Raw genomic sequence first — 69,588 nt, forward strand, 5'->3', positions numbered from 1 at the left:
TGAATTTGACCAACACATCGATGCTGCCTGGGTCTGCCGAGAGCCAGAGTCTGGCACTGGGAGCGGGGGGAGCTACCCTGCATGTAAGCGATGCAGCAATGTTGCCTAAGTCTGCAGAGAGTCTCAGTCCCATCGCTGGGAGAGGGGGGAGCTGCACCAAGTGTAACTGATGCAGCGACGCTGCCTGAGTCTGCCGGGAGCCTGAGCCAAGAGCCCTGTGAACTGCTCCATATCCAGGTCACAGGGCTGAGGCTGTGGGGGGATTGGCCATGCTGGGGATCGCTCCTGCCCGTGGGGGTGCAGCTGGGCCCTGCAGACTTTGCCTCTGGCCTTGCTGGGCCCTATGTTCTGCTGAGATTTGGGCACTTGGTCGCTCCCTCATCCTGGCTTGGCCCTCTGGACTACTATGTGTATTCCCCCTTCCAGGGTAGCAAAATCTCTGCAGACCAACTATCCGGCTGCTGTCTAACCTAAGACTATGGCCCTTACCCAATAGGGGGCAGGGGAACCCAGGCCCACACATGACTCCAGGGTCCAGCCCACAGATCCTCTATCCAGCAACCCCAGTCTGCTCACTCCCAGATCTCATTGCTATTTCCCCCTGCTCCTGCCCTCTTTCTTGGTGTTCTGGCCCAGCTGTGGAGTCCAACTCAAACAGGGTGACAACAGGGTGACTGTGGCCTGCTTCCCCTGCAGCCTGTTTCTGCTGGCAGCTTCCATAGATAGATAATTAGGGTTAGAAGGGACCTCAGGAGATCATCTTGTCCAACCCCTTACTCAAGGCAGGACCAATCCCCAACTAGCCCCCTCAAGGATTGAGCTCACAACCCTGGGTTTAACAGGCCAATGCTCAAACCACTGAGCTACCCTTCCACCTGCCTGGCCTTCTCAGATGGGCTCCATCATCAACCCAGGGACACTTAGCAGGCACGTGGGGGGAGAGGGAAATGTTCCCTGTATCCTGGTAGCTCTTCCAGGCTGCTTCTGCTCCAGTCCTGGCCAGCCAGCTGGACAGCCCCCACCCACATGCAAACCTTCTCAATCCAGCGGAGTGTTGCTTTCAAGACGGGCTAGTTGTGGAGTGGGCAGGGGTGAGAAGAGACAGCCAGGCTAGTGCATGTTCATCCCCCTACCCCAAATCCATGGCCACCAAACTGGACTGGAGATGCCACCATCCATCGACATCTGCGGCACCTCGCCTCCTCCTGAGGGAAATCTCCTGCTTCGGGTGGCCTGCTGGATTTCTCAGCACCTCTGGTGCTGTAGCATGGGGAGGTGTTGGCCATCAGCTCTGCTGGAGGAGCGATGGCGAGTGATGCCCATAGGGCATCTGGCCTGGGGACTGTGGGAAAGATGATGGGGCTACGAGGTGAGTAGGGCAAAGAGCATTTATTTCAGATTGAGACAGACATCATTAGCACGATTAGAAAATAGAGGATAACCCCTGAAAAACACAGCGCCAGGAAAACGGGGGGCGGGGGTGGGAAACGGAGGGAGCCCTGGGAGGTCACTCCATTTCAGCCAGTCGTCCGCCGTGCCCCTGGCACTGGTGTGGGGCCACTAACAATACAATCTACTGAAGACGAACATGGTAAAATACCCAGACCCCATCCCCCCCACCCTGCCCCAGCATGTCCCTGCCCCACGGCAGCATGACGGAGCCTATCCTCAGCAATCGGCCCCTCCTTGCTCTGTGCAGCGGCTGCCGTGTTGTAAGGAGCAAGGGTACAGTGACTGGGCACAAACCCCAGTATCCTCCATGCGGCCTCCATCGGAGCGGAGACCATGGCAGCCCCAAGATGCAGACACAGTTCTCCATGGGGCCTGCCATCGCCTGGGACAGTCCTGCAAGGTCAGGGCCAAGCCACTCGGGATGCTAGTTCTACCCCATCGCGTGGCCCTGTGGGTGTGCCAGTTGCCCCCTTGCTGAGCCGCAGGCCGGGGACTGGCCACAATTATGCCCCCAGGAAGAAGTGGCTGGGAGCTGCTGGAACATGACCCATGGCTGGAGACACTGCCTGACCCAAGGGGCCAAGCTCTGGTGCCTGGCTGAAAAATCAGATTTGTTAAAGAATAATAATTAGGGAGCAGGGTTAGGGGGTGCGTGGGAGGATGGGACCCACCTTGTGGTTCTGAGCTTGGCTGGAGAAAGCGCCAGCTCCCGATGGGTGTGAGAGCATCTGGGGCTCAGCCTGCAATGCATCCTGCGCCCTAGAGCTGGGGGCTGCCTCTCTCCCCATCCAGCCTGGCCTCTCCGCCATCTGCCCCCTGCCTGCCCCTGGTTTCCCTGCCTTTTGCTTTGCAGCCCTCCAGCTGTTCCTTCCTGCACCCCCCCCAGTGCTCCCCGCCCCTCATCCTACTGTCCCCATGTCCTCCTGAGCCCTCCCTCAGCCTCTCCCTGCACCCTACAACCACCAGCCCCCATCCCCATATTCCCGAGCCCTTCTTCCTGCCCCCGTCCCCTCACGCCCTGCCCCAGCCTTTCCTCCTACCCCTTCCTCCAGCCTCCCCCATCCTCCTCCTGCCCCTGTGATCTCCCTCCTGTCCTTCAGGCTGCCCCCAGCCTCCCTGCTGCCCCCACCTGCCCCGTGACCTCTCAGCTCTCCACATTTCCCCCCAACCCCCTCCTGCCCTCTATACCCCACATCCCTGTGACCCTTCAACCTTTCTGCCCCCCATCCCCGCACATTCTCCTGCCCCCCGTAGCCTCCCTCTTGCCCCCACTCCCATATCCCCCTGCCCCAGGCTCCCTGAATGGGTCATTGCAGGGTGGGGGCTAACTCTACAGCATAGGCTGGCTTCACCTCCCCCTGCCAGTCCCCCAAATAAATAGGAGAGAGCGGCCATTTCGACTGAGGGAGAATGGCCAGCTCCCTCAGGGTGTGTCTACACTGCACACTAAGCCCGGCTCTGACTGAGGTTTGCGCACCAGCCCCCCTCCACCCCCCCCGTCGTCCACACACGTCGGTCTGACTTGGCTCAGCAAGAGCACCGGGCCCAGGGCCCTGCTCGGGGAGGGGCGGGTCCCAGCCCGAGTCCCGCTGCAATGCATGTCCAAGCCCTGTGCATTGCGTTGTAAATTGTGGACACAGCTCAAGCCACAGCCCTGAGGCAGAAGGGCCGCGCACTGCAGTGTGGACGCACTAGCTTGGCTGGGAGACCAGGGCCAGCATTTGCAAACTCAGGTTTACAATGCAACACGGATGCTTCAGCGCAGGCTTGGACACACCGAGTGCACAGGCCCGGCTCCCCCAGACTTGGGTTTATAGTGCAGTGCGCACACAGCCTCCATGCGGAGATGGGGCAGAGGCCAGAAATATCCTCCAGCAGCCTCGGTGCTTCTCTGATAACCCCACGGAGACCTGCTGGGTCCCACAGCAAGCACCTCCCCCGAGGTGCGGGAACAAAACTGCTCCCTCCCGTGTGCGTGTTTGTTTGTACCTGTCTCTCTCACACCCACGCACACGAGGAAGGTTCTCTCACACGCACATGCACGAGGAGGGTTCTCACACACAAGGATCTCAAACACATATGCATGCACGAGGGTTCTCTCACACGTGTGCATGCACGAGGGTTTTCTCATACACATGTACAAGGATTCTGTCTCACACGCATGCGTACAAGGGTTCTCTCACACACACACGTGCATGAGGGTTCTCTCACACGCATGGAGGAGGAGGGTTCTCATGCACACAAGGAGGGTTCTCTCATACACACACACACATCTCTCTCGTGGACACATACAAGGAGGCTTTTTTCTCTGTCACACACACAGGTTACACACACAGACAGTCACAAACACTGGAGGAGGTTTCTCTCTCTCATACACACACAAAGAGTATGCACACATGCATCCGATGAAGTGGGTATTCACCCACAAAAGCTCATGCTCCAGGACGTCTGTTAGTCTATAAGCTGCCACAGGACTCTTTGCTGCTTTTAACACACACAGGTTTCTCTCTCTCTCTCTCACACACACACATATTGCGAACCCTCCAGGACTGTCCTGGAGTCTCCAGAAATTAAAGATCCATCTTTAATTAATGATTATGTCATGTGATAAAATCTCCAGGAATATGTCCAGCCAAAACTGCCAACCTTATTTCTCTCTCTCTCTCTCTCTCACACACACACACACACAAATACAGGTTTCACACACGAGGAAGTTTCAGATACACACACACACGGGAGGAGGTTTCACGCACACACAAGGTTTCATACAGACACATGCACATAGGAAGAAGTTTCACACACACAAGAGGCGGCTTCACATACACATGCACACACATGGAGGCTTCGCACCCCCACACCTGCACACATGGCAGAAAGTTTCTCACACACACAAGAACGACCAGACTGGGTCAGACCAAAGGTCCATCTAGCCCAGTGTCCTGTCTGCCAACAGTGGCCAGTGCCAGGAGCCCCAAAGGGAATGAACAGAACAGGTAACATCAAGTGATCCATCCTCTGTCACTCATCCCCAGCTTCTGACAAACAGAGAATAGGGACACCATCCCTCCCCATCCTGTCTAATAGCCATTGAAGGACCTATCCTCCATGAACTTATCTAGTTCTTTTTTTAACCCTGTTATAAACTTGGCCTTCACAACATCCTCTGGCAAAGAGTTCCACACACACACGGATAGACACACATAAGGAGGTTTCTCACACACACTCTCACATGGACACGTGGGAGGAAGTTTCATACATGACATTTCACACACATGGATGGATGGACATCCACATGAGGTTTCACATACACATGGAGACGCAAGGAGGTTTCTCTCTCTCTCTCTCTCTCACACACACACACACACACACGGACACAAAGTTTCTCACACACACGGACACAGTTTCTCACACACACACAGACACGCAAGGTTTCTTATACACACACACACGAGAAGAGGTTTCTCACACACACACAAGGAGGTTTCTGATATGCAAGAGGTTTCTCACACACACACGGACACACCAGAAGGTTTCTCACACAAACACATGCACACGAGGTTTCTCACACACAAAGGGAGACACAAGGAGGTGTCACACACACACGGACACACTAGAAGGTTTCTCACACAAACACATGCACACGAGGAGGTTTCTCACACACAAAGGGGAACACAAGGAGGTGTCACACACACACGGTTTCTCTCTCTCTCTCACACACACACAAGAAGAGGTTTCTCACTCCCCGCCCCCCCCTCCAGCTGTGCGCTCTCACACCATGTCTACACTGAAGGAAGCGACCCGGCCTGGCTGTTCCAGGCTAACTACTCCACACTGGCTAGTGCTGTCTAACAGAGCTATTCTGGACTCCCTGGATCAGGCTGGCCTGCTCCCTTGAGGGCCAGCGCCCTAGGGCCAGCCCGTCCTGCTGAGAAGGGATGAGGCCAAGCCTGGTAAGGGCTGAGGGGGCTAGCGCCTGTGACCAGCCTGGCAGAGCAGAAGGCATCTGGGCCTGCCACCGGGGCTGGGCAGGGGCGTCCCTCTGGGGGCAGAGTGATTGTCCTGGGATAGAGTTCCTTTTCCCTTGGAACAGCGCACCCACCTGGGGCTGCTGTTCCAGTCAATCTCTGTCCGGACGAGGTTTTAGATACGGCTGGATCGTCGTCTCTTCACGGGGCAGACTGATTGCAGAGCCAGTGACTCCGTGCGCTCCCCAGGCGGCCCACATTATCTTCCATGCCCCAAGGATGCCAGGAGTCCAACTCTGGGCCAGATCCTCCTGTCCGGTCGTTGCAGACGCATGGATGTGGGCACGGGGAACGCCGCCCCTCTCGATTCCCACGCCCAGCCCAGGGAGTTAGGAGCATGTCAGTGTATGTCAGCGGGGGCCAGCTCTCCCTCCAGGGCAGGAGCACCACTGAGGGTGGCCGCATGAGAACTGGTGCCCCCTTGATTCCCATGCCCTCCCCCGAGGAAGGCGCACTCTGGGCAGAAGTGGCCTAGGAGCTGGCACTCCCTTGAGCCGCACAAACCCCATGGATGAGGAGTGCCCCAGCAGGAGTGGGCATGACAGCTGGCACCTCCTCAGTTCCCCATGCAGGAGGGACACCCCAGTGGGTGGCAACGCGGGAACTGGTGCCCCCTGATTCCCATGCCCTCTCCTCCCATGATGGAAGCGAGCGCTGGGGTGTGAGGACCACTGCCCCTTGGTTCCCGCATTCCACGCCAGGGCAGCTACTCCTGGTGGGTCCTCTGGTGGCGGAGGAGGTGGGAGGTGGCTCCGAAGCCCTTCCCGCAGTTGGCACACTTGTAAGGGCGCTCGCCGGTGTGTGTGGCCCGGTGTCGGGCCAGGTGGGCGTCACGGGTGAAGGTTTTGCCGCAGACCCCGCACTCAAAAGGCTTCTCGCCCGTGTGGGTGCCCTGGTGCCGGGCCAGGTGGGCGCTGCGGGTGAAGGCTTTGCCGCAGACGCCGCACTGGAAGGGCTTCTCGCCGGTGTGGACGAGCTGGTGCCGGGTCAGGTGGGCGTCGCGGGTGAAGGCCCTGCCACAGATACCACACTGGTAGGGGCGCTCGCCGGTGTGGGTGCCGTGGTGCCGGGTCAGGTGGGCGTTGCGCCCGAAGGCTTTCCCGCAGTAGGTGCACTTGTAGGGGCGTTCGCCAGAGTGGGTCTCCTGGTGCCGAGCCAGGTGGGCGCTGCGCCCAAAGGCTTTCCCGCAGTGGGTGCAGGAGTAGGGGCGCTCGCCCGCCGGCGGCGGAGTCAAGGCTGGGCCCTTGCCACGGTGGCTACAGGCATAGGGGCGCTGCTCTCCGCCTGAGTGGGTTCCCAGGTGCCGGGTCAGGTGGGAGCTACGCCGGAAGCCCTTCCCGCAGTATGGGCACGTGTTGGCCTTCTCACCCATGAGTGTGGCCAGCAGGGGGCTCCAGCAGCCTGGGGTTACGTGCGTAGCCAATCCTCCAACGAGCCTGCCTGCAACCTGGCTTCGCTACTAGGACTGTTCCCTTTGGCTCCTCCCAGGCAGCTTCGGGGATCCCCCTCCTTCTTCTCTGCTCCCTGTGAGGACAGAGAATCCAGCCGTGAGTTGCTCCTGCTGCCTCATTTCTGGTGGGAGGCAGCACGGCCTAGCGGATAGAGCACCAGGGCTCCTGGCTTCTATTCTCGGCTCTGGCCTCCTGGGCGACCATCCCGCTCCGTGCCTTAGTTTCCCCACTTGTACAATGAGGATTACACTACTGAGCTCCATCGTCAAGGCTTTGAACTCTATGGATGGAAAGCACTGGGCATTATTATTAGTATAGAACCAAGGGCCGGCAGCTGAGCCTGGAATCACGAGTACTGACTCATGAGTACATCTGAGTGTCTGACTGGCTGAGGGGGAGGCAGCTTAACGCTTATGCCCACCACTATGACTGCTCTTGCCCCAGCCTTGCCTCCCAGCCTTCTTCCTGGCCTGCTCTGGCCTGCTCCTTGCCTGGTTTCTGTTTCTGTCTCCAGTACTGGACTTGACTCGGGGTTCCTGATTCCAGCTCCGACCACTAGGTTTGACTGTCCATGCCCAGGCTGTTGACACTGATTCTCATTTATGCCCAGGCCCCAAGGCGCTGCCATTGGTGAAGCTGAGAGACAGGCCCCCAAAACAGCAATGGGGCTCTGAAGGAGACACCCCCAGCCTTCCTCTAGTGGAGGGGCCCAGGCCTGCTTCGGCATCAGCGCCGCCAGGGAAAGGGGCTGTGGGGGTTGGTAAGACATGGATCGCCACATGGGGGAGGATTACTTGGGTGGGTGACAGCACGGGAACCAGCATCCCCCACATTCCCACTGTGACAATTAGCTATGTGAATAGGCGACTCTTCGGTTGACTGGCAGTGCCAAAAAACCTGGGGAAAACCACATCATTTTGGGGTTGATTTTTTTTTTAAATGCTGGTGAATCTTAAAGTTGAAACAATAATTGTTTTGGGTCAAGTAAAATCTTTCAGTCAACCCAAAACATTTTGAGTCAATTTCAAGATTTAAAAAAAAAAATGCATTTGCCTTTTAAAAATAAAATGGAAGGCAGATCCTAACCAGAAAGTCATTTAAGCCAGCAAATTCATCCAGAAAATGTCGTAAGGAAACTCTGGACTTTTGGGGAATTTTTGTTGTTTATTCCCCCCCCCGCGACCAACAATTTGGTGAATCAGACATGAATTCGGGAAGCGTTTTTGGCCTCATCGAATCTGCAGTTCTTGCTGAAAAAAACATTCCACTCAAAAAATGTCACCGAACAGTAGTTACCTGCTAGCGGGGCTCTGGGCGGCTTTGCTGGGACTCCCGTGCCCCTCTGCAGGGTTTACAGTTGGTCTAACTTCCTGCTCACTTGATTCCTCTCTGGTGTTGTCCTTTCCTCCAGGTCTGACCGTGGGCACATCCCCAGGAGCTCACAATAGAAAACCCTACTGAGAGAAAGCATCAGGGTAAGCTCAGGTGTTCCATGACAGCTCCTGTGATGGTTCTACGCTCTCTGCTTTAGGGATCCGGCCAATCTAGAACTATTTGGGGAAGAGATGGGACTAGAACAGGGGACTAATAACAGAGTTTTTGATTAACTGGCAATTTTGAAAAGTTGGGTGGGAAAAAAAAGCAAGTTTCTGGTCAGAGCAAAAATGAAAATTTTCAAAATTGTGAAGTTGGACAAAAAGTTTCGCTTCAAGTCGTATTATTAGCAGGAGTGGTGTTGTATTAGCAGGAGTGTTGTGAGCAAGACACGAGAAGTCATTCTTCTGCTCTACTCCGCGCTGATTAGATCTCAGCTGGAGTAGCTCTACTCCGCGCTTATTAGATCTCAGCTGCAGTATTGTCCCCAGTTCTGGGCACATTTCAGGAAAGATGTGGACAAATTGGAGGAAGTCCAGAGAAGAGCAACAAAAATGATTCAGATCTAGAAAATATGACCTGTGAGGGAAGACTGAAAAAATTGGGTTTGTTTAGTCTGGAAAAGAGAAGACTGAGAGGGGACGTGGTAACAGTTTTCAAGAACATAAAAGGATGTTACAAGAAGGAGGGAGAAAAATTGTTCTTCTTAACCTCTGATGATAGGACGAGAAGTAATGGGCTTAAACTGCAGCAAGGGAGGGTTAGTTTGGACATTAGGAAAAACTTCCTAACTGTCAGGGTGGTTAAACACTGGAATAGATTGCGCAGGGAGGTTATGGAATCTCCATCACTGGGGATTTTTAAGAGCAGGTTAAACAAACACCTGTCAGGGATGGTCCAGATAATACTTAGTCCTGTCATGAGTGCAGGGGACTGAACTAGATGATCTCTCAAGGTCCCTTCCAGGCCTACGATTCTATGAATCTATGAGTCAGAGGAGACGATTTTGACCCTTTTAAAATCATTTTGAATTAAGAAACACTAAAAGGGAAGGAAATTGTTAGACAAAAAGCCACTTTGAACCAAAATAACTGTTGATTTTCTCTGGATTTTTTTAAGGGTTTGATTTCCCCCAAAATGAACAATTTGGGGGACCCAAGCTAATTTGCAAAATGTATCAGTGAGTTGACTTTTTTTTTCCGGAAAAAAGGTTTTGTGCTAAAACTTCTGCCCAGCTCTAACTTAGACAGCCCATAGCACTTCCCTGAATTAATTCCTCTATGAACCAGAGCAGAGCTTTTAGGAAAACATCCACTCTTGATTTAAAAATGGTCAGTGATGGAAAATCCACAAGGACCCCTCAGTAAGTCGTTCCAATTTCCACCGCTGTTAAAATTTTGCATGCTATTTACAGTCTGAATTTGTGTAGCTTCAACTCCCAGCCATTGGGTCATGTTAGATCTTTCTCTGCTAGATGGAAGAGCTCATCCTTAAATATTTGTTCCCCCTCTTGGTACTTATAGAGTGGGATGAAGTCACCCCTTAATCTTCACTTTGTTAAGCTAAATAGATTGAGTTCTTTGAGTCTATCATGATGAGGCAGGTTTTCTCAACCTTCAATCATTCCTGTGGCTCTTCTCTGACCCCTCTCCAATTTGTCAACATCCTTCTTCACTGTGGGATCCAGAACTGGACACAGGACCCCCGCAGCGGTCCCACCCGAACCAAATACAGCGGTGAAATAACCTCTGAGATTCCCCTGTTGACCAGGATCACATTAGCTCTTTTGGCCACATCGTCGAACTGGGAGCGCATGTTGAGCTGATTAACCTCCACAACCCCCAAATCTTTTTCAGAGTCCCTGCTCCCCAGGGTAGAGTCCCCTACCCTGTAAGTATGGCTTGCATGCTCTGTTCCTAGACAGATACATTTAAATTTAGCTGTACTAAAATGCATATTGTTTGCTTGAGCTCAGTTTACCAAGCCATCCAGATTGCTCTGTATCAGTGACCTAAGTTGCCTCTCCCCCAGCCCCAACCCAGCCACGGACCTGCCCCTCCCTCGGCCCCAACCCAGCCGCAGTCCCAGCCTGGATCTGCCGCGCAGGGAGAGGCGCCTCACCCGCTCCGCCCAGATGTTGCTGTAGGGAGAGAGAGCTGGCGGGAGTTCTCTCTTCCTGTCGCAGCCCTGGGGCAGCCTGCACCCCAAAGCCCTGGCCCTACCCCAGAGCCTGCACCCCCAGCCAGAGCCATCATCCCGTCCACTTCCCACACCCCAAATCCCTGACCCAGCCCAGAGCCCCCTCCCACAACACAAACTCCTTGGCCACACCCCCCAGGCCAGAAATCCTCCTGCACCCCTAACCCTTCATCCCCACCCCAGCGCCCATATCCCCAGGCAGAGCTCTCACCCCCCAACACCCTAACGCTCTGCCCCAGCCCAGAGCCCCCTCCCACAATCTGAACTCCTTGGCCTCACCCCCCATCCCAGAGCCCCCTCCTGCACCCCAAACCGTTCATCCCCAGCCCCCCCAGAGCCCATATGCCTAGCCACAGCCCTCATCCCCCCTGCACCCCAACCCTCTGCCCCAGCCATGAGCCCCTTCCCACACTCCGAACCCCTCAGCCTCGACCCCACCACATGAATTTTGTTATGTGCACCGATATGAAGGTGATGTGTCACACATCATCTCCCTATTGGTGCACGTAACAAAATTCATTCCACACAGGGGTGGGAAAAATTAGAGGGAACACTGTCAGTGAGCCATCCTCTTCATTATTTACCACTCCTGCAATTTTGGGGTCATCTGCAAACTTCCTCCGTGATGATTTAATGTTTTCTTCCAGGTCATTGATAAAGGTCTTAAATAGCGTATGGCTGAGAACCAATCCCTGCGGGACCCCCTGGACACACATCCCCCCAAATGATGATTCTCCATTTACAATTACATTTTTGAGATCTATCAGTTAGCCAGTTTTTAATCCATTTAATGAGGACCACATGAAATTTATATCTTTCTAGTTTTTTAATCAAAATGTCCTGCAGCACCAGGTCAAATGCTTTGCAGAAGTCTAAGTCAATTACATCAATACTATTACCTTTATCAACCAAACTTTTAATCCCATAAAAAAAATAGCATGTTAGTTTGACAGCTTCCAGCATCTCACAGACATTAAAGCCAGAAGGGACCCGTGTGATCATTCTTGTCTGCCCGCGTGCACATTGCAGGCCATAGAAACTCACCCACCCACTCCTGGAACAGACCCCTAACTTCTCGCTGAGTTACTGAAGTCCTCAGATCATGATTTAAAGACTTCACATTACAGAGACTCCACAATTTACACTAATTTAAACCTGCAAGTGACCCATGCCCCATGCTACAAAGGAAGGCGAACCCCCCTGCCCCAGGGTTTCTGCCAATCTGACCCTGGGGAAACTTCCTTCCTGACCCCAAATACGCCAATCAGTTAGACCCTGAGCACGTGGGCAAGACCCACAAGCCAGACACCTGGGAAAGTATTCTCTGTAGTAAGTCAGAGCCTGACCCATTTAGTGCCCCATCATCGGCCACTGCCGATATTTGCTACTAGCAGTTACAGATCAGCTACATGCCATTGTGGGCAGTCCCATGATACGACCCCTCTATAACCTTATTGTTCAGTCCTGAAGCCAGTTGGTTTTTTTGCCCCCACTGTTCCCCCCTTGGAAGGTTGTTCCAGAACTTCCCTCCTCCGATGGCTAGAAACCTTCATCTAATTACAAGCCTAAACCTCGTCATGGCCAGTTTACATCCATTTGTTCTTGTGCCCACATTGGTGCTTGATTTAAATAACTCCTCTCCCTCCCTGGTGTTTATCCCCCTGATGTATTTATAGAGAGCGATCAGATCTCCCCTCAGCCTGTGTTTGGCCAGGCTAAACAAGCCAAGCTCATAAAATCTCCTCCTGTAAGGTGCGTTTTCCATTCCTTGGATCATCCTAGCAGTTGCCCTTCTCTGCACCTGTTCCATCCTGAATTCATCTTTCTGTGGGAGACAAGGACCGCACACAGAATTCCAGCTGAGGGCTCAACAGTGCCTTGTTTAACAGCAATACCACTTCCCTAGCTCTGCTGGAGACTATGGGAGAAGCTCGGCTTTCACTAGTTTATTTTAAACACTTTAACAAAAAATCTCAGCTCTCATTTGTGTGTTTCGCTTGTTTGGGGGAGCGGCGGGGGCTAATGGATAGAGCACTGAGCTGGAACTCAGGAGATCTTTGAGTTCTTCGCTACTGGCCTGCTGGGTGACTGGGGCCAGTCACAGCCTCACTCTGTGTATCAGTTTCCCCATCTGTAAAATGGGGATAATGATACTGAGCTCCTCAGTAAAGAGCTTTGAGAGCTGCTGGCTGGCCCCAGTCTCCTCCCACCTCCACCCTCAGATTCCTTTCCCCCATTCTCCTCTCCTGCCCACCCCCAGATCCCAGCTCTCCACCACCTCCAGTTCCCAAACCCGGCTCCCCCCTCCCCTCCCGAGTTCCAGCCCCCTCCCTGCAGCCCCTTTTCCCATCCCCAGATCCCAGCCTCCCCACCATCAGCTCCCACCTCCGTTTCCCCCAGGTCCCAGCCCTCCAGTGCCCCTCCCTGGCTACAGCTTCCTACCCCTTCTCAGCCTCAGCCGTCGGCCCCCCAGCAGCAGTTTCACCCCCATTCCTGCAGCTCCTCTTCCCCCCATACTCAGCTCCCAGCCCCCTCATCCTTCCCAGCTGCAGCTCTCACTCCAGCCCCCTCCTCAGCTGCAGCACCCAGCTCCCTGCCCCCATCCCCCTCATCCCAGCTCCCTGCCCCCATCTGCAACTCTCACCACCAGCTCCCTCCCCTCCTACAGATCCCAGCTCCCTGCCCCCCATCCTCCCCAGCTGCAACTCTCATCTCCATCCCCCTCCCATCCTGCAAATTCCAGTTCTCTGCCCTCCATCCTCCCAAGCTGCAGCTCTCACCCCCATCCTGCAAATCCCATCTCCCTGCCCCCCACCCTCCCCAGCTGCAACTCTCACCTCCATCCCCCTCCCATCCTGCAAATTCCAGTTCTCTGCCCTCCATCCTCCCAAGCTGCAGCTCTCACCCCCATCCTGCAAATCCAAGCTCCCTGCCCCCCTCCCTCCCCAGCTGCAGCTCTCACCCCGCATCCCCCTCCCATCCTGCAAATCCCAGCTCCCTGTACCCCATCCTCCCCAGCTGCAACTCTCACCCCCCATCCTGCAAATCCCAGCTCCCTGCCCCCCATCCTCCCCAGCTGCAGCTCTCAACCCGCATCCCCCTCCCATCCTGCAAATCCCAGCTCCCTGCCCCCATCCTCCTCAGCTGCAACTCTCACCCCCCATTCTGCAAATCCCAGCTCCCTACCCCCCCGCCCTCACCAGCTGCAATTCTCACCCCCAGCCTGCAAATCCCAGCTCCCTGCCCCCCATCTGCAACTCTCACCCCCAGCCCCTCCCATCCTGCAAATCCCAGCTCCCTGCCCCCATCTGCAACTCTCACCCCAGCCCCTCCCATCCTGCAAATCCCAGCTCCCTGCCCCCCATCCTCTCCGTCTGCAACTCTCATCCCCCATTCTGCAAATCCCAGCTCCCTGCCCCACATTCTCCTCAGCTGCAGCTCTCACCCCCCATTCTGCAAATCCCAGCTCCCTGCCCCCCACCCTCCCCAGCTGCAACTCTCACCCCCCATTCTGCAAATCCCAGCTCCCTGCCCCCCCACCCTCCCCAGCTGCAACTCTCACCCCCCATTCTGCAAATCCCAGCTCCCTGCCCCACATTCTCCTCAGCTGCAGCTCTCACCCCCCATTCTGCAAATCCCAGCTCCCTGCCCCCCCACCCTCCCCAGCTGCAGTTCTCACCCCCCATTCTGCAAATCCCAGCTCCCTGCCCCCCCACCCTCCCCAGCTGCAGTTCTCACCCCCCATTCTGCAAATCCCAGCTCCCTGCCCCCCCACCCTCCCCAGCTGCAACTCTCACCCCCCATTCTGCAAATCCCAGCTCCCTGCCTCCCACCCTCCCCAGCTGCAACTCTCACCCCCCATTCTGCAAATCCCAGCTCCCTGCCTCCCACATTCTCCTCAGCTGCAGCTCTCACCCCCTATTCTGCAAATCCCAGCTCCCTGCCCCCCCACCCTCCCCAGCTGCAACTCTCACCCCCCATTCTGCAAATCCCAGCTCCCTGCCCCCCCACCCTCCCCAGCTGCAACTCTCACCCCCCATTCTGCAAATCCCAGCTCCCTGCCCCCCCCCTCCCCAGCTGCAACTCTCACCCTCCATTCTGCAAATCCCAGCTCCCTGCCCCCCCACCCTCCCCAGCTGCAACTCTCACCCCCCATTCTGCAAATCCCAGCTCCCTGCCCCCCCACCCTCCCCAGCTGCAACTCTCACCCCCCATTCTGCAAATCCCAGCTCCCTGCCCCCCCACCATCCCCAGCTGCAGCTCTCACCCCCCATTCTGCAAATCCCAGCTCCCTGCCCCCCATCCTCCCCAGCTGGAACTCTCACCCCCCATTCTGCAAATCCCAGCTCCCTGCCCCCCACCCTCCCCAGCTGCAACTCTCACCCCCACCCCCTTCCATCCTGCAAATTCCAGCTCCCTGGCCCCCATCTGCAACTCTCACCCCGGCTGCCTACCCCCTCTCCAGCTGCTGGAGTCCCCAAGCCGCAGCCCAGCCGCCCCCGCCCGCTCTCACCGCCGGTGCACACGCTGGGCTGAGAGCAGGAAGGTGCCCGGGCCCATCTCTCGGTCTCTCCTCCCCCAGCCCCGGCTCCGCTCTGCACCGCAGCGGCCTGCCAGCTCGATGGTCGTTAACCCTTCCCCCGCCAGACATCCCCCCAGCCCCCGGACGCCTGGGTTCCGCAGGGCGCCCCTGGAGGCGCCTAAGGGCAGCGCCCGGATCCCCCTGGGGGCTGAACAGAGCTGGACCCAGCATGGAGCTTCCGGTCCCTGGCTGATTCCCAAAAGTGGGGGGAGATTGGGGAGGCAGGGGGGAACATTTCAATTTAAAAATATCTGAAATTTTTAGTAACTCAAAAAGTCAGGAGGAAAAAAATTCATTTTTCCTTTTGACTTCAGGTGGAGAAATGTCCTGTGGGGTCAAGTCGTTTCGCTCTTGAGCATTTTCAAACATTTAAAAATAAAAATTGTGAAACAAAACGCCTTTGGAACTAGAAACGTGTCCCCCATAATCTGCCTCTGGGAGAGACAAACTTGAACTCTGTTTGATGAGATTATGGGTTTGGGGGATAACCGTGACGTAACAGATGTAGACTTCAGCAAGGTGTCTGGCTTGGTCCTGCATGGCATTCTGCATAAACAATCTAGAAAGCTATAAAATGAACATGACCCATGTTGAATGAATTAAAACACAGCTGATAGGTCTCAAAATGTAACTGTAAGCAGGGAATCAAGAGGCTGCATTTTCAGTGAGTGGGGTCCCGCAGGGATCGGTTCTCGGCCCTCTGCTGTGAAACACATTCGTCAGTGACCTGGGCGAAGACATAAAATCATCCTGGATAACGTCTGCAGATGACACAAGAATCGGGGGAGTGGTAAATAATGCAAAGGACAGGTCACTGACTCAGAGCAATTGGATAAACTGGATGCAAGCAAACAAGAGGTGTTTTAATGTGGCTAAATGTAAATGTCTCCATTTAGGAACAAAAAGAGTTGACCATACTCAAAGACGCTTTTTTTTGGGAAGCAGTGACTGGGAAAAAAGATTTGGGGGTTGTGGTGGGGGAGGCGCAAGAAGTGGAATCTGTCCTGATGCCTCTACACGATTGGCACGCTTGCAGGGTTTCAATATAAGAACATAGGAATGAATGGCCCACCTAGCCCCATATCTTGTCTTTGACAGTGGCCAGTTCTAGATGCTTCAGAGGGAATGAACAGACCAGGGCAAATGCAAATGATCCCTGGCCCTGCCATCTAGTCCCAGCTTTTAGCAGTTGGAGGTTTAGGGACACCTGGAGCCTGCCCATCTTGGCTGCTAGACACTCATGGACCTATCCTCCATTAACTTATCTAATTCTTTTTTGAACCCAACTTTTGGCCTTCACAACATCATGTGACAATGAGTTCCACAGGTTGACTGTCTGCTGTGTGAATATTTCCTTACGTTTGTTTTAAACCTGCTATTAATTTAATCAGCTGACCCTCCCTAGTTCTTGTGTCACAGGAAGGGGTAAATAACACTTCCCTAGCCCCTTTCTCCACACCAGTCATGAGTTTATAGACCTCCATTGTGTCCCCCACTTAGTCATCTCTCTTCCAAGCTGAACAGCCCCCGTCTTTTTAATCTCTCCTTGTGCGGAAGATGTTCCATCCCTCTAAATTTTTTCATTGCTCTTTTTTTCATCTCTTCTGGCTCTAAGGGAGCTTTTCTGTGATGGGGCAACTAGAGCTGCATGCAGTATTTCAGGTGAGGACTGGTCACTGATACCCAGCAATGTGGACTGCTTGGCAGGGCCGCCCAGAGGATTCAGGGGGCCTAGGGTCTTGCTGCCAAAGACCTGGCACTTCGGCGGCAGGTCCTGGGGCAGAAGGACCCCCCACCGCGGGTCTTTGGGGTGCTTCAGTAGCAGGTCCTGTAGCGGAAGGACCCCCCCGCCACCGAATTGCCGCCGAAGACCTGGAGCGGAAGAAGCTCCGGGGGCCAGGGCCCTGCGAGAGTTTTCTGGGGCCCCTGGAGCGAATGAAGGACCCTTGTGGGGACCCGGGGCAAACTGCCCCACTTGCCCCCCCTTCTGGGCAGCCCTGTTGCTTGGGGAGGTGGACACAAGCCAGCAATATATCTCATAGAGCTGGAAGGGACCCTGAAAGGTCATCAAGTCCAGCCCTCTGCCTTCACTAGCGGGACCAAGTACTGATTTTTTGCCCCAGATCCCTAAGCGGGGCAGGACTCTATCCTGGGAAGCAGTGACTCTGAGAAAGATGTGGGGGTGGATAATCGGCTGAACACGAGCTCCCAATGCAACGCTGTGGCCAAAAGGGCTAACGCAATCCTGGGATGCACAAGCAGGGGACATTTCAGTAGGAGCCAGGAGGATCTTTTCCCTCTGGATTTGGCACTGGGGTGACTGCTGCTGGAATCCTGTGTCCAGTTCTGGGGCCCACCCTTCAGGAAGGATGTGGATAAATTGGAGAGGGGTCAACAAGGAGCCAGAGGAATGATGAAAGGTTTGGAAGACACAGTGATAGACGTTCCATTCTATGCATCTGAAGAAGTGAGCTGTAGCTCACAAAAGCTCATGCTGAAATAAATTTGTTAGTCTCTAAGGTGCCACAAATACTCCTGTTCTTTCTGTGGATACAGACTAACGGCTGCTACTCTGAAACCAGTGACAGATGCTTTATGGTGTCAAACTTTTGAACAAGTGCCCTTCTGCTTTCTCCCATCTTGCCCCTTGGCAGGGGCGCCAGAACAGGGGGGTCCAATGGGCCATGACCCTCCCACTTTTCACCATGGCCCCGGCCCCAGCCCCCTGCCTCTCCTCTTCTCTCAGAGGCTCTGCCCCCCGCCAGGCTGGAAGTTGGAGCCTGGCCCGGATAAGAGCAGCCTGGGGAGCCTGGGCAGTTGTGGGGAACTGCAGACCCTCCACCTGCCGTTCCCCAGCCTGGGTCCCTACCTGCGTGGATATTACCATGGCCTGGCTGTGTCTCTTCAGCCCTCAAGGCCCCGCCCCCCAGCCAGGCCAAAGTCCAGAGCCGGGTCAGCAGCTGTGGGGAGCCACAGACCTGCCTTGGGTGGGGGGCCCAGGGAGCAGGCGGAGGGGCCGGCTTCCCTGCTCCATGCCTCCAGCTTCTGGTGTGGCTGAGGGGCAGGGCATCGAGAGAAGAGGGGGGGCTTCATGCTCCCCCTCCCCCATTTTTAAGAAGACTCCTCGGAGGGAAGAGCAGGGGCCTCATGGACACCCCCCCATTTTTAGGAAGACTCCTTGGCTCCTGCTTCTTGGGAGGAGGCCACAAAGCTGCCTCATTAGTCACTTTCAAATCCCTCCTGAAAACTCTTCTTTGTCATGGAGCCTCAAAAACTTGACAAGAGTCTGGCTGCTAATGCGTTGAAACCCTGTTTGTCACACTGACCAATATTATCTTGTTGTTTCCATGAACTCCCCCGTCTGTCTCTCTCCATTTCTTGTCTCCAGCTGGTTGAGAAATGGATTTGCTATCCCATAAAAAATTTCAAATTTTTCAGGAAAGAAAGAAAGATCATTCTGATTGGAACAACTAGCCACATTTTTCAATTTTTGCACACAACTAAATTGCCCCCAATTAAAAAAAAATCAAGTTTGTCAAAATGTTTTTTTTCCTTTTGACCCTTTTAAATTTTTTAAAGGCTCTTACATAAAACAAAAAAAATTTCAGAACAAAAAATAGCTTTTGAGGCAAGAAAAATCAAATCTTTTGGTCTTGCAAAATGTCGACACAGTCAAAACGATCCCCCTCCAAAAAAACATTTTTTGAAATAAAAGCTTGTCACCATTTCTCCAAATAAATGTATAAATAAAGAAAAATTGGTTTTGTCAAAACAGCATTTTCCAATGGAAAACTGTTTAGACAATTTTTTCCAGTCAGCTGTACTCTTGTCTTCCATGCGGATTAAAAACTCCTTGGGGGCAGGAGATGCCTTGGTACAGCGCCTTGCACAACGGCACTCTGGGCACTGACTTTGGCTCCTAGGTGCTACCATAATACACCTAATAAATAATGTACAGCGCCTAGCACAATGGAGTCCTGGGCCATGACTGGGGCTTTTGGGTGCTGCTGTAATAAACCTAATAAATAATGTACAGAGCTACATTAGTACAGATAACAAATAATTCACATATTGGATACGAGGAGAACCACCTAGTTGCCCGTCCTCTCTCCAGATGATTGCAGTAGAGGTGGGGAAAAAACCTAGCTGTTCCAGCCTATGTCCACAAGATCTCCCTTATTCTCTCAAGGCTGACATGTAAACTGGGCTGGAATCTATTCGTCCAGTGGACTAGCATATGCCCAGTGCTGCAGGCCTGGTCTGCCCTGCGGCGTTCTGCCAGCACAGCTATATTGGCGAGGAGCATGAAACGAATCAGATCCCTAGATAAAGCTGGTCAAAGCTTTTTGATCAATGTTTTTTTGCCAGCAAAAAAGGCAGATTTAGCGACTCTGGAACCTTTCGCTAATTCGCATACAAGTGGCCGAATTGCTTGTTTAAAAAAGAAATACCTAAAAAGAAAAAAAAATTAAAAATAACCCACCCTAAAACACATACCTAACATACCATAACTGAAAAACAATAAAGGAATAATACTAAAATGATAAGAAATACAAAATAAATACCTACAAAAATTAAAAGGAATTCCCCCAAATATCTAAAACAAATACCCAATCACAATTGTAATACATAATTGTTAAGCATTACAATAAAAAAATCAAGTAATAACAATAAAATGGTAATAAGAAATAAAAAAACCCTACAAAGATTTCTTTAAAAAAGTATCTAAAACAAATACCTTCAATAAATGTTCATAAAAAAGTAATAATAATAAAATGATCGGAAAGAAAAAAAAACGAAAACAATATTCCAAACATCAAAAAATTCCTCAAATATCTAATCTAAAATAAATAATTGTTGTTAATAATAATAAAGGAATATTAATAAAATGATAAGAAATACAAATAAATACCTAATTAATTATACCTAAAACAAATACCTACAATAAAATAAACCATTGGTAAGGAATAACAATAAAATAATAAGAAGAAATAAAAACTAAATACAACAAAAATGGAAAAAAATCAAAACCTTTTGTTCTGACATTTTCTAAGCAAAACATGCTGACATTTCAGTTCAAACCAATTTTTTGCTTTGCAATGGCCTTTACTTTCATCTTTCAAAAATTCAAAACCATTGAAAACTGGTGGAGCCCGAAAGGAAACTTTTTGATTCGGGTCAAGGAAAACAATAATTCAATCAGACATGATTTTTTTTTAAATGAATTTGCCCAAAATCTCAAATATGTTCGCTTTTGGTCTGACTCAAAATGATTTTTTTCCCCTTTTCAAACCAGAAAAATTGATTATTCTCCTGGTTCTAGCCCTGCCAGCGAAAACCCCAGTGGAGATGCAGTTTTATTAGTAAAAAAAAGCCCTTTTGCTGGCAGAGCTTATTTGGTTCAGGGAACAAAGCTATTTCTGCAGAATCTGCATCTTATCTAGGAGCGGTTGCCAGGTTAGCTCTGCTGGAATCGCTGTATTGCCAAACCCTTTCTAGCATAGACCAAGCCTAAAGGCAGAAGAATAAAAGAAGCAGAGATTAGTGGTTACAAAACCGCCATGAGTTCAGGGCTGGCTCCAGGCATCAGCTAAAGAAGCAGGTGCTTGGGGTGGCCAATAACAAGGGGCGGACCTCCGGCCACTATAGGGGCAGCATGTCCGGGTCTTTGGCGGCAGGTCCCTCAGTCCGTCTCGGAGCGAAGGACCCACTGCTGAATTGCTGCGGAAGAGTGGAGCAGCGTGATTGCGCTGCCGTGGTTTTTTTTTTTTTCTTTTTCCACTTGGGGCAGCAGAAAACCTGGAGCCGGCCCTGCATGAGTTCAATTTCCTGCTATGCCACAAACTTCCAGCGTGACTGTGGGTACATCTACACAGCTGTAATCGGCTGAGAAATTGGGGCTGGGAAATTGCAGTGTAGTTATTCGGGCTCTGAGAGGTGGGTCCCAGAGCCTGGGCCTAAGCCTGAGCGTCTAAACTGCAATTTAACAGCCCCGCAAGCCTCAGCCAGCAGTCTTGGCCCATCTGCATGTGTTTTATTGTGGCCCAGACAAACTCTTAGTCTCTCTGGGGGCATCTACAGTGCAGACCCCCACCCCCTCCAAAAACCCAGAGCCTGGGTCGACTAACTCGGGCTTGTGCTGCAGGGCTAAAACTACCAGCGTTGACTTTCTCACCCAAGCTCCGAGGGCCACCCCCCTTGCTGGGTTTCAGACCCTGGGCTCCAGCCTGAGTGGGAACATCGTCACTGCTAACTGTAGCTCCACACTAGTCAAAATCAGTTGACCTGGGCTCTGAGCTGCTGCCGGGTTGTTTTTTTGCCGTGTAGACATACCCACCGTGGCTCAGTTTCCCGTCTGTACAATAGGGCTAATGGCACTTCCCCACCTCCCAGGGCTGTTGTAAGACTAAATGTATTAAAGCTTGTGTCGGAAAGTGCTAGATAAGAGCCAAGTATTATTACAGGTCAATGTTTTACCGACGTGGGGGTGATTTCTGCTGACATGGCAACACAAGGAAAACCCCTGATGTAGCCACAGGCTATGGTTACGCTACAGATTTCTGCCAGCATAGCTGTGTCAGGACGGTACAATCCCTGACCGAGAGACCTGTGCCAGAAAAGGCTCTCGTGTAGACGCAGTGACACCAGCAAACCTGTGCTTTACTAATATAGCCTGTTTCACTCAAGGGATGGTTTTACTAACATTGGCACAACCCCCAGTTCTTATCATAGAATATCAGGGTTGGAAGGGACCTCAGGAGGTATCTAGTCCAACCCCCTGCTCAAAGCAGGACCAACACCAACTAAATCATCCCAGCCAGGGCTTCGTCAAGCCTGACCTTAAAAACCTCTAAGGAAGGAGATTCCACCACCTCCTAGGTAACCCATTCCAGTGCTTCACCACCCTCCTAGCGAAAAAGTTTTCCCTAATATCCAACCTAAACCTCTCCCACTGCAACTTGAGACCATTGATCCTTGTTCTGTCATCTGGAACCACTGAGAACAGTCTAGATTCATCCTCTTTGGAACCCCCTTTCAGGTAGTTGAAAGCAGCTATTAAATCCCCCCTCATTCTTCTCTTTGGCAGACTATCTTGCGCTGCTCCTGGGTAGATCTCTGAACAATTGACCAAGGAGGGCACTATCTTTATCATTTCATAGATGGAGAAACTGAGGCACAGAGTAACATATCCCCCCGCCGATTTGCTTACGGTCACCCAGAGATGGGAAGAGAAACCAGGTGTTCTGCATCCCAAACCAGCGCTCTCTCCATTGGTCCATGCTGCCTGTAGCTGCACCAGCCTTCCTATATTAGTCAAGGCCTTGTAGTGTAGATATGGCCATTAGTATAACTGTGGATGGGGTATGTGTAGGCTGTGGTTTGTGGGACGTGCAGGGAACTGTGTGTGGGGCAGGACTGGAGGGTCATTTGGGGTCTGTGTGCGGGGTGGGACAGGAGGGGCTTTGAGGATGTGTGTGTGTTGATCAGGGTGGAAGGGGTGTTTGGGGTCTGTGTGTGGGGGTGACTGAAGGGGTGTTCGGGGTCTGTGTGTGGAGGCTGGGGCGGGAGAGGTGTTGGGGATCTGGGTGTGGGGTAGGAGGAGTGTTAGGGGTCTGTGTGGGGTTGGGAGTGGGACTGGAGCGGCGCTGGGGATCTGTGTGGGGGGGGTCAGGGTGGGAGGGGCGATGTGGTCTGGGTGTGGAGCAGGAGAGGCGTAGGGGTAGGTGACCAAATATCCCAATTTTATAGGGACAGTCCCAATATTTGGGGCTTTTTCTTATATAGGCTCCTATTAGCCCCCACCCCCTGTCCCTATTTTTCACTCTTGCTATCTCGTCACCCTACATAGGGTGGCTGGGTATGGGACGGGGAGGCATTGAGGATTCAGGGGGCAGGAGAGGCATTGGGGGTCTGTGGAGCGGGTTGGAGCGTGAGAGGCGACAGGATCTGGCTCTGGGACAGGAGGGAAATCTGGGGTATCTGTGGGGTTGGAGAGGGGGCAAAGCAGTCTGGGTGTGGGGCAGGAGGAGCATTGGTGGTCTGTGTGTGGGGCAGGAGTGTTGGGGGTCTCTGCGGGGGTCAAAGTGGGAGGGGTGTTAGGGTCTGGGTGCGGGGCAGGAGGAGTGTTGGGGGTCTCTGCAGGGGTCGGGGTGGGAGGAGCATGGGGGTCTGTATGTGGGGTGAGGGGCATTGGAGTCTGGGTGTGGGGTAGGAGGGGCATCGGGGGGGTCTGTATGGGGGTGGGAGAGGTGTTGGGGTGTGTGTGTCGGGCAGGAGGGGCATTGGGGGTCTGTGTGTGGGGCAGGAGTAGGGTAACCAGATGTTCCTATTTTATAGGGACAGTCCTGATATTTGGAGCTTTTTCTTATATAGGCGGCTATAACCCCCCCACGTTCTGTCCCGATTTTTCACACTTGCTCTCTGGTCACCGTAGGCGGGAGAGGCGTTGGGGGTCTGGGTGTGAGGTGGGATGTGCGTTGGGGGGCTAGGTGTGGGGGGTCCGGCTGTGGGGCAGGAGGAGGGCTCAGTCTCTGTGGGATCCAGGTGTGGGGCAGGAGGGGGGTTTGGAGTCTCTGTGGGGTCCATCTGTAGGGCAGGAGGGGTCTCCAGGTCTCTGTGGGGTAGGGAGGGGTCTTGGGGTCTCTGGGGGGTCCAGCTGTGGGGTGGGAAAGGGGTCGGGATCCCTGTGGGGTCCAGCTATGGGGCAGGAAGGGGGTTCAGGGTCTCTGTGGGGGTCCATGCGTGGCACAGGAGGGGGGCTTGGGGTCTCTGGGGAGTCCGAGTGTGGGGCAGGAGGGGGGCTCAGAGTCCAGCTGTGGGGCAGGAAGGGGTCTCTGGGGGGGGTCAGACTGTGGGGCAGGAGGGGGTTCAGGGTCTCTGGGAAATCCAGCTGTGGGGCGGGAGACTCGGGGGGAGTCCAAGTGTGGGGCGGGAGGGGGGCCCGGGGTCTCTGGGGGGGGGGTCCAGCTGTGTGGCAGGAGGGAGGCCCGGGGTCTCTGGGGGGTCTGGCTGTGGGGCGGGAGGGTGTTGGAGGTCCGGGTGTGGGGCAGGAGGGAGGCTCAGGATCTCGGGTGGGGGTCTGGATGGGAGGGGGGCCTGGGGTCTCTGGGGGGTCCAGCTGCAGGGCGGGAGGGGGCCTCTGTGGAGTCTGGCTGTGGGGCGGGAGAGGTGTTGGGGGTCTGGGTGTGGGGCAGGAGGGGGTTCAGGGTCTCTGGGGGGTCTGGCTGTGGGGCGGGAGGGGTGTTGGGGGTGTGGGGTGGGAGGCTCAGGGTCTCTGGGGGGTCTTGCTATGGGGTGGGAGGGGTGTTGGGGGTCCAGATGTGGGGCAGGAGGGAGGCTCAGGGACTGGGGGGGGGTCCGACTATGGGGAGGGAGGGAGGCCCGGGGTCTCTGGGGGGTCCAGCTGTGGGGTGGGAGGGGTGTTGGGGGTCTGGGTGTGAGGCAGGAGGGGGTTCAAGGTCTCTGGGGGGTCTGGCTGTGGGGCGGGAGGGGTGTTGGGGGTGTGGGGTGGGAGGCTCAGGTTCTCGGGGGGGTCTGGCTGTGGGGCGGGAGGGGGCCCAGGGTCTCTAGGGGGGTCCAGGTGTGGGGCGGGAGGGAGGCCCGGGGTCTCTGGGGGGTCCATGTGTGGCACGGGAGGGGGGTGCGGGGGTCCGACTGTGGGGCGGGAGGGGTGTTGGGGGTCCGGGTGTGGGGCAGGAGGGAGGCTCAGGTTCTCTGGGGGGGTCTGGCTGTGGGGTGGGAGGGGTGTTGGGGTCCAGGTGTGGGGCAGGAGGGAGGCCCGGGGTCTCTGGGAGGTCCAGCTGTGGGGCAGGAAGGGGGTTCAAGATCTCTGTGGGGGGGTCCATGTGTGGCACGGGAGGGGGGTTTGGGGGTTCGGGGGGTCCGGCTGTGGGGCGGGAGGGGGCCCAGGGTCCCTGAGGGGTCCGGGTGTGGGGCGGGAGGGAGGCTGGGGGTCTCTGGGGGGTCCATGTGTAGCACCGGAGCGGGGTTAGGGGGGTCTGGGTGTGGGTCTGGGGGGGTCAGGAGGGAGGCTCAGGGACTGGGGGGGTCCGGCTATGGGGAGGGAGGGAGGGAGGCCCGGGGTCTCTGGGGGGGTCCAGCTGTGGGGCGGGAGGGGTGTTGGGGGTCCGGCTGTGGGGCGGGAGGGAGGCCCGGGGTCTCTGGGGGGTCCATGTGTGGCACGGGAAGGGGGTTTGGGGGGGTCCGGCTGTGGGGCGGGAGGGAGGCCCGGGGTCTCGGGGGGGTCCGGGTGTGGGGCGGGAGGGAGGCCCGGGGTCTCTGGGGGGTCCATGTGTAGCACCGGAGCGGGGTTAGGGGGGTCTGGGTGTGGGTCTGGGGGGGTCAGGAGGGAGGCTCAGGGACTGGGGGGGTCCGGCTATGGGGAGGGAGGGAGGGAGGCCCGGGGTCTCTGGGGGGGTCCAGCTGTGGGGCGGGAGGGGTGTTGGGGGTCCGGCTGTGGGGCGGGAGGGAGGCCCGGGGTCTCGGGGGGGTCCGGGTGTGGGGCGGGAGGGAGGCCCGGGGTCTCTGGGGGGTCCATGTGTAGCACCGGAGCGGGGTTAGGGGGGTCTGGGTGTGGGTCTGGGGGGGTCAGGAGGGAGGCTCAGGGACTGGGGGGGTCCGGCTATGGGGAGGGAGGGAGGGAGGCCCGGGGTCTCTGGGGGGGTCCAGCTGTGGGGCGGGAGGGGTGTTGGGGGTCCGGCTGTGGGGCGGGAGGGAGGCCCGGGGTCTCTGGGGGGTCCATGTGTGGCACGGGAGGGGGGTTTGGGGAGTCCGGCTGTGGGGCGGGAGGGAGGCCCGGGGTCTCGGGGGGGTCCGGCTGTGGGGCAGGAGGGGGGCGGGGCTGGGGGCCGATGGGGCGGGGCGGGGCGGGGCGCTCCGAGTCTCTCCGCGCCGCTCAGCTCAGCCCCGCCCCGGCTCCCCGCGCCCGCCCCGCGGCTCCGTCCTCCCCGCTCACCCCGGCGGGGGCTGAACTTCCCGGGTCAGCGGCGTGCGCAGCGCCCCGCCCCGACCCCGGCCTCCGCCTCCGCCGCGCCGGCTGGGGCTGCCCGACCGGACCCGGGCCCAGGTAGGCGGCGGCGGCCTGGCAGGGCAGGGCAGGTCCCCCCGGCAGCCAGGCTGGAGGCTCCCCGGGGGGCGCGGCTAGCGCAGGACGCCTGGGTTCCGCTCGGCGACTCGTGGGTCCCCGCCCTCTCTGTGCCTCAGTTTCCCCCTCTGCGCAGCGGGCTGAGGCGCTCCGCAAAGCGCTAGGTAAGATTAGGGCTCCGCCTTCTTCTTTGCGATCGCAGTCGTGGCTCGGAGAGCCGGGCACACGCCAAGACCCCCACTGTGCTGGGTGCTGTACATTGTTTATTAGGGGTATTACGGTAGCACTAGGCACCCCACTGATGGCCCAGGACCCCAGTGTGCTATGCGCTGTAGAGACACAACACACAGTGAGGGCCAGGGCTGAGATGGGGAGGATTTGGGGTTAGGGTGAGTGAAGCAGGGCTGAGGTTAGAGGGGCAGGGCTGAGCTGCAGGGATGTGGGGTGGAGTTAGAGGGGCAGGGCTGAACTGGTGGATGTGGGGCTGGACTGAGGAGAGCAGGGCTGAGCCAGAGGAGGTGGGTCTGGACTGAGGGGGTCAGGGCTGAGCTGCAGGGATGTGGGGCTGGGGTTAGAGGGGCGGGGCTGAGCTGGAGGAGATTTGGGGCTGGGCTGAGGGGAGCAGGGCTGAGCCAGAGGACGTGGGGCTGGACTGAGGGGGGCAGGGCTGTGGTGGAGGATGTGGGGCTGGACTGAGGGGGCTAGGGCTGAGCTGGGAAGCATGGGGCTGGATGCTGGGTTGCCCCAAGCTCAGACCCTTCTCATTCCAGGGTGCTGGGATATTAGAGGCAGGTCCAATGTATTTTGCTGAGATCCAGTGGGCTCTGCTGGACCCCGCTCCAAGGCCTGTCTACAGGGACATGGTTCCAGAGAACTATGGGACGCTCCTCTCTCGGGGTAAGGCTCCCCCTTGACATTCGGGCCTGGGCAGGCTCTGATGTGTCCGGATTGGCTCTAGCCCTGGGTTCTCCCCCTTAGATTTGGGGTGTCAATTCCCCCCTCCCCTGAATCCAAGTGAGAGGGAAGGAGACAATCGCCTCCACGCCTGGGATGAGAAAGAAGGGTCAGAAATGCCGCGGCTAGAGCTGAGCTAATAACTGATGGTTTTGGTTACGAGGCAGATCTGGAAAATGGGGGGAAAAAACCTTTAGGGGTCGTCCTGCAACAAAAATTTTGGGTCAGACAAAACGTGTTTGATGTAAACCGAAACGTTTCCTCTCGATTTCAGGCATTTTTTACTGTTTTCAAAATTACTATTTAATAAAAGCAAAGGAAATTTGGAAATGAAAAGTCTTTTAATCCAAATGATCCAAACGTTTGGATTTGTTCCATCTTTTTTTGAGTGACTGAAACAATTTGCCAAACTTGACTCCAATTCATATGGCGTTCAGGCGACCTGGGCCTGTGTGTTTCGCTGAAAAAAGGGGTTTGTCCGAAGAATTTTGCTGTGGCATTGCTCATAATATCTGGCTGTGGTATTGTGCTCTCCCTCAGGAGAGCTGTATCCTTATCCCCATGCTATAGATGAGGACACTGAAGTATGGAGAGGTGAAGTGATTTATCAAGGTCACCCTCAGGCGAGTGGCAAAGCTGGGTCCTGAACCCCAGTCCAGTGCTTTAGCCACTAGTCCATACTGCTTCCCACCCCATCTCTTCTCCCCCACCCAGACTTACCCACTCTTCAATCTCTTCAGCTTTGGCAGAACTAAATTATAGCATTGTTACCCTAGCACTCAGACTCCGCAGCACGCTGTGGTGCCAGGCCCAGGCCAGGGTTGTACAGACCCTCAAGAGGTCATCGTCATATTGAGAGACGCGCTCTGCCTCCGAGAGCTCACAGCCTAAGTAGCCAAGGCTCACGAGGCAGGAGAAAGAAAACGTGAGGCAGCATGGCCTAGTGGATAGAGGCCTGGGCTGGAACTCAGCAGACCTATTGCCATCTCTCCGGCTGGGTGACCTCGGTCAAATCGTGTCAGTTCTGCCACATTCTTTCAGTTTCCCCGAAATATTAAATAAATTAAATTCCACCCAAACTCAGAGTCTTGGATGAAATGTTTCAGTTTTTCAGTGTGAAATGACTGTTGGTTTCAAAATTTCCTTTATTTTTATATATAATAACCTACCTCCTCCCCCCCCAAGAAAATGGTTAGAAAGGGTCAAAATAAAAATAACAGTTTGATTTTCTCAAAATGAAACGTTCCCTTCCACCCAAATCAATATATAGATGTGTATATATTTGACTTTTTGAATACCTGAAAATTTTTATTTTCGGTTGTACCTGAAATTGATTTTTTTTAATTTTTCCGAATTGCCAGTGGATTAAAAAAGCCATTATTTGCCTAGCTCTGCTTGTGAATTCTCTCAATTGTACCTCGTATAGGAGAGGATTACAACTGTTATCATTGTTATTTAGTGGGTGTATTACGGTAACACTGGGAGCCCCGGTCATGGCTCAGGACCCCATTGTGCTAGGCGCCATAAATTGATGTATTAGGTGTATTACGGGAGTGCCTAGGAGCTCCGGTAATGGCCCAGGACCTCATTGTGCTATGCGCTATATGCTATACAAACCCAGAACAGAAAGACGGTCCCTGCCCAAAGGGGCATGCAATCAGGAGTGGCGGATGCACCACTCATGGCTTTCCACCTACCCTACCCCACATTGGGCAGTAGCTCCCTCCCCTCATCACTGCCTGTCCATGTACGAGATGGAAGAACAACTGTGGAAGGGTTATTAAGGCAGCTGGGTTTATTTTTCGGCATTCTAATGAGATCATTTCCATGCCCCTCAGTTGTTCTTCTTTCCTCCCCAGCTCTGGCAGCAAATTGGGTGGTATGGGGGGAAGCTAGTGCTACCCTTCCAAGTCCCACATGTAAAATAAACTCACACCTCACACAGCAACAGGCTCAGGCTCTCAGCAGACTCAAGCAGCGTCAGTTATGCCCTCAGTTTGCATTTTCCTGGTTTTCTGCACAACTATAGCAGCTAGAGACTTTTTTTTTTTAAATGAAAGTTAAGATTCTGGGGAACAAGGAAGCAGAATGGTGAGGTGCTGATAAGATAACAGTCCGGAAAATCATGTTTGGATTCTTTCTTTATCCTTGCAGATAGTGGAATTATTAACCCAGCCCTGCAGCAGGGAGGCCCCGAGACAGCACAGTCCCACAGGACGTTACCAGGGATGAGATCTGAAGGGAACGTTTACCAGGCCCCAGGCCACGCAGCCACTTGCCAGAGCCAGGCCAGGCCAGCAGGAAAACCATGGAGCAAAACGGCTGCCAACAGCGAGGGCCTGAAGAAACTCAAAGAGGGCAGCGCTGCCCTGCAGCGGGTCCAGGCTCTGCCTCTCCCCCAGCCTGGAGGGAGCCAGACCGTGTGCACCCAGTGTGGGGGCAGTTTCGGCCAAAGTGTGCGCCCTGCCCAGCTGCCGCCGCAGCCACCCCAGCTGCGGGTCCCGGCAGCAGAGAGATTCTACCAGTGCCCCGACTGCGGGAAGAGCTTCTCGGTCAGCTCGCACCTGACCATCCACCGGCGGATCCACACGGGGGAGAAGCCCTACCGGTGTGGTGAGTGTGGGAAGAGCTTCAGCCAAAGCTCCACCCTGGTGCTGCACCGGCGCACTCACACCGGGGAGAAGCCCTACAAGTGCACCGACTGCGGGCGGAGCTTCGCCGTCAGCTCCCACCTGGCCAAGCACCAGCGCACCCACACGGGAGAGAAGCCCTACCAGTGCCATCACTGCGGGAAGCGGTTCAGCCAGAGCTCCACCCTCAATCTCCACCAGCGGACCCACACCGGGGAGCGGCCATACCGCTGCGCCGAGTGCGGCCGGGGCTTCTCTGTCAGCTCCCACCTGACCATCCACCGGCGGATCCACACAGGGGAAAAGCCCTACCGGTGTGGCGAGTGTGGCAAGAGCTTCCGTCAGCGATCAGGGCTCATGACCCACCAGAGAAGCCATGCAGCGCAGAGACCCTACAAATAAAGGGGGGTGTTGGTCCCTATGAGAAGAGGCGGGGCCAGCATCAGCTGTGCCAGTCTGGTTGTCAGTCTCATGCTCTGGTGGCTCTGGTGAGACCACACCCACTGCCTTTTAAAGGGGCCATTCACCTGGTGACGGACCCAGTCACATGTGGTGTAGAGACCATACAAATAAAGGGTATGCTGGCCCTTTAAGAGGAGGCAGGGCCAGTCTCAGCTGCGCCAGCCTAGTTGTCCGTCACACACTCTGGGGGCTTCAATGAAGCCATGCCCACCCGATCACAAACCCAGTGTTGCCAAATATCACACGGTGGGCTCTCTTTAGAGCAGTCTGCTCTCAAGGGGAGGGCACTGGCCTGGACTGGCACTCACAAGACGTGGGTTCTATTCCTAGCTCTCCCCTGCTGCAAGTCACTTTCCCTTTCTGTGCCTCTTTTTCCCCATCTGCAAAGTGGAGGTAATGATACTAAAGTGCTTTGAGATCTGTTGATGAAAAGTGCTAGGTAGTAGTATTAGTGAATTGTTTTTCGGCTGGAAAATTGGGGGGTTGAGCCAATAAAGTGTGTCTGATTCCTCCAGAAAGTTTCAGTTTTTTTGTTGGAAAAACATCAGCCAAAAACTGCAAATTTTCTATTCTGAAATACTGCTGAACTGCCTCATGGGAGTTGTAGTGCAATTGCTTCATGCCCTCATTCTCCACTCTAGGCTGAGCTTCTTGGTTGGACTGCATTTCCCATGATGCACCATGGTCTCCCCTAAAAACATAACAAGGAGTGGCATCTTAAAGACTAACAGATTTATTTGGGCATATGCTTTCATGGGTAAAAAACCCATTTCTCCCTGATCTCCTGTTCCTGAGCCACTTCAGTGAATCATGGGAGTTGCACTTTGGTTGCCCCATGCTGTAGGCCCGGCTAACCATCAAGACTACGTCTCCCATGATGCAATGTGGGCATGTGACTGCCATGAGGCATTATGGTAGGTCATCTGCAGGGTGATCTGAATGCATCATGGGAGATGTAGTCTTACTGAGGAGAATAGGAGCATGAAGTCCCTGAACTACAAATCCTATGAGGCACCATCATGGCATTTCAGAATTTAAATATTTTGTGATTTTGGCCAAAAATATGTCAAGTTTTGGGGGAAACGTTTCAGTTTTCAGGCATGAGTTTGTATTTGGAATTTTTTTGTTTTTTTGTTTTTTGTTTTTGCCAAAAGCTTGAAATTTCCTTTGGAAAATTTCAGCAAAATCTCTCCCTTTCCCGTCCCATTTTTATCTGAAGTTTCTGTGGCAAAATCCCCTCATTTTCCCCACCAGCTCTGCATATAAATGTCATGCCTGAGGCTGACCAGAAACACCACCTCTCCTTTCTACCAGTGTTCTTTCAAGTTGTGAAATGCTAAAATTACAATTTAGGGTTGTACATTGCCAATTCCCGAGTAGATCAATGGCCTATTGAAGCAGGAAATGCTAGTTATGGCTTTCTGGATAACCTTAACTCGGCCCCGTTTGTGTGTAAGAATCACAAGAGTCTCTTAACTACAGTGCCATTATTATCTGTTAACCAAATCATGTTCCTCTGTGCTCTTTCAACCTAGCGCCTTAGTATGGTATTTTCTAGTTCTTTTCTTAAAAAACAAAACAAAACAAAAAAAATGCAAAAAGAAAACAATAGGCAAATATATCCTTTCATGTGGAACTATTTTCATAACCACATTTTAATGGACAATCTGCCCTGTGATGATTTCCTCTCATCGACGATCATGTCGTGTCCCTGCAACAGTGAAAGTGGCTCCCTGTTTGACAAAGGGTCATTAGGCCAGGATTTGATTGCATCTTTTTTTCACTTCTTTTCATGCATTTTTGGCAGATGGAACAACAGAGGGAAAAGTTTAGTGTTGGAGAGGCTTGAAGGTGTTAAGATTGGAGCTGGGCAAAATTATTCTCATGGATTATTATTGGTCACAAATATAGATTCGCTGGCACCAAAATATTTGGTGACTTTGTGCTGGTTTCCCAAAAATATATATTTTCTTTTGACACTTGCAAAGTGAACCATTTTATCTATGTGTTGTTTTTTTACTTCAAAGTGACTTTTCGTCTCATAATTTCCTTCCATTTTTGTTTTATAAAATGCTTAGAGTTGAAATAAAATGTTTAATTTTGGGTCAAATGAAATGTTGATCTGAAACAACTTTTTGTTTTGACTTTGCAATCCAAATGTCAAAAAATGTCCTTTTAGCGTCACTCTGCAATTCATTATGTCTATTTATTTATTTATTATTTCCAGCATTATCAGCGAACCGAAAAAATCCATTCTGTGCCTAGCTCTGATTTTAAATGTTTTTAAGAACCTTGGCTTTGCAATATTAAGCCGTTTTATCATATTCCAGAGGCTGTGTTGAGTGTCTCTGGCCTGCTTGTGCCATAGCGAACCTATGATAAAGGTGCTTTCAAACCTTTGTTATGCACAGAAGAAATAACTGCAGAAACATTAAAGCACTTGACATTCAAAAGCAAAACGGGTCTTTGCCATTATTTCTATTCCTGTAGCTCTTTGGAGCCGGCTTTTGGTTCTGTGTTTGTACAGCACCTGGTGCAGTGGAGTTCATGCCTGGGCCTCCTAGTGCTACTGTACTACAGCAAATAAATAATGTACAGCGCCTAGCGTAATGGAGTCCTGGGCTATGGCTGGTACAACCACCGGGAAAAAAAAGGGAAACTTGGGAGGATAAGACAAGACACACCATGGAGACAGATGAAAACAAGGAGACAACAGTGGGTAGCATGACAGACAGTGGTCATATCACACCAGCTGCCCAACCATTGTCAAGTCTTCTGTGGGCAGCACAGCAAAGGAGAGTGTTAAGCAGGGGATTCCCCAAGGGAACCCTTTCAATCTCTCATAGGGTGACCAGATGTCCCGATTTTTAAGGGGTTTGTCCCGCATCCCGACCAGAATATGGTTGGGAGGCCATTTGTCCCGATATTTTGTTTCCTGGTGTTTGGCGGCAATTTGGCAGAGAGTCCCTCAGTCGCGGACGGCCTTTGGCGGTATTTCAGCGGCGGGTGCTCCTGGCTTTGGTGGCCAGGTTTCTTACCCGCCACCGAAGAGCGTCTGCAGCTGAAGGGCCCCCTGCCGCCTTGCTGCCGAATCCCAGGCGGGTGAGTGTAACCCCCCGCCTGGTCACCCCGGTCTCGGCACACACCTTCCCCAGGTCTTCGATCAGCCTGGCACACGGACCTCAGCCATAAGGAGAAGCACGTGCAGGAATGTAAGTTTTTTCACAAGTGCCTAGGTGGTTTAGGAGCCGGAGACTTAGGCGCCAAAGTCGCTCAGGCTCGGTCCACACGTCACAGTATCCGTGTCAGTTCGCCGTGCCCGCCACTCCCGGATCGGTGTCAGGAGCCGCCGGGAGACTCCCGGCCAGCCCGGCGGGTTGGCAAGCCCAGCGCCCCGGCGAGGGGCGGGTTAAAACCAGCGAGCCGGCGGCCGCGGGGCAGAGCGGCGCGTGGGGCGGGGCCAGAGAGTGTAACTGAGACCGGAGCTTCCGGGTGCGGCTGCCCGGCCGGGACGGGTCCGTCCAGCTGCGCGGGGCCCGGGGCGGCGGCGCGGAGCAGCGCCCGGGGGGGTGAGAGGGGAGCCCGGCATGAGGGGGGTGGGCGGGAGTCTCCCCATTCCCCTGCCCCCCCCGGGGAGTCTGTGGGGGGATCCCCCCTCCACTGCCCCCGCCCCTCTCCCCCAGGAGTCTGTACGGGGATCCCCCCTCCCCCCGCCCCTGGGAGTCTGTGCGGGGATCCCCCCGCTGCCCCAGCCCCCCCCCAGGAGTCTGTGCGGGGATCCCCCCGCCCCCCCCGGGAGTCTGTGCGGGGATCCCCCCGCTGCCCCAGCCCCCCCCCGGGAGTCTGTGCGGGGATCCCCCCGCCCCCCCCGGGAGTCTGTGTGGGGATCCCCCCGCCCCCCCCGGGAGTCTGTGCGGGGATCCCTCCACTGCCCCAGCCCCCCTCCCCCAGGAGTCTGTACGGGGATCCCCCCGCCCCCCCGGGAGTCTGTGCGGGGATCCTCCCTCCCCCCCGCTGCCCCAGCCCCCCCCGGGGAGTCTGTGTGGGGAGCCCCCCAGGGAGTCTGTGCGGGGATCCCCACTCCCCCCACCACTGCCCCAGCCAGCCTCACAGAGTCTGTGTGGGGATCCTCCCATCCCCGCACCCTGTCCCTGTCAGCCCCGGAGAGTCTTTGCTGGGATCCACCCATTCCTCCCCCCCCCCGACCCAGGCAGTCCTGGGGAGTCTATGCGGGGCTCCCCCCCATCTCCCCTCCACACTGTCCCAGCCAGGTCCGGAGAGTCTGTATGGGGTTGCCCCCATTCGCCCTCCCCACTGACCCAGCCAACCCCAGGAAGTCTGTGCAGAGCTGTCACTGCCATTTACCACATCATCCCTCCTCTCCACCTGAGCTTTGATTTCCCTCTCATGCAAGTTAATAAGCAGCCCTCTGAGCCTGCTGTACTACCCAAGCTCTCCCCCCCACACCCCGCTCTGCCAGGGCCCGAGTGCTGGGCCTGGCGCTAACGAGATACCGAGGGCAGCTTGCCTAGTTGTTAGAGCAGGATTCCAGGGTTCCATTCCTGGCTCTGCCATGTGGCCATGGGCAAGTGTCTGCACTCCATGTGCCTCAGTTTCCCTCTCTGTAGAAGGGGGCTAGCATCCTCGCCTTCACACACAGACTGAACGAGCACTGCAGCTGGGGAGCACTCGGTGATAATATTGAGGGTCCAGGGGCAAGTGAACCCACTGTGGTGCCGTGCATGTTATGGGCATAGTAGGGTCTGTTTGGGGAGTTGGAGCTGTACAGGATCATGGGCAGGCCCTGATGGAACTGGGGAAGGCCCCATTTCCCTGGGGTATTAGGAACCGGGTGTCTCTGATATTCTGATCTCATCTCCAGCTGGGCATCAGAGTGGTCCCTTCTGGCCCTGGAATCCCCCTCTTCATCCCTTTCTGGGGGAAAGCAATATTGCTTGCCTAGGGACCTCCCCACACCTTCCCCCCACTGACCCATCCAGCACTGGGGATTCTGTCCGGGGATCCCCCCCACCCATCACCTCCCCTCAACCTGCTCAGACCACCCCCTACTCTGCCTTAAAACAGTGACTTTAATCCAACCTCATGCTTCAGGGCTTCAGCCAGGCACCTGCAAGGGTCAGGAAGGAATCTCCCCTCCCCCCCACCCCAGTTGGCCCACACCCAGTACAAAGAGGAGGGGAGTCGAAATCACACAGCAGACTTCATTGCGCTCATTTGACCTTTGATCCTGTTTCCTTTCCCCCTGAATAGGATTGCCAGCCCCCTTCCCCCACGACCTGCTGTTCCAGATGAGGCGAGGGGAAGGGCCCTGTGCCCCGCATCTCCAGGACTCCACGCAAAGGGTGGTCCTGAGGAGAACCCGTGCAGGTGAGGAATGCGGGAGATCAGTTTGGGCTTTAGAAGGAAGAGTTGCATCCTGAATCGATCCTAAAAAACCATGTGTTTTGAGAGTGGCTAAATAAAATCCCAGACACAGCTTAGCGTTGGGTCAGCTGAATTGCTTTCTTTTGATTGTTCAGTATTTGCATCAACACCAGGCAGCCTTTCACACCGGAGCTGGGTTTATTGGTCACCTGCAACCCACCACGGGGAAATCCTTAGGTTAGCACAGAGCCATAAAGGTCAAGACCAGGGGTTCTCATACTTTTTTTTTGCTGGAACCCCCTTTGAAAATATTTCAGGCTGTGACAGCCACCCCCAAAAATGACTATCTACTCCACTCATACCAAGCCACCCTTACTTCTGCGCTGCTGCTGGCGGTGGCGCTGCCTTCAGAGCTGGGCACCTGGCCAGCCGCCACTGCTGCCTTCAGAGCTGGTTGTCTGGAGAGCAGAGAAGCAAGGGTGGCAATGCTGTGACCCTCCCTTACAATAGGCTTGTGACCCCCTTTTGGGTCAGGACCCCCAGTTTGAGAAATGCTGATCAAGAAATTGTCCGTCCTGGCCGTGCCAGTGCAATCTGCCAACCAAACTCCTGTGAACTCCGTTTCAGGCTCTCTTCCTCTGGCTGTTTCACATCCCAAGTGAGGGCAGATGAGCCTGCCCTAAAAGCTGACTTTTCTCACCTCTCAGTCTGTTGGCCTCAGGCGAGGCCAGGCGGAGTTCACCTACCAAGAGCAGCGCTCACCCTTGTGTGCCCACTGGGTAGCAATGCAAAGTAGAAATGGAGGCGGGCATCGGTGTCACGCAAATATCAGAGAACATTCCCACTTCGTCCCATTGGTCCTGTGAACAAGTCAATTGGCTCTTTTCGCAACATATCAAAAAATGGGCGGTACCATTGTCCTCGTTTTGCACAGACAGGGGAAGTGGCTTGCACAAGGTCACTCAGTGCAGACCTGGAGAGAGAGCCCAGCTCTCCTGTGTGCTGTGCTTTATCCACTAGGCAGCACTGCTGTGAAGAGTACCCACTGTGATATTTGGTGCTGTTGGGTCTGGCACAGGGTGAGCGGCCCCTTTAAGGGGAAATGGCCAAGCCTGATTTACATCCCAGAGCTCGTGACTGACAGCCTGGTCTGCAGAGCTATAAAAGGCCCAGGTGGGATTGACCCTGCCTCCTTTTAAGGGGCCTTGCGGCAGGGCACGTAGGTTCTACTCCGCTCCAGACCAAAATGAGAGTGGTATGATTCTCCACTGGAGCATCTCAAATCTCACCACCTTCCGCTCTGAGTGCAAAGCCTCCCTTCTCGAACTGCACAGCAACACGTCTGGGTCGGTGGGTATCCAGGCCACTACACACTTCTCCTTTTTTGCTTGATGTGGAATATTTTGCTATCCTTGAATGGAAATGCTTCACTTGGGAGCAGTGAAGTGACCTCAAAATGCTTTGTTTTCAGTCGACTTTGAAGGGTTTTTTCCGGTAAACGTTGATTTCACTGTGCACACATACAAACTCCTAAAACAATGTTTCCATTGCTAAAAATTGAAATTTACAGATCAGCAAAGTAAGAAAAATGCTGCTCATCAGAGTCTGATTTAAGAATATTTACTTTGCTCATTTTGATCAGACATTGACCATTTGTGTTTTAACGATTATCAAGCTTTAACTTTTTGAATCTCAACATCTACTGTCATAAAATAATTATTGTCTGACTCTCTCCCATTGTCTGATCCAATTTCCCATAACTGTGAAAATTTAAATTGATAAAAATACAAAAGACAAACCCCATAATTTTATGCAACTGTGAAAATTCAAATCAATAAAAACCAGAAAAAAATCTGAAAAATGAGCATTGATATAATCCATTAAAATTATACATATTAAAAATTGAATTTTGCCAAACCTTGTTTTGAGTTAGTGCAGTAGTAAACTTTCATCATGGTGCATCATGGGAATTGTAGTTCATGTGCCTCATGCCTCTCTTCTTGCCTATGGGCCTGGGTGCCTGGCCAGACTGCATCTCCCATGATGCACCACATGCCTCACTGAGGGGTAGACTGTGTTGCATCATGGAAGATATAGTCCAGCCAGGGAGCCCAGCCCATATGAGAGAATAGGTACCTGAAACACAACTCCCATGAGGCAATGCACCACAAAGTGGAAATAATAATAATACCTAGCTGTTTTTCATCAGTAGATCTCCAAGTGCTTCACAGTCCTTCATGTTTTTATCCTATGAGGGAGGGAAGAGCTATTAGCCCTGTTGTACAGATGCATTTAACATGAAATGCTGTTTAAAGCTGAACTGATTTGCAACTAAATATTTCAGGCCAGTTGAGCAATCCAAAATATTTCAATTTGGGTCAAACTGTCCTGGAACAAAATCTTCTGTTTCCGTTTCCCAATGGAAAATTGAAAAGAGTCGGCAAAATTAAAATTTCCACCTGGAAAATTCTGAATGTGATTTGGGGTGGGCTGACGGATCTGTAGAATCCGTGCTGCGCCCCAGCCTTTGAACAGCCCCTGGGAAGAACCCCATATGTGTGGTGGACCCCCAAGGGGTCTCACTCTTCCTTCATGTAGGCTACATGGCATTAACGCCTCTGAGACTGAGCTTTTGAGCTCCAGCATTCCTGCTTCACACTGAGCTCTGTCCAATGACTTGTACACCCTTCAGGGACCCATCCACCTCAGCGAGTATTTGCAGTGGCGGCTGGCAGCATTTGCAAAGCAGAGCAGGGTTTATTAACTGGAATCCAGCATCAGGAAGTCGTAGGATAGAGAACTAAAGGTTAAGCCGTAGTCCTTTCTGGCTAAGCCAGTGGTCCTCCCAACCAACCTGCTGTGGAATCCCTTTCTCGATCTCTCCATCTGCCTGGTAGTCCCAGAGCTGCTGACTTTCTCCCAAAGCCACCCTTATTCCAGCCACCTGATGCCTTTCATAGACCACAAGGCCTGAAGGGACCATCATGATCTAGTCTGCCCTCCTGCCTGTTGCAGGCCACAGAACCTCACCCACCCATTCCTGTAACAGACCTCTAATCTCTCGCTGAGTTACGGAAGTCCTCAAATCATGAAGACTTCAAGTTACAGAGACTCCACCATTAACACTAGTTTAAACCTGCAAGTGACCCATGCCCCATGCTGCAGAGAAAGACAAAAACCTCCCATGGTCTCTGCTGATCTGACCCAGGGAAAAATTCCTTCCTGCCCCCCAGATATGGTGATCAGTTGGACACTGAGCATATAAGCAACACCCACCAGCCAGACACCTGGAGGCGGGTTCTCTGTAGTAACTCAGAGCCCTCCCCATGCAGTGTCTCATCACCAGCCGGTGGAGGTATTTGCTGTGAGCAGTCACAGATCGGCTACATGCCATTGGAGACAGTGTCACCATATCATCCCTTCCGTAAACTTATCAAGCTCAGCCTGGAAGCTAGTTAGGATTTTTGGCCCCCACTCCTCCAGAACTTCACTCCGATGGCTAGAAATCTTCATCTAATTTCTAGCCTAAACTTGTTGCTGGCTGGTTTATATCCATTTGTTCTTGTGTCCACACTGGTGCTTAACTTAAGTGACTCCTCTCCCTCCCTGGTGTTTATCCCTCTGATGTACAGCAGAACTCTGTTTATCCATCCCTCCCTAACCGGCTTGCTGCATTTACCGAACAACCAGGACTGCAGGGCCAGAAGTAGGTGATCTCTCCTATGGCCACTAGATGGTGCTGCAGCATCATATTTTCTCTTTCTCCGGTTTATCCAAAGTTTTGATGATCTGATCTGGGCCTGATCTCAATTAGACCAGATAAACGGGGTTCTCCCGTATAGCTAGAGCGATCATATCTCCCCTCAGCCTTCTTTCACTGAGGCTAAACTAGTCAAGCTCTTTGAGTCTCATCTCCTTATCCAGCTCCTGTGGACCCATGCTGCATTCCCATGTGCCACCTGCCAGAGATTCCTGAGGAGAAGCATCAGTTGCTCTGTCCCTGGGGTTCCCACAGTCTTTGTGAAGCCTCCATCGATATGGGTTAATTTCAGCCTTTCTCCGGCTCCGCCCCAAGAGCGGATCTTTAAACCGGGGGCACCCGGGGGTGGCCAGGCAAAGCACCGAGGGAACAGAATCATTGGAATGTTACAGAAAATTCCCCATTCCTCATAGGAGGAAAGCACACTGCCTGTTGAAATATCGTCCCCATGAGAAACTCCCAGCCAGCTGCAATGAGCAGCCCCGGGCGTCTCCCTCGGCCCAGGGAGTGACTCACCCCTCTCTTGTCTCCACAGGTGGCAGGAGTGAGGCTGAGGTGGGAGATCTCTGAGGCCGCACAGCCACACAGGATGTCCACAAGAGGCTCCACTGGGAACAATCACCGGGGCCTGGACCCAGAACTAGCCTGGGGGGCCGAGGCTGGGGGGCAGCAGGGGGACTCCGAAGTGGAGTGTCTGGGCCCAGCCTGGAGGGATGAGGCTGAGGCTGAGGCTGGGGGCCAGGAGGGAAACTCCCCGGTGGAGCGGCTCAGCCAGGCCTGGGGGAGTGAGGCAGAGGACCAGCCGGGCCAGGCCCCTCTGTACGCTGGCGCCCCGGCCCCCCGCCCATTGCCAGGGAAGCCCTACAAGTGCACGGAGTGCGGCAAGGGCTTCAGCCAGAGCTCCCACCTGATGCGCCACCTGGGCACCCACACGGGGGAGAAGCCCTACAAGTGTGGGGCCTGCGCCAAGAGCTTCACCCAGAACTCCAACCTGCTGCAGCACCAGCGCATGCACACGGGCGAGAAGCCCTACCACTGCCCGCAGTGCGGCAAGCGCTTCTCCTGGAGCTCCAACCTCATCCAGCACCAGCGCCTCCACACCGGCCAGAAGCCCTTCCAGTGTGCCCAGTGCGGCAAGCGCTTCTGTGAGAGCTCCCGCCTGCTGGAGCACCAGCGCATCCACACCGGCGAGAAGCCCTACCGCTGCCTGCAGTGCGCCAAGAGCTTCAGCCGCAGCTCCCACCTCATCCGCCACCAGCGCATCCACACCGGCGAGCGCCCCTACAAATGCACCCAGTGCGGGAAAAGCTTCAGCCAGAGCTCGGCGCTCATCCTACACCACGGGACCCACGCGACCAATCCACTATGAGCAGCCGGCCGGGGGAGGGACGGGGGGGAGGGTTTGGTGCACTGTTCGTGCCTTGTTAGAGACCCACGCTGGGAATAAGGACACGCTGGACATGTGGGCAAAGGGTTCCCGTGGGAATGCAACGCTAATTACGCCTCGGACACAGGTGAGCTCAGGGCTTATTACACCTGGGAGAATCCACAGGGGACACGTGGACAAAGGGCCTCTGTGGGAGATCAATGCTTATTAGATCTTGGAGGATCCACGTGGGATGGTGACCGCGGAGACAGGGGAACTCCGTTTGTGACACCTCAGAGAGTCCATGTGAGATGGTGACCGTGGATATGGGGGAATTCAGCACTTGTGCCACCTTGGAGAGTCCACGTGGGATGGTGACCGTGGACATGGGGGAGCTCAGCACTTGTGCCACCTCGGAGAGCCCTGGGGGGCAGGGGAGGGGAAAGAGACACTCTGCCCACCTGGGGGAAAGATTCCTTTTGAATTCACAACGTATTCCACGTGTCCCAGCAAAGAGAAATCCGGAGCAGGAAGTTTAATCATAGTGGACATGTCTGCTGTGGATCTGTGTTGTGCTCGGTGCTACCTTGGCTGCTGACAGAGTGGAAACCACGGGAGAAAAGTGTATGTGGGGGGAGGAGGGTGTGTGTGGTTACACCCGGCAGAGACTCCGCTCGGGGAGAGATCACTAACCTTGAAGAACAATAAACTCAAGAAATTCAACTTCTTCACCTGTCTGTCACCAGTGCGTCCAGTTCTGGTGCCCATCGTTCAAGAAGGATGTTGGTGAACTGGAGAGGGTTCAGAGAAGAGCGGCGAGAATGATTCAAGGATACGATTTAGCCATGGAGGTCACAGATTCCATGAAATTTTAATGGACGTCTGTCACTTCTTTGGCTTCAACCCCACCCTGCGGCAGTGGTGGGGGCTAGTGCTGCCTCCAACCCCACAGCCAAGGTGGTCAGTGGCTGGGATGGTTAGCAGCTGTGGCCAGAGCAGTCAGCGGATGGGCCTGGAGCTGTCCCCTGTCTGTCCCCCCCACAGCGGCCGTGGTTGTCCCACCTCACCACTGGCTTGAGCCAAGGCCATCCCTTCCTTCCCCACCTTCAACAGCCGGGGCTGGAGCTCTCCCTCCCCCATTCTGGCCGTAGCTGGTCCTGGAGGGACCTGTGTCATGTGTCCATCTGTTTCTCCCCCCACCCCACACACACACAGTGGGACTCAGGCTGCCAACCTCTCCCCCCAACAGTTATCTGTAGTAGAAGTCTCAGACAGGTTTCAGGCTTCCATGAATTTGTGTTTCTTGCCTGTGACCTGTCTGGGACTTTACTAAAAATAACTGACAAAATCTTAGGGTACGTCTACACTACTGTGCTGTCGACTCCGGAACTCCACCATGGCGAGAGGCGGAAGTGGAGTTGGGGGAGCGGCAGCGGTCGATTTGCCACTGTCCTCACGGCCAGGTAAATTGACCTAAGATACGCCGACTTCAGCTATGCGATTCGCGTAGCTGAAGTTGCATATCTTAGGTCGACACCCCTCCCACCCACCCACACACACTGTAAACCTAGCCTTAACCTCCACAATGATTAAAGGGTCCCAAAACCTGCCTCATAGTGAGAGACCCCAGGAGCTCAGTCTGTTGAGAAGGTTGAGGGATGACTTGGTCACAGTTTCTAGGTATCTCCATAGGGAACTAATGTTTGATAATGGTCTCTAGGGTCCAGCCCAATCCAATGGCTGGAAGTTGAAGCCAGACCAATTCAGACTAGAAATATCATTTTAACCATGAGGGTGCTGAACGATGGGAGCAAGGGTGGTGGTGGATTCTCCATTGCTGGCCATTTTTAAATAAAGATTGGATGGCTCCCCTCCCCCCAGGCCCCCAAAAGATCCACGCTATTTCAGACGGATTCCTTGGGGGTGGTTCTCTGCCCTGTGCTACGCAGGAAGTCAGACTAGATGATCCCCGTGATCCCTTGTGGCCTTGGGATGTACGACCCTAGGAAAGTCCATCCCTGCACCACTGGCTCCGAGACGGTGCTGAGGGCAGCGGGCAAAATTCCACCTGCCTGCTGAGAGGCAGCAGCCTAATGTTGTCGCCCTGCCCGAGTCTTACTCTGAAGGCTTAAGCTGGATTTATGTGGCAGATAGGCCTTTTTAAAAAATAATTGGTTTATTAAGGTAGTGCCCACTGGGCAGCTGAGAAGGGGGCTCCAGTGTGTGACCCAGACACTGAGTAGCAGGAGAGCTGCCCCGAACAGCTGACGATCTGGACAGATGGGACAGGCGCCGGGGGGTGGGGGTGGGGAATACTGCACCAGCTGAGCAAAGAATGGGAAGGCTGATGCATCGCACTTCAAGAATCCCTTAAGGAAACTACATATTAAGGGCAAAGCAAATGCGGGCTCTGGTACAGTGTACAGGCAAAAAAAGCTTGGAATGGCAGCTTATTAAGAGCCAGTGACTGCTCTTACTGGAAGAAGAGAGGTGTGACCCAGAGATCCCTTGAAGCAAACATCCAGAGGGCATAAGGGGGTGTGTGGGGTTTCTAGGGATCCCCTGGATTTATCGTCTACCTAATAATGCGCCAAAGGGTGGTGTCTGAGGTCTCTGCCAAGAGCCAGTGATCCACTGGTCATCTTAAGCCTTGTGAGATGGATGAGATTTAAGCAGTTCTGTCTCTATACTGAGGTTCTTAAGGGGCATTAGTTAAGAGTGGTCATCAGAAAGTGATAAACAGGTTTTGTTCAGGCAGGGGGTAGGAGGCACTTGGCTCCCTGGCTGCCGTTGTGTGTCTCACGATGGGCGTCTGTTTGCACTGCTAATTTAAGTTTGCAAAATCTACAAGAAAGAAGCCTACGAAGGAGAGAGGGAGGGTGCATATGTGTGTAATAAAAACAACCAGCAAGGTTGTGTGTGTGTGTGTGTGTGTAGAAAACAACCAGCAAAGGGTGTGTGTGTGTGTGTGTTTGTGTGTGAGAGAGAGAGAAAAACAACCAGCAAGGGGTGTGTCTGTGTGTGTAGAATAAAAACAACCAGCAAGGGGTGTGTCTGTGTGTGTAGAATAAAAACAACTCGCGAGGGAGGGAGGGTGTGTGTGTGTATAGGTAGAATCAGTGATGAGCTGCCAAAATATTAACAACCAGTTCCCTCTTCCTCACCCCACGAGGGGGTAATGCCCCCCTGGGGCTCCTGCCCCATCAACTCCCCTTCCCTGTCCCCTGACTGCCCCCTGCCGCCCCATCCAACCTCTGCTTCTTCCTGACTGCCCCCGAGACCCTTGCTCCCATTCAATCCCCCTGTTCCCTGCCCTCTGACAGCCCTGACACTAATCCACCCCCCCAACTCCCCTGCCCTCTATCCAACACCCCCCCCTCCATGCTCCCTGCCCCCTTACCACGCTGCCTGGAGATAGGGGCCGGGCTGGGGCCGGGCTGAGCCGGAGCCAGAGTCAGGGCAGCAAGCCGGCCAGGCCCAGGGGCCGGCCCGGAGCCGTGCAGCGCCTGGAGCCCTTTTTGCACCCCCATCCCCCTGCCCCAGCTCACCTGCAGGAAACCGCTGTTTCCTTCTCAGCTCTCCCAGGCTTCCCGTGCGAACAGCTGATTCGCGGGAAGCCGGGGAGGGGGAGGAGAAGCCTCGGGAGCGTTCAGGGGAGGAGGCCGAGGCGGAGTGAGGTGAGCTGAGGCCAGGGGAAGGGCAGGGAGCTGCTGGGGCCTTTGGTAAATTTAAAAGCCCTTGCGGGACAACTGGTTCTAAAAGGGCTTCTAAATTTAACAACCGGTTCCCGCGAACCGGTGGGAACCAGCTCCAGAGAGTGTGTGTAATAAAAGCAACCAGCAAGGTAGGGTGTGTGTGTGAGAGAGAGAGAGAGAAACCAGCAAGGGGTGTATGTGTGTTGGGTGTTCTGTGATTTTTTGAGAGGGAGGTTGGAGGGGATCAGCGGAAGGGAAGGAGGGGCAGGTGTGTAGTGAAAATGAGGTGAAGAGACTGTGAGAAGGGATGGGGAGGCGTGGAGCAAACAGCTGATCAGCACAGGGCAGAGACAGCCTAGTCAAAACTGTAGATTGTTTGAAGAACCAGAAATCCAGGCTTTGGCTGCTTTTGTCCCCTGCTGGCTGGCTCCTCTCTGCAGTTTCCCCCCAAGGCCACGTGGGTGGGGGAGGACAGGGGGAGCAGAGGCCCAGTTCCCCTAGAACAGGGGTAGGCCCTTCGTTTTTGTCACAGTCCAAATTTCTTGGTCAAGGTCCAGACTCTAGAGAAAATAATAAAAAAATCAATAATGATAATGGTGAAGTAAATTAAGAGATTTCAGGGTCCGTTCAGAAGTGTCTGGTGGTCTGGATTTGGCCCACAATCTGCCTATTGGCTATCCTTGCCCTAGAATGTGTGTGTGGTGTGGGGGGGGGGGCCGGGGGTTTCCCCTGCACAGGTCTGGGTCCAGCGAGATGGACTAGAGATCGGGGAGATAATGACCAAAGGTACTGACCAAAGCCAGCTGTGTGATGGATGGATGAGTGGAACCCACGGCAGACCAGCCTGAATGTTCTGAGTCCTGGGAAATGATGCACTGGGCACATACATTGCTAATAACATGCTGGTGAAATTGTTGGGCTCTGAAAGAGACACCTGTTTGTGCAGGTAAGAGCAATGGGGCTCTCTCTGACCCCAATATCTAAGGGTGGAAGACTGACCAAAACACTTGCTGATGGCAGACAAAGAATCCTTCAGGGAAAGCCATAGCCAGCCGGCAAGAAACTGCTCTATGAAGGGGGTAGAAATCCAGCTCTCTCCTTATCCAAAACCCGCTGCGGTCAATCACCAGTCACCCGTTTGAAGTCAACAGATTCTGGATCAGGATCTAGTTCTGCGGCTCAGACGCATGGAAAATTGAGGGGAGGTTTCATTACTGCTTCCTGAGAAACGGAGAGTCTGAACGTTTCTGGGCAGGTCTGAGCAGCACGGATGCTGCTGGAGGACGTTCAGAGCCCTTGGGCTCCCATCTCGTCTCTGGAGTGCACTCTGGGCAAAGCGGAGTGAAGTGGAGTGAGAGAGCTGAAGACCCTGCTACAACAGATGCCTTTTGGGGATGTAATTCTCTGCATTGAAGTCTAAGAGTTGCTTATTCTGTTTTTTTCCTCCTCGCCCTGTGTGTGTACCTGAGTGCATGGCTCAGTGAAGGGGATTTGATACTGAGGCAGCTGGAATCCAGAATTTATAGAGGGGAATGTAAATATCCCTAGCTAATATTTCTTTGATTCTTTTTTTGGGGGGGGGAGGAAGGGGGGAGAGGGGAGGTTGAAGAACCCAGTGATCATTCTTGGTCTCAGCCAATGATTATTAAATGGTGATTTTTACAATTCAACAACAGGTAGATTGTGTAAAGTGAAAACTTTTGTGCATTAAAAGCTCAAACTGAGTTTATCCAAGAGCGGTTCTCTGTTCCTCAGTATCCTTTCTCCTATAGCTTCTGGCTTATTTCCCCAGATACTAAAAGGCATTTGACTGGGTAAAGTGGACGATGGTACAGCTCTCCTGTGGTGAAATAGCTTCAGAATAAATCTCATGAGCTGGTTAAATTCCTCAAATAAACTCCACAAATGTTGGAATCTCAAGGGGAGTGAAAGTTTCAACTAGAGAGAGGTGAAGGTTTTTGGGTGAGACTTTTTTTTTGCTGACATGCAGATTCCGGTTGACTGAAACGTTTTAGGAATTTGGTTTGATTTTGTTGTTTTGGTAAAAAAATAACCAACCCACTCCCCCCCCCCCGCAAAAAAAGCGTCAAAAAATTCAGAATAAAAGTATTTTGTTTCAACATTTTTTAAATAAAGTGTTTTGATTCAAAATGACTATTTGTTTAGAAATTTCCTTGACTTTTATTTATTTATTTATTTATTGTTTTTTAAAAGGCTCAAAATCAAAACAAAATGTTTCATTTTGGGTCAAACTTTTTTTAACGTTTTTGTTGAAATTAAAAAAAAATTGTTTCTGGTCAACCCTGAATGATTTAAAAAAATTATGTTAGTTTTTGGAACTTACAGTGAACCAAAAAAATGAATTATTCACACAGCTCTAATTTAAACTCTGTGACATATCGCAGGGATGCACCTAAAATTGTCGGCAACCTTCACACCTATCTGCCCTTTTTCTCAAGTGCTTAGCTACTAAAGCTGTGTCTGCACTGGGGATTTGTTCTTAACTCAGATTAACTAACATGATGTAAAATCCTTGTGAACTTCCGTTAGTTAAATTAAGAGTGCATTTTATTTTGTCCTAGTGAAGATGTGCCCTTGGTTTGGAGAATTCAGAGATCTTTAAAGATATCTTCCAACCCTAATCTTCTATGATTCTGTGAATCTTCTCTGGTAAAGTATATGTCTTCACTTGTCTAAAGTGAAAACTTCCTTTGTACATTAAGCTCAAACTGAGTTTATCCAAGAGCGGTTCTCTGTTCCTCAATATTCTTTCTCCTACAGCTCCAGGCTTATTTCCCTGGACACTAACAGGCATTTGGGTAAAGTGGACTATGGTACAGAACTCCAATGGTGAAAACTATTTATTGGGAACTCATTCTCATCCTGCCAAAGTCCTCTCTGTCTTGTCCAGGTTCTGTTTTAGTCAGCTGCTTTTGAGCAGGGTGCTGATTCAAATCAAGACTGGATGCCTTTCTGGAAGATATGCTTTAGTCAAACAGAAGTTATTGGCCCCAATGCTGGGGTGACATAGTGAAATTTAATAGCCTGTGATAACCAGGAGCTCAGGCTAGATGATCTAATGGTCCCTTTCAGCCTTAAAATCTATGAATTCAGAAAAAATGCTGTGTATCTTAGGCTTTCAAATACAACGGTGATGGGGTACTTTGTTGCCCCCCTTTATCGCAGTATCTGAGAACCCCACAATTTTTAATTTATTTATCCTTCAGTATAGATACTAGCTATGCCACCAGGAGGGTTTCTCTCATCGGTGTTGGCAATCCGCCTCCCTGAAAGGCAGGAGCTAAGTCGACAGAAAACCTTTGTGATCATCTCATCTCACCTGGGTAGCACTGGCCAGAGAATTTGCCCCAAAGGTTCGCTACCCTCACTGTTAAAAAAGTGTGCCTTAGTTTACTTTGAATTTGTTTGGCTTCTTCTCCCAGGGCTTGTCTACATCAGAAAGTTGCAGCGCTGGTGAGGGAGTTACAGCGCTGCAACTTAGGAGGTGTACACATCTGCAGGGCACCACCAGCGCTGCAACTCCCTGTTTGCAGCGCTGGCCGTACTCCCGTTTTGTCTCGGGTGTAGAGGATCCAGCGCTGGTGATCCAGCGCTGGTAATCAAGTATAGACACTTACCAGCGCTTTTCTTGACCTCCGTGGAATAAGCAGGTATCCCAGCATACCTGAGGAAGCCTCTGGTAATCAAGCTGGTCTCCTTCCCCAGCTTGCTCTCGCGTTCCCCGAACCCCGAGCAAGCAGGTCTCCTTCCCTGAGGTTTGCTGGGTGGTTCCGGGAACGCGAGAGCAAACCGCGGCGAAGCTGGTCTCCTTCCCCGGTTTGCTCTCGCGTTCCCCGAACCTCCGTGCAAGCAGGTCTCCTTCCCTGCGGTTTGCTGGGTGGTTCCGGGAACGCGAGAGCAAACCGCGGCGAAGCTGGTCTCCTTCCCCGGTTTGCTATCGCGTTCCCCGAACAAGCAGGTCTCCTTCCCTACGGTTTGCAGGGTGGTTCGGGGAACGCGAGAGCAAACCGCGGCGAAGCTGGTCTCCTTTCCCGGTTTGCTCTCTCGTTCCCCGAACCCCCGAGCAAGCAGGTCTCCTTCCCTGCGGTTTGCAGGGTGATTCGGGGAACGCGAGAGCAAGCCGGGAAAGGAGACCAGCTTCACCGCGGTTTGCTCTCGCGTTCCCCGAACAAGCAGGTCTCCTTCCCTGCGGTTTGCAGGGTGGTTCGGGGAACGTGAGAGCAAACCGCGGCGAAGCTGGTCTCCTTTCCCGGTTTGCTCTCGCGTTCCCCGAACCCCCCTTGAAGCCGCCCAACAGCGCTGCAGTGTGGCCACATCTAACACCACTTGCAGCGCTGGTTGCTGTAAGTGTGGCCACTCTGCAGCGCTGGCCCTATACAGCTGTACTAATACAGCTGTAACAACCAGTGCTGCAAAATTTTAGATGTAGACATGGCCCCAGCCATTGGATCTTATTATGTCTCATTGATAGGACGGCACAGTGTCTAGACACCTCTGCCCAGATTGGGCCTCCATTGTGCCAGTTGCTGTACAGACATACAACTGAGACTGGACATGAGAAGGACCCTCAGGGAAGGGAGATTTCTGGAATAGGAGGAGTTGGGGGAAACCAGGCTAACTGCTTTGAATATAGAGTTTTAATAGTTTTTGAAAGGAATTCTATGATGGGATTGTCTTTACTAGCAAGGGCTGGACTCAGTGACCCAACGGGGTTACTTCCAATCCTGTGGTCTAAGTTCCTATGTCTAATTAGACAAGGTGGATGATGTCATATCTTTTATTGGAGCAACTTCTGTTGGTGAAAGAGACAAGCTTTCAAGATCCAAAGCTTTCAAGATCTCTTCTTCAGGGCTGGAAAAGGTGCTCAGAGTGTCACAGCTCAATACAAGATGGAAGAGTTAAGATAAGGAGTTAACACATATTGTCAGAGACCATTCAAGGTGGAATGGCCCATTAATACCGCTGCAGTCCGAGGACAAAGGAGGAGGCGGAGTAGGTCATAGATTGTTGAAATGAGCCATACATCTGGTGTCTCTATGTTCATGATCTTCACCATCTAGCAAAGTTATGAATGTCAGCTCCCAGGCTTCTCTTTAGAAGGGGTTGTGCAGATTTTCTTTGGCAGACTGACACAGGCCATGGCTACACTGGCACTTTACAGCGCTGCAACTTTCGTGCTCAGGGGGGTGAAAAAACACCCCCCTGAGCGCTGCAAGATACAGCGCTGTAAAGCCTCAGTGTAATCAGTGCTGCAGCACTGGGAGCACGGCTCCCAGCGCTGGGAGCTACACCCGTAAGGGATGTGGTTTACGTGCAGCGCTGGGAGCTCTCTCCCAGCGCTGGCGCTCCGACTACACTCACAGAGCATCTCACAGACCATTGGGATCAAGGGTGGCGTGGCATCATGGTGTGGGGACAGGCTTAGGAGCTGGGAACAACTGAGTTCCATGCCTAGATCAGATCTGGAGCAATGTTCCTTAATGGCCCAGTTTTGGTTTCCAGGGATAGTACCACTGATATAACCCAGGGATAGTGCCGCTTACCCTCCTCATGACAAGTGCATTGTGGCTATTACGTCCAAGGCCCTTCAGGGCCAATCCCCACCTGACTGATCCTTTGATTTGCTCTCAAGATGTTGGCTCCCACCTCCAGCCAGCCTGCGATCCAGCCCTCCATCTGTGGTATCTCATGCGGACCGGACTAAGCACATGACCAATGTGGTTGCAGGCTGAATCAAATCCGTTTATTCACGGCTTTATTATATAGCTATTTGTTACGTTACATAACACTTAACACGCAGCACCAAACCATGTTAGAATCTTTCCTTATTGGACAGCGGGCAAATATCACGCACTTATCATGCATCTAATCATTACTGATTGGTTAATTACAAAGACGTAATCCCTGATTATATAAAGAGTGATTTATAGCCTTGTTCGCCTCTTTTTTATAGTCGGGCTTCCGTCTTGCCGGCGCTTTTCCAAGACAGCCCCACGCCAACCCTCCCTGAGAGCCCGGACACGACCCCGATCCAGCGCTGCACCTTTTCTACCCAGATCAGTATAGGGATGATAAATCCCTACATCCATCACCCCCTTGGTACATTTTCAAACAAGCCCCATGGTGCTTTCTCCCCTGCTGCCTGTTACTCTTGGGAGGAGCTCCCCGTGAACCCCCACAAACCCACCTCATTATCTGCCTCCCAACCCCATCCTAAAACTCCCCTTTGCAGCCATTCCTACAAACAACTTCACATCAGGTAAGGGGCTGATGAGCTGAGTTCCCTGCCCACCATGTGGACCAATATTGTCTCCTTCTGCCTCCCGTCTGCCCGTCTCCACCTGGTGACTCTTGGCTTATACAGTACTTAGATTATTGCCTCTTCAGGGCAGTGCCCGTCTCTTTGTTCTGTGTTTGTACAGCACCTAGTGTAATGGTGCCTAGCACCACCATAATACGCTCAATGTACAGTGCTTAGCACAATGGGGCCCTGATCCTAAGCACTAGCACAATACAAATAATTATTGACCTGAGGGCTACTTGGTGGCCATTTCTTCGCTCATGGTATTAGCAAGAAGTCTGCAAGGTGCTGCTGTGAGCTTTGCCCCCAAATAATTCTGCGGAACTAGATCAATTAAAAAAACAAACCCAACACAAAACATTCGATCTTGATTTAAACATTGTCAGTACTGGAGATTGCACCATGACCCCTGGTAAATTGTTCTAATGGTTAATTACTCTCACTGTTAAACATTTACACCCATGGGTCTCAAACTATTGTACTGGTGACCCCTTTCACACAGCAAGCCTCTGAGTGTGACCCCCACGTATAAATTAAAAACACTTGTTTATTTAACACCATTATAAATACTGGAGGCAAAGCAGGGCTTGGGATGGAGGCTGACAGCTCACAACTCCCAATGTAATAACCTTGTGACCCTGAGCGGTCCGGACCCCTAGTTTGAGAACCCAATTTACACCTTATTTCCAGTCTGAATTTGCCTATCTTCAACTTCCACCCACTGGATCATGTTAGATCCTCCTCTGCTAGATCAGAGAGCCAGTTAGTAAATGTTTGTTCCCCATGTAGATACTTACAGACAGGGATCAAGTCACTTTGCAATCTTCTCTTTGTTAAGCTAACTAGATCACGTTTCTGGAGCCTTTTACTGTAAGGCAGTTTTCTTAACCCTTTAGTCATTCTTGTGGCTCTGCTCTGACCCCTCTCCAATTTGGGTAGCAGAACTGGACACAGGATTCCAGCAGTGGTCACACCAGTGCCAAATATAGAGGCAAAATACCCTCTCTACTCCTGCTTGATAGTCCACTGTTTACGTCTCCCAGGATTGTGTTGGCTTATGAGACTTGGGTTCTTTCTGTTCCCATATTTCCATTCCCATCTTTTATTTAGACTGTAAACTCTCAGGGGAAGGGCCTGCCTCCCTCTCTTTGTGTGTGGATAGCTCCCATCTAAGTGCTAGCAACCTGGTAATTTTAAAATGACATATTTCTTTAAAAGCAGCAAAGAGTCCTGTGGCACCTTATAGACTAACAGACGTTTTGGAGCATGAGCTTTCGTGGGTGAATACCCACTTTGTCGGATGCACAAAGTGGTTATTCACCCACGAAAGCTCATGCTCCAAAACGTCTGTTAGTCTATAAGGTGCCACAGGACTCTTTGCTGCTTTTACAGATCTAGACTAACACGGCTACCCCTCCGATATTTCTTTAACAAAAGCTCTCCTGGCATCTTAGTGTCGAACACCTCACTGCTTGGCATGTCGTTGGCCAAACCAAAAATGGTCTGACATTCAAATCGATGGCATTGTCTGTCTGGAATGTGACACCTTCTGAGTGCCACATTGACTCAATTCCTAAACTTCAGGGAATGTTCTAGGCAGAACTCTACTGATTCAGGGGAAGAGCGGAAAACAGGAAGGAGGAATGGGAGACTCTGGTATATAGAGATGGGGGTAATGGGGAGCACATACAAACGCTGGCATGAGATCATCTTCTTTCGTATGGCTTGGGTAGGTAGCAATGATTACAAATGTTTATCTAGATTTGATAGCCAGCACATCGCCGCAGCAGTGAACTGCTGAATGTCCTGCCTAGATCACATCCAAAGCAGAAAAACAATAGCGCCTGTGATAAAGAGGACAGGGATCAATTGCTCTCCATGTTCACCAAGAGCATGACAAGAAGTAATGGGCTTAATCTGCAGCAAGGGAGATTTAGGCAGGGGAGGATTAGGGTTTTGTGGGGCCTGGGGCCAGAGCAAGTGGGCCCCCCCCTTCCACCTGCAATTCCCCCCGCACTCCTGCTGGGGAAATGGGGTCGGGGCATGGGGGCTTGCCCTGTCCCGGCTTCCCAGCACTCCTGTTTATTTTCTGCATTGTTTTTGAGCTGAGCAATGACAACAACAGGCAGTCTCCTTCCATGCTTCTCCTGCAATAGCCCATGGGAGGATTTATTTAGCTTGTTTCTACTGGAATTCAGGAAAATCCTGGGACTGTTTCTATTGGACTCCCACCTGGTCCTTTCACACACGTCTTCGATTCACAGTAACACAGCCTAAACCCACCTTGACCCAAGCCCCAGCTCCAGGTTTCTGAGAATAGACATTTGGAATGGAGAGGATTTGGATTTCATCATCGCTTTGGCATAGCATCAAACTTCTCTGTCTGCGCAGAAATGTTTCCCCGTGGGGGGAACGGCCCACTGGCACACCAGGAACAATGATGCAAGATTGCAGCCGCTTGCACCGGGATTTATTAAAACACGAGTCGTCTCCAGCCATCTCATGATGGGAAGCGTAAATAAACATCAAGGGGATGAACGAGGCCTTTGGGGCTTCCCAGAGAAGCAGCCAGCAAATTAGCTACATCAGGGGCTATTAAAAGTTTCTTTTGTGAAATTGCAGCTACGCTCCGGTTATAACAGCCCTGGGGAAGTTCCACCATGATTGGTCTCCATGGGGCTGACTCTGCTTAGCCACATGTTGCCTTGTGCAAGGGGAATGTAAAATATTCCCAAAGTGTTTATTCTGCACACTTTGGTCTCAGGTAAATGACTGCACCAGGTAGGGGGCATAGATTCACAGATGGTTTTAAGGCCAGAGAGAACCCTTAGGTCAGCCAGCCAGACCGCCTACATAACACAGGCCAGAGAATTTCACTCTGTTACCTGTGCATTAATTCCAATAACTTGTGTTCAGCTAAAGCATCTTCCAGAAAGACATCCTGGGACGTATAAACAAGGAAATTTGAGTAGGAGTAAAGAAATTCTTTTACTCAGTATTTGGCACTGGTGTGATTCCTGCTGGACGTTGTGTCCCATTCTCATGCCGACAATTCAAAGAGTATCTTTATAAACTGGAGAGAGTTCAAAGAAGAGCCATGAGAATGATTAAAGGATTGGAAAACATGAGTCAAGGAGCTCAATCTATTTCGCTTAACCAAGAGACGGTTGAGGGATGACTTGCCCAGAAGACAAGGTTGAACAAGATCCAATAGCTGGAAGTTGAAGCTAGACAAATTCAGATGGGAAATAAGGTGTACACGTTTTCAACAGTGAGTGTAATTCACCAGTGGAACAATTTACCAAAGGCTGTGGTCAATTCTCTATCACTGGCAATTTTTAAATCAAGACTGGGTACTTTTCTAAGAGATCAGCTCCAGTTCAAACAAAAACTCAAAGATTCGAAGGCAAGAAGGGACTATTGTGATGATCTAATCTGACCTCCTGTATAACACAGGCCAGAGAATGGCCCCAAAATAATTCCTAGAGCAGATCTTTTAGAAAAACATCAAATTATTTGGGGGCAGTTCTCTGACCAGTGCTATGCAGGAGGTTAAACTAGATGGTCACAGGGGTTCCTTCTCACCTTAGGAGCTATGAATCCAGTTTGGACTTGAAAATCTCAAGAGATAGAGAATCCATCACTTCCCTGGGTACTTTGCTCCAGTGGTCAATTACCCTCACTGTTAAAAAAATTGTGCCTTATTTCTAATTTGAATGTGTGTGGTTATCAACAACTTCAGCTAAGATCTGCTTAAAGATTTTTTTTGGTAATGCTTTTAATGTATCACCAATTGTGACAGTTCATGGTTGTACTGATGAGGCATAAGCCACAGTGGAATCCAGCTTACTCATGGCTAACAAGAACAGAGCCGGGCAAAAGGTTTGGAGCACATAATGGGCTCAGTGAATTTTGCCTTTTTCCATTTGCCAATTGTCCACGTACAAATGCAGTGTCAAGAAACTACTGATGCATTTAGGGCCATATTCTCAGCTGGGGTAAATCAGCGTAGTCTCCTGCTTTGAAACTTTAGCCTGGCAGACAATGGCCTAAGGCAATCCAGTGGCTGGAGGATGGAAGCTAGAAAAATTCAAACTGGAAAGACGATGCAAGTTTTTCAAGGCGCTGGTCCTGAGCCCATGGAACAGATTACTAATAGATTTGTAGACTTCCCATCAGAACTGGATGTCTTTTTCTAAATGATATACCCTGCTAAATGGTTAGGCACAGTGCAGGAATTACTGAGTGAGGTTCTCTAGATGATCAAAATGGGCCCCTCCAGCTTTAATCTATGAGCATGTGACAGTTTTTCTCAAATGCATTCATGATTCAAACGTATTGGCCATTATAGGCTATTACGCTTGGCCTGAGGTTCACGAGCTGTTACCAGTCAACATTACAGCTGGTTTGACTGAAAGTGAGGGTTCTGTTCTGTGCTTGGTTGAGCATAACTCTGTGCTGGGAATTCTTACCCTAAATGTTCAGGTCATAATTGAATAACTGAATGTCTACACCACACAAAACAAACAAACAAAAATAAGAATGTGCCAGCAAGTCTCAGAGACAAGGTCAACTGAGCCAGGCTTGTGCTATGGGGCTAAAAATAGCAGTGCAGACATTCAGTCTTGGGCTGGAGCCTGGGATCTGAGACATACTCTGCTCCTCAGGTTTCAGAGCCCAGATTCCAGCTTGAGCCTGAATGTCTACACTGCTACTTTTAGCCAAGTAGCATGATCCCCGCGATCCCGAGACAGTTGACCCAAGGCTGCACTGGGTCTTTATTTGTGGTGTAGACATAACCTTACTATCTGTGAAGTTTTACGATCTTCGCTTCCCATTCAAAACCTCCCACTGCCAACACACCACTCCCACAGAATCACGGAAATGTCGGGCTGGAAGGGACCTTGAGAGGTCATCTAGTTCATCCCCTCCCTTTCCTAACCACCAGCATCCAGTACTTTATTTACTAGACTACTCTGAATTGCATAACTTCAGTTGCAGTTACACTCCCAGTGGTGGTTATAATGGCCCCTCGGAAGTTCCCACCGGCGGTCATGGGTCATGGTGGCCATTTTAAAATCAAGAGTGGATGTTTTTCTTCAAGATCTGCTCTAGTTCAAACAGGAATTATTTGGGGGCAGTTCTCTGGCCTGTGTTACACTGGAGGTCAGACTGGATGATCACAGTAGTCACTTCTGGCCCCCAAATCTAGGAATAAACTAAAAGGATGATTTTTAAACCAGGGCAAAGCCAGTTTCAGAGCATCTTACTGTAGATTATAGAGTCAAATATTCCAAAGGCACAATGGACCACTGTGATCAGCTAGTCTGACTCCTGTATGACACAGGCCAGAGACTGTCCCCTAAATAATTCTGCTGATCTAGATTGATTAAAAAACAAAACAAACAAAACATTCAATTTTGAGTTAATAATTGCACTGATGGACAACCTATCACAACTCCTGGTAAATTGTTCCAATGATTAATTCCTCTCACTGTTAAAAATTTCCTGTCTGAATTTGTTCAACTGCCAGCCACTGGATCTTCTTAGACCTTGTCTGCTAGACTGAAGAACCCATTGTCAAATATTTATTCCCCATGCAGGTACTTAAAGACTGGGATACCTGTCACCCCTTAACCTTCTCTTTGTTAAACTAAACAGATTAAGCTCCATGAGTCTATTACTACACAACCAGTTTTCTACTCCTTTAATCATTAAGTTTAGGTTAGGCTGATTCCTAACTGAATTAAACTAACCCCAAATAAGCCTCATTTAAACCAATATCAGAATGTCTTGTCCAGTTGGAAAATGGAGTTTTGTTCTCCAGTGGAGCATTGTGAAGGTTTTTGTTGAAAGATTTTTGCCCAAAAAGTGAAACATTTTCCAGCAACAAAACAAAAACAACAAAAATACCACACACAAAAAAAAAACCAACCCAACCCCCCCCCCCCCCAAAAAAAAAAACAAAAAAACCCCACAACCAAAAATTGTTGAGGAAATCTGACTCTTTCCACAGGGAGAAAATAATTCTGTCAAAAATGCATTTTGGGAATTTTTCAACCAAGCCCTAACAGGGCAATATTTTCTAAAGTGCCCACATGGCTTGAACCAGGCCTACAGCCAGAATTTGTGCTAGTAAAAAATATTGTCTGAGAGAAACAAGGTGGGTGATGTAATAGTTTTTATGGGACGTTGGTGAAAGAGCTGATATCTAAACAGCTCTGTGAAAGGGTATGTCTACACTTACTGAGGATCAACACTGTGGCAATGACAGTGAAGACCCCCTAAATCGACTGCAGATCACTCTCCTGTCGACTCCGGTACTCCACCGGAACGAGAAGCGTAAAGTATGTCGACAGGAGAGTTTCTCCCATCGACCCAGTGCAGTGTAGACACCGCAGTCAGTCGACCTAAGCTACAGGGCATAGCCGGAGTTGTGTAACTTAGGTTGACTTAACCCTGTAGTGTATACCTGCCCTAAGCTTGAAAGCTTGTCTCTCTCACCAACAGAAGTTGGTTTAATCAAAGATATTATCTCAAGCACCTTTTCCCGCTAGTAAAAATTATGTCAGTTGGGGGGGGGCGAGGAGGGTGTGATTTTTTAAAACTGAAATAGCGACCCCCGTATAACCCCTGGTGTGCATGCAATTATACTAGTATAAAGGTTCATTATGCCATTATAGTTTATTCCCCTTCTGGTGTGGGTACAAGAACCTTTATACTGCTTTCATTACACCAGCCCTGGAGAGGAGATGTGCCCTGCCACTATGAAAGCAACTCTTCAGCGATATGTCTTGAAAATGACACTCCCATAACAGCCAGTCACGGGATGCCCAGGCAGAAGGAAAGCATAGGAACACTCTGCATAAGAGGTACTACTTTTGTGTGTAGACAAGGGCTAAAGGGTGTCTAAGCCACTTAAATGCAGATTTTTAGACATATGTAGGTATTGCTGTGCTCAGCACTGCAAAACCTAATTGGTTTAAATGGCTGAAAAAGGGTAATGCAATTCTAGGATGCATCAGGTGAGATATTTTCAGTAGAACTAGGGAAGTGTTAGTACCATTGTACAGGGCACTGGTGAGACCTCACCTGGAATATTGTGTGCGGTTTTAGCCTCCCATGTTTCAGAAAGATGAATTCAAACTAGAGCAGGTGCAGAGGATGATCTGAGGAATGGAGAACCTACTTTAGGACAGGAGACTTAAGGTGCTTGGCTTGTTTAGCATAACCAAATGCAGGCTGAGGGGAGATACAATTGCTCTCTATAACTACAACAGAGGGATAAACACCAGGGAGGGAGAGGAGTATTTAAGTTAAGCGCCAATGCGGGAATGTAGCAGGGTGGACCTCTGCTCCTGCCCTGAAGGGGTTACAAACAGCCCTGGGAAGGGGCTGTGGCTGGAGAAAGCAGCCTTTAGGCTGGGCTGATTGGGGAAGTGGCTGCAGCTGGGGCCATGCCCCAAACTGAGCAACGGGTCCTCATAAGGCCAGGGGAGTCTCTCTCTGGCTGCAGAGGGAGAAGGGCCTGGCTGCAGGGAGCTAGACAAGGTACCTTGAGTGGAGCAGGGGCTGGGGAAAGGCAGAGGAGCTGGGGAGCTCCTGCCTGGAAAGCCCCAGGCTGCCGCCTAGCATTAGGCCAAGAGGTACTGGGGGTTGCAGGGAGCAACCCAGAGGTAGACAAAGGCAGCAGGTCCAAACCCCTTTGCCTATGATGAGTGGCTGACACTGCAGTCTGCCCCAGGGAACAGGGGCTAGGTGGAGACTGGGCAGTAGCCTATACTGAGGCAAAGTGGGGACAGAGGGTGGGGGTCCCCTGGGAAGGGGAAACCCTCAGAGAAAGAGGTGACTGCTTGGGGGCAGCACTCCATGTAAAAAGGCCACCGGGTCCAGGGGGGGACACGGGGCCAGAGGACAGGTGGATCACTGGCCTGCAGAGGGCGCTCCGGAGCTGGAACCGAGCTAATTCCCAGAAGTAACCAGCAGGAGGCGTCACGGGGGTGAGTCGGCTGGTCTACCGGGAACAAGAACAAATGGATATAAACTGGCCAACAACCCATTTAGGCTTGAAATTAGATGGTTTCTATCAGAGGAATGAAGTTCTGGAACAGCCTCCTAAGAGGAGCAGTGAGGGCTGAAAACATAACTGGCTTCAAGCTAGAGACGTTTATGCGGGTAATGGTGTGATGAGATTGCCTACGACATCTGGCCCAAATGCAAATGAGAGCAGCAAATATCTCCAATGGCCAGAGATGGGACACAAGATGTGTTGGGCTCTAACTTACTACAGAGAATTCATTCCCAGGTGTCTGGCTGGTGGGTCTTGCCCACATGCTCAAGGTCCAACTGATCGGCGTATTTGGGGTTGGGAAGGAATTTCCCCCAAGGTCAGATTGGCAGAGACCCTGGGGGGTTTTCACCTTCCTCTGTAGCATGGGGCATGGGTCACATTCAGGGTTAAACTAGTATAAATGGTGGATTCTCTGTAACTTGAAGTTTTTAAATCATGATCTGGGGACTTTGGTAACTCAGCCAGAGGTTAGGGGTCTGTTACAGGAGTGGATGGGTGAGGTTCTGTGACTAGATGATCACAATGATCCCTTCTGGCCTTAAAGTCTATGACTTGTGACCACCGAGCCCCCCGTCAGAGTCTAGACTGCTCTGACTGGCAATGTGAGCTCAGATCCTGACATTCAACCATCCTGACTTTCTTCAGCACCACAGAACAGCCTGTGGCATGTCCAGACCCAGTGCCCAGGAAGCATGTGTGTGAATTGGGAGAGTAGAGGATGGACATGAAGGAATCAATCAGAACCCTGCAGGTTGCAGTCATTCCCTGCTGCTGGGAAAGCCCCCTGCGTGCAGCGTTCTGCAGCTAGCTGAACGGTCCATATCCGCAGCCAACTCCAGGCTCATACTTTTAACTCCCTGAACCAACTGGGGCACTCACCCACCCCGCATCCAACATAGCCAAACCCAGTAGACATGGGCTCTAATGGAGCTGGAGAACACCTCGTCTCCAGGTCCACGCCCAATGCTAAAATCTAGAGCCTGTTAATAGAAACACCTCCCCTGATCTCAAGTGGGATACATGGGGCACCAAGAGGGGTGGTCATCATTACAGTTCACCCTCAGTCCTCAGCAAATATGTTGATTAATTGGAGGGTTCAGAGAGGAGCCGCACAACTGATTAAAGGATTAGAAAACACGCCCTACAGTGATAGACTCAAAGAGCTCAAGCTAATTAGCTTTACAAAGAGAAGGTTCAGGAGTGCCTTTATCTCATCTATAAGTACCTACATGGGGAACAAATATTTAATAACAGGCTCTTCAATCTAGCAGAGAAAGATCTAACACGATCCAATGGCTAGAAGTTGAAACTAGACAAATTCGGACTCAAAATAAATTTGACAGTGATGGTAATTAACCATTGGAACAATTTCCCAAGGATGGTGATGGATTCTCCATCACTTGAGCACTGATCTCCTCCAATGCCTTTCCCTGAAGGACAGATGAGTTCTTCCACAACTGATAGGGAAAGAATCCTAGAGTATGCATGAAGAAATAGTAACATGGGCACAGTGCTTTGCTGTGAGGATGCTCGCTCCTGGGCTAGCTTAACCTGGGTGCTAATCACCGGGGTTAACGGTGTAGCGAAGACATACCCAAAATCATGGAAAAAGCTCAGCTGTACCTCAGTATGCCGCATGGCCAGAGACAGCAGCGAGCTCAATAAGCCCAGATTATGTCCCACACCAAACAGGGGTGGGATCCATTCCTTCTCCGCAGCTGACTCCAATCTCCTGCCCCTGAACTGGTGGGGCCTCTCCAGTCTCCATGGCCAGGCACCTCCTCTTTCCCCTAGAGTTTGCTACTAGCTAGGCCCACACAGGGGTTCAGAAAGTGACTCTCTGGCTCTCAGGTATACTGAGCAGGGTTCTGGGTGGTGGTTGTGGCTGGTGCTATACGTAGGCTTGGAAGGATTCGATTTTTATCAGTCAACGTCAATGAACATCTATTTTACCAGAGAACCACAAACTGAAGATAAAATATTTCCATCGGTACTAATTGAAATTCACAGCTAGGCAAAGTAAGAAAAATGCTGCTTGAGAACTTCCTAAGTTTGACTTAGGGCTGTTTAGTTTGTACATTTGACATGTGACGGCAACAATTTGCATTTTCACCGTTAAAAAGTTTTACCTTTTAATCTCAATGTCTATAGTCATTAATGATTGTCTCTGCCCCCCAATTTCCAGCAACTATGAAAACTTAAATTGATAAAAATCAAGGAAAAAAATACTTAAACCCCATAATTTTGTGCACCTGTAAAAATGTAAATTGATAAAATTGAAAAAAAAAATGCTTAAAATAAACATTGATATTATCCATCAAAATTATAAAAAAAAAAATTGAATTCTGCCAAGCCTAGCTATAGAGAAGGTTAGAGAGATGATCTAATGGTCCCTTCTGGCCTTGACCTCTGTGATGCTAAGTGGGGGTTCCCCCAGGGTTTCTATGGTAGAAGGGACTCGTTCCCAGACCCCAATCAGCAGCAGCCTAAATTGTTGTGCCCCAGTCAATGTCCTCTTGTAGTGACTGAGGCAGAATATAGGTGTGTGAGATCTTTGCCCCAGGAGCTTGGAAAAGTTCAAGTCCGGCCAAGGTCTCTCTGCCTGGAGCAGTGCATGAACGAGGCCTTCATGGCAACACAACAGGAACTGAAATAGATCAGTTACAGAACTGTTGATTACTGCAGAGGGGATGCTGGGTATTGAAGGCATATGATGGTTTTATCACATTATGAACGAAGATGTCAAGTGTTGAGCCCAGCCAGCCTCCAATGTCTTCCCAAGTGACTCAGGTGGCTTGGCCATCTGCTCAGTATATCGGAGTCAATACCAGCCAACCAGCTTTATGCATGATCCAACAAAAGCTAGATGGAGAAGACCTCATGATCAGCCTCACACATGCTGGAGGAAGGTCATGGCTTACAACCTTGCCCACCTCAGCCTTAATATACAGCATGACACAACATTGGCAGGAAGCTGGGCTCTTTGGAAATGGGTGATCCAATGTGTTCACTCTGCGCTCCACCAGCAGGAGAATGCATGAATGAATGGACACTGGGAAAACAGAAGAAAGTGACTTTTTAATCTTGTGGGACTAAGAACAGGTCTTTTTGGTTCCTTGGTGATCTTAAAAATTGGGAAAAAAAAAACATTTCGGGTTGGACTGAAAAGGAAAATTTTCAGCAAGTCAAAGTAAAAAAAATTCATTTGGGGTTGAAACATTTTGAGTATTTTAAACCTTTATTTACTTTGAAAAAGTAAAATTAAAGGACCTTTCTAAACACAAAGTAATTTTGAAATAAAATATCTAAATATTTTGGCTTGATTTTGAGCATTTGACCTTTTTTTAAAATAGAAGGAAATTCTGAAACAAGTCATTTTGAACCAAAAAAAGGGATATGTTTTGTTTTGAGCATTTTTATTTAAAAAAAAATAAAATTCGGAAATTTCAAATTGAAAAACCAAAATGATCTCCTCCTTCCCCCCCAGAAAAGTCCGAATGAAACATTTTGATTTCTTCAGAATGTTATTTTTATTTTTTTTCCCCTCAAAACCATTTGGCAAAACCAACACGAATTTGTGAAACTTTTCGGCATTGCCAAATCTGCATTTGACATTGAAAAAAGGTTCAGTTAAAAAATGTCACCCACTTCTGCTCTCTAATCTCCTTCCATTTAAGTGTTCTCAGGTATGACTTATGGGTGCAATATATTTAGACAGAAGGAGGGGTTCACCGGCTGCTGGCAACCCCTTCATCAGCGCAATCAGTGCCTTGTCAGTGTGTTATTTATTTTATATTGAACTCTAGATACTCTGCCCTTAAATTTTCTGTGCCCCACTGCTCTTCAAACCCTGTCTTATACACGTTCTTAGGGGGCAATGGGGGAGTGAGTGGGGAGATTTCAGAACTGGGGAATTGTTTGGCATCGTGGGACAAATACGTTAGCTGGATGTTGCTGCTAAAACTACTGAGAGAGCAGCAGTTAGTGATGCCGACATTTAAAGGGTCATTGTTAAGTTTCACGGTTAATAACCAACGGGGTAGTATGTGCCTCTCCCAGGGCCTGTTTCAGGCTGTCCGCAGACTCAGGCAGACTTCGGGAAGTTCCTCTTTGCAATGACGAGGGCTGCTGGAGAACGCCGATGGCAAGTGAGGGATTCTGTAGCCAGTGAGTAGCTAGATCCCTGATCCACCTCTGAACTCCTGAAGATGGAGGAACAACTGCTCACAAAGGAAGGTTTAGGGGCTCCACAGCTGGGCAGTTCCTTTCTGTCCCTTCCCCAGGGACCCGGACAGACTCTTTGGTCACTGCTAGGGTTTCCGTTGGTTTCTACCCATGATGTCACCTGGCTCAGAGATGGTCTGCTGGAGGTGACGGTACCGCTCCCAACCGGTGTGACTGGGAAGAGGGAGTGTCCACAAGGCATGGCCCATTGAGAGGCTCAGAAGGGAGTTGAGCCCGTAGAGAGAACTCACCTTGGAGATCAAAACGGGACTTGCCCAAGCCAGTCAGTCCTGAGTGCACGTCGTACTGGCTGGGGTGGGGAGCATCAGGAAAGTAACTGGCACCCCAGATGCCTCTCCGAGCTGAGTGGCTTCTCTTTCCAGGGCACACGGGTTGTGCTGGGCCTGGGACCCTTTCCAGGCTGGCTGGGCTGAGATTGGCTTACTTTGGTCCCCTCTTTACCTGTGCCCACTCCAGCCAGGCCCCTCTCTTAGGCTGTGTGGGCTGGCATGGTGCCATCTCCAGCAGGGTCCCCTTTCCACGCAGGCTGGGTGGGGAGAGCCCCCTCTGCAACAGAGTCCCCCTTCCAGGCCACGATGGTGCCTTCCCCGCCAGGATCCCCTTTCCACGACGCCATGGCGCCCTCGGCGGCTGGGTCCCCTTTCCACGACGCCATGGCTCCCTCGGCAGCTGGGTCCCCTTTCCAGGCGGCGACGCTGGCGCCCTCTCCCGGGTCAGGCTTCTCCTTCCAGGCGCCCCCGGCCACGTCGGGCTCGCTGGCTTTCCAAGCGGTGTGGGTGGCCACGTGGCGCTCGAGCAGGGTGCGGTGGGAGAAGTACTTGTTGCAGATACAGCACTGGAAGCGCTCGGGGCGGTGCGTGCGCATGTGGACGTTGAGGGAGCTTTTCTGGGTGAAGCGCTTGCAGCAGATGGAGCACTGGAAGGCCCGCACGCCCGTGTGCGTCACCATGTGCTTCAGCAGGTAGTCCCGCAGCGAGAAGGAGCGCCAGCAGATGCTGCACTGGTGGGGCTTCTCGCCTGCAAGACAGCAGCACAGGAGGACGTAGGACTGGAAGGGAGCTCCGGGGTCAGTGAGTCCAGACCACATCATCTGCAGCAGATCAGCTTCTCAGATACCCCTGGCTCAGCCTCAGCCCTGACACCCCCTGATTCTGGCTTTCTAGGGCCCAGCACTGGACCTGACACCTCTTGGTCCTAGATTTCTAGGGCAGAGCCCCAGCCCTCACATCCCACCCCGACCTTGATCCTCCCACCTCCGTCCTGGCTTCCTAGGGCTCATCCCCAGTCCTGACACACTGCCCCCCATCCCTCAAATCCCAGCTTCCTAGCTGACAGCTTCTGGGGAAGAAATGGACCATCCATTGGAAACTGGCCTCTGTATATAGGTGGATTTCCCCCCTGGGAGCAGATGGGTCTCTCTCTCTACAGCTCTGGGGAGACTCTTCACTCACCCTGGGCATCCCAATCCCAGAGGCCTGCTGTCCTGGAGAAGGGAGGGGAGATCCCCTTTCTACACAGCTGTGTGTGACCCCAGCTGGGGTGAACGAGAGGTGGTCAGCATGCTCTGGCCAAGGGCAGACTGGCTCTCAGCCACAGGGAATGGAGGTGGGGATCGTCTCACTGCTGGGGCAGACTCTCCAGGAGGGGACAGCGCAGAGCCCTGGCCAGAGGGGAGAACCTGGGGCAGAGACCCTCAGCCAAATGGGACGGAGTGGTGGAGAGTCACCAAGGTGATCCAGATGAGATAGCAAAAGCCCTCTGCTTCTTCTGCACACACAGTGATTGAACGCTCTCCTACACTGCACCACATGACCCCAGCTTAGGAGGCCCCGGGTTCAACCCTGGGGATGTCAGCCGCGAGGGCGGACATCACAGTCGCTCTCCATGAGTGCCCGGCACCACCCAGAGCGGGAGAACAGGAGGCTGTTCATTGGCTGAGCCTCTGTTGCCACCCCTGCTGAGGCTCTTCCAGCCAATCAGAGAGAAAGAATTCACCCTGTGGCTTATATCAGCCAGGGACGGAGTAAAGGGTATCTGTCCCCAGCGCCCCATGCCCACTTGCCCCCTCACCTGAGTGGATGAACATGTGCTTGGTGTAGTTCTTGCGGGAGCTGAAGGTCTTCTGGCAGTGGCTGCACTGGTAGGAGGGCTCGGAGCAGCGGGAAGGCCCCGGGCGCTGGGCCTGCTCGCCGTGCAGGGAGCCAGTCACCATGGTGCCGGGGCTGAGCTGTACCATGTTGGCAGCGCCGACCTCCTGCTGGACGCTGTAGAAGCTCTGGGCCACGCCGGGCTGCGGCAGGTGGAACTGGAAGATGCTGGTGGTGGTGGTGGTGCTGGGTCCAGCGGCGCTCACCTCGGCTTTCAGCTCCCGCTGGATGCCCAGGGAGGAGATGAATGCTAGGCTGCGGGGCTCGGGCGCCTGGGCCGGGAAGCTGGCCGGAGCTGGCTTGAAGTCTCCAGCCAGCGTCCTCATGTTGGAGGCTTCCAGGCTGCAATCGGTGCGGAACTTCTCGCCCTCCCGGGCCACCCCCTGGCCGCCCTCCTCACTCTGCCAGGCCGGGATGAAGGACTCGGAGAAGACGTCCTGCCCGCCAAAGAAATCCTGCCCCTCCACGGCGGGGTAATCTAGCTGGACGCCATCCTTCCTGCCCGCCCCACCTCCGCCGCTCCCGCCCCCAGTGTCTTTGGTCTCGCTGCAGCTGGAGAAGTCTCCCCCGCCACATTCCCCGAAGCAGCTCAGCTTTCCCCCGCCCTCCTCCTCCTCCTCGTCTTCCTGTTCCTCCTCCTCGTCCTTGATGATGACAGGCAAGGCATCAGAAAGCTGGAGCCGCACCGGCTGGCGCTGCTTGCGGCTGTGGCAGCTGGGCTGAGCCTCGGCTGGGTGCAGCCCGCCATACGGCCCCTCACCGTCGCTGCCGGCAGCTGCCAGTTCCCCCTCGGACGCTGCCCTCTCCCTGGCCTCCCCCAGCTGCCTCTGCTGGGAGGAGAGCAGGTCACGGAGCTTGTATCGCACCTCCGAGGCACACAGCAGCTTGGGGGTCTCCAGCTGGGCAGTGCTGGGGGTCTCCATCTCGCTGGGCCGGGAGGCTGGGAGACCGACAGCGCCTGGGCTCTCCTTGATTTGTTCCTGGGGCTTAACGGCCAGCGGCCTGGGAACGGTGAGGGGCACAGATGGGGCAGCGGCGGGTGGCTTGGGGCTGCGGCTCTGGGAGATGATCTGGGTGCACTCATCGATGACCGTCTTGATCTGGAGGATGGAGGCAGCTGTCAGGATCTGCAAGGCCTCAGACTGGGCCACCACCAGGGAGCCGCTGTACATGAACTCCACCAGCTGCTGCACCACCTGGCTGGGCACCACGGCAGGCACCTCGATCTCCGAGTAGCCCAGCAGCAGCTTGTCGTGGAAGAAGGGGCTGCCGGCGGCCAGCACGCACCGGTGGGCCCGCAGAGTGGCCTCGTGGATGTGCACGGTTACGTCACAGAAGTGCCCACCCAGGCGCTGCCCGTTCAGCGTCTCCAGCAGGGACTTGCTGAAGTTCTGGAGGTGGATGTAATGGACGGCCTCAGCCATGGCTGCTTCGTTCTGAGCAGAGTGGGGGGGGGGGGGTAAGTATCTCCGTGCCAAAGGTGGGAGGAGCGCTCAGGGCTCACCAAAGAGCTGGGTACACATCAGTGCCATGTGGAGCAGCCTGGGAGAATGGAAACCTCATGAGATGCTGCTTTGAGCAGGGCTGTGGGGACGTATTTCATGCAAAACCTGAAACACAGAGAGAGAGACAAGGAACATCAGCTGCTGGTGGTTGTCAGTGCCTTGTGATATCAGACTAGATGATCTGGGGTCACTTCTGGCCTTAAATGCCATGAATCCAAATAGCACAGCCGCCTCTAGCCCAAGCAGCCCCACTCTCAGCCTACCACCCTAAGCGCTTCTCCTCCTTACGGGGCCACCTCTTCCCTCAGCTGACACAAAGCACGGACAGGAGCGTTGGAAGAGCAAGGGTGGTTGCGGGAAGGGGTGAGCAGGGTGTAGAAAGGAGAGGGATCTGACAGGGCTGCGCCTGGAGTGACTGCTGGGTAGGGGGTGGCTAGTACCAGTACCAACCCTTAGCTTAGTTACACTGCTATGGGCTCCGGTGGGAGTTTGAAGTGCTAGAGTTTTACTGATCTAACTCTCTGGGTGGACGCTCGTCTGATATAGGCCAGCACAGTTTGGCTGGGATACGCTGCACCTACGCTAGGAGCGCTTGGCTGGTAGAGCGGGCTGTGGGGTCTAGGGGAGAGACACTGGGACTCAGGACACTTGGGTTCTATTCCTGGCTCTGCCCTGCTGGGTCACCTTGGGCATGACAATTCGCCCCACCCCCAGCCACAGATGGGGGATGATACTGACTTCCTTTGTAAAGTGCTTTGAGACTGGGTTAAAAGCAGTAGATAAGAGGGAGGTATTAGTATTATGCAAGCAAAGCGCTGCAGGTGTCAATGTGAGAGGGCCTTGTTTGGGGTTAGTTTATGTTGCTTTGGAAGGGGTTTAAGTTAACCAAAAGGAAGCACTCGTACACCAGAATCAGAGCGTCCCCATGAGACTTATACCAGTATCACAGTAGAAGTTTAAATATTCTAGTACAATTACACCAGTTTAACTGGTAAAACTTTCATGCACAGACAATCCCTCTTCCGCTGTAGATAACAACACCTAGCTTTTACATACAAGAGGCAACGTGGGTGAGGTAACATCCTTTATTGGACCAACTTCTGTTGGTGAGAGACAAGCTTACAAGCTACACAGAGCTCTTCTATGGAACTGCTCATCCACAGATCTCAAAGCATTTTACAAAGTGTCAATATTCCCATTTTAAAGATGGCGTAAGTAAGGCTCAGAGAGGGTAAGGCCTGAAGGCATAACAGTTAGGTGCCAAAGTTCCTATTTTAGGTGCCCAAGTCCTGGTTTCAGCATCAGTGCGATGAACTCCCCCTCCCCCAGCAAACCCTATGATGCCTAAACTCACACAGCACCTACGTGCCTATTGTTTCTGCCTCTAGGGACGCACACAACAGTCCCGTGCCAGGTGTCCGGATGCCTCTCTCCTGCCTAGAGCTCAGTGACTCACAGACTGGGGAGGATAGCTGTTTGCCTGCCTTAATCACGTGTGGGGCCTGATCTGGTAAGGAGGTTCAGAAGCTGCCGACCAGACTGGGCCTCTCAGGTGAGTTCACACAAAGCAACCACAGGGGTGGGCTTGAATTATAATTACATAATAATTAAAGTGTCATTGGAGCAGGAGAACTGAATCCTGGGTCTTCCACCTCCAGGCGAGTGCTCTAACCACTATACTATGCAGTCACGCTCGTGTGCTCTCTCTCGCATGCCCTCTCTTCTGTCTGAAGAGTCACTGGGGTCAGAAAGAGTGAGACTGACTCTGCAGCCTGGTGCTTAGGGGGAACAGAAGATGAGTCTCCCACATACCAGGTGAGTACCCTAACCACTGGGTTAAAACTTTCTTCCTTCCCTTAGCTTCTTGCTAAAATGGCATAAAGCAGGGGTTCTCAGCTGGGGGTCGGGATCACCATCCCCACGCAGAGGGGAACGAGGAGAGAACCCCTTCCGCACCCAGAGCTGGGGAGAGAGAACCCAGGAATCCTGGCTCCCGCCCCCCCTCCCAGAGCCGGGGAGAGAACCCAGGAGTCCCGGCTCCCGCCCCTCCCCCAGAGCCGGGGAGAGAACCCAGGAGTCCCGGCTCCCACCCCTCCCCCAGAGCCGGGGACAGAACCCAGGAGTCCCGGCTCCCGCCCTCCCCCACCCAGAGCCGGGGACAGAACCCAGGCGCCCTGGCTCCCGCCCGTCAAGCGGACAAGCGCGCAGATCAGGTGAGGGGCGGGGCTCAGGCGAGGGGCGTGGCTTCGGGACGCGGTGGGCGTGGCGCAGGGGACAGAAGGCCCCTGACTGAGGGTGGGGGGAGGCCTCCGTGAGCGGGGCGGGGTCGGGGCCCTGCGGGGGTCGGGGCGGGGCCTCACTCACCTCCTCTGGGCTCTTCCGTGACCCGCCGGACCACTTCCCTCCGTGACCCGGAACCGCATTGCCGCCCCCTTTCCGCCGCAGAGCAACTTCCGGGTCCTGGCGATTATCGACCATAGAGTGAGCGGCCTAGAGCGGAGAGGAGGCGCGGCAGGCCGCTACCAGACTGGAAATGGGGGGGGGGGGAACCATAGAGACCGGAAGTGCTGTGGTTGCCGGGCGACCATAGAGAGGCCTCCCAGAGCAGAGAGCGGCCACAGTAGGTGTGACCTCCAGAGCGTGGCTCAGCCTGTAGGGGGAGGGGTTGGATTCCCCGGCTCCTCTCTGCCTCCCCCGCCCCCCCCGAGCCTCCTCCAGCGCGGGAAGGGGGCTGGGCTATGGGGGGGGGGGTTTAATATGCGTCTAATTATCTACACTAAAACCAAAGGACTTGATGAACATTTATTTTATTTTTTGGAAAAAAACAGATTTTTTTTTAAAACAATCTGCAATTTAGTTTAAATTTAAAGATCATTTTGG

The 69,588-nt window shown here is 52.6% G+C and overlaps 3 protein-coding genes across 9 annotated transcripts; 1 reads left to right on the top strand and 2 right to left on the bottom strand.

Annotated features, from left to right (window-relative positions):
• Positions 1–5,019: 5,019 nt before the first annotated feature.
• Positions 5,020–22,560, bottom strand: LOC115641768 (zinc finger protein 391-like). 4 transcript variants are annotated; one of them, XM_030545145.1, is made up of 3 exons: positions 22,294–22,560; positions 8,225–8,385; positions 5,020–7,001 (listed from the first exon to the last, which is right to left on the bottom strand). In XM_030545145.1, exon 3 carries the CDS (start codon positions 6,847–6,849, stop codon positions 6,184–6,186), a length of 666 nt encoding a protein of 221 aa, XP_030401005.1. In that variant the 5' UTR covers positions 6,850–7,001; positions 8,225–8,385; positions 22,294–22,560; the 3' UTR covers positions 5,020–6,183. The 4 variants fall into 4 exon arrangements, with proteins under 4 accessions (XP_030401005.1, XP_030401003.1, XP_030401004.1 ...); XM_030545143.1 differs by lacking the exon at positions 22,294–22,560 and adding an exon at positions 15,015–15,104 and having other exon boundaries at positions 8,225–8,382; XM_030545144.1 differs by lacking the exon at positions 22,294–22,560 and adding an exon at positions 15,015–15,102.
• Positions 22,561–26,152: 3,592 nt separating this feature from the next.
• On the top strand, positions 26,153–41,454 carry LOC115641771 (zinc finger protein 664-like). The gene is made up of 5 exons (XM_030545151.1): positions 26,153–26,330; positions 26,937–27,063; positions 29,275–30,131; positions 33,805–33,808; positions 40,212–41,454. Exons 2-5 carry the CDS (start codon positions 26,964–26,966, stop codon positions 40,724–40,726), a joined length of 1,476 nt encoding a protein of 491 aa, XP_030401011.1. The 5' UTR covers positions 26,153–26,330; positions 26,937–26,963; the 3' UTR covers positions 40,727–41,454.
• A 20,862-nt stretch (positions 41,455–62,316) lies between these two features.
• ZBTB45 (zinc finger and BTB domain containing 45) lies at positions 62,317–69,338 on the bottom strand. 4 transcript variants are annotated; one of them, XM_030545115.1, is made up of 3 exons: positions 69,073–69,338; positions 65,127–66,813; positions 62,317–64,073 (listed from the first exon to the last, which is right to left on the bottom strand). In XM_030545115.1, exons 2-3 carry the CDS (start codon positions 66,625–66,627, stop codon positions 63,526–63,528), a joined length of 2,049 nt encoding a protein of 682 aa, XP_030400975.1. In that variant the 5' UTR covers positions 66,628–66,813; positions 69,073–69,338; the 3' UTR covers positions 62,317–63,525. The 4 variants fall into 4 exon arrangements, with proteins under 4 accessions (XP_030400975.1, XP_030400978.1, XP_030400976.1 ...); XM_030545118.1 differs by lacking the exon at positions 69,073–69,338 and adding an exon at positions 68,521–68,667; XM_030545116.1 differs by lacking the exon at positions 69,073–69,338 and adding an exon at positions 68,309–68,667.
• Between the last annotated feature and the right edge of the window lie 250 nt (positions 69,339–69,588).

Source organism: Gopherus evgoodei, unplaced genomic scaffold (genome assembly GCF_007399415.2).
Source record: "Gopherus evgoodei ecotype Sinaloan lineage unplaced genomic scaffold, rGopEvg1_v1.p scaffold_35_arrow_ctg1, whole genome shotgun sequence".
Lineage (NCBI taxonomy): Eukaryota > Metazoa > Chordata > Testudines > Testudinidae > Gopherus > Gopherus evgoodei.

Excerpts from the sequence above, each read along its gene's own strand:
- LOC115641768 (XM_030545145.1), bottom strand. The coding sequence starts at position 6,849 with ATGGGTGAGAAGGCCAACACGTGCCCATACTGCGGGAAGGGCTTCCGG.
- LOC115641771 (XM_030545151.1), top strand. The coding sequence starts at position 26,964 with ATGTATTTTGCTGAGATCCAGTGGGCTCTGCTGGACCCCGCTCCAAGG. Across the intron at positions 27,064-29,274 it reads TGGGACGCTCCTCTCTCGGG|ATAGTGGAATTATTAACCCA; the intron begins GTAAGGCTCCCC and ends TTATCCTTGCAG.
- ZBTB45 (XM_030545115.1), bottom strand. The coding sequence starts at position 66,627 with ATGGCTGAGGCCGTCCATTACATCCACCTCCAGAACTTCAGCAAGTCC. Across the intron at positions 64,074-65,126 it reads GCACATGTTCATCCACTCAG|GCGAGAAGCCCCACCAGTGC; the intron begins GTGAGGGGGCAA and ends GCTGTCTTGCAG.